This window comes from Oncorhynchus kisutch, linkage group LG20 (assembly GCF_002021735.2).
Source record: "Oncorhynchus kisutch isolate 150728-3 linkage group LG20, Okis_V2, whole genome shotgun sequence".
Lineage (NCBI taxonomy): Eukaryota > Metazoa > Chordata > Actinopteri > Salmoniformes > Salmonidae > Oncorhynchus > Oncorhynchus kisutch.
This window is the reverse complement of record NC_034193.2, coordinates 30,129,942-30,191,585: the sequence shown is the minus strand read 5'-3', so window position 1 is coordinate 30,191,585 and position 61,644 is coordinate 30,129,942. Positions and strand designations below refer to the sequence as shown.

Sequence of the window (61,644 nt, the reverse complement as noted above, 5' to 3'; positions counted from 1 at the left end):
AAAGGCTATCAAAACTGGTCGCCTAGAGCGTTGGGGACAGAGAATAAGAGGAGCAGGTTTCTGGGCATGGTAGAATATATTCAGGGCATAATGCGCAGACAGGGGTATGGTGGGGTGCGGGTACAGCGGAGGTAAGCCCAGGCACTGGGTGATGATGAGAGAGGTTGTATCTCTGGACATGCTGGTAGTAATGGGTGAGGTCACCGCATGTGTGGGAGGTGGGACAAAGGAGTTATCAGGGGTATGAAGAGTGGAACTAGGGGCTCCATTGTGAACTAAAACAATGATAACTAACCTGAACAACAGTATACAAAGCATATTGACATTTGAGAGAGACATACAGCGAGGCATACAGTAATCACAGGTGTTGAATTGGGAAAGCTAGCTAAAACAGTAGGTGAGACAACAGCTAATCAGCTAGCACAACAACAGCAGGTAAAATGGCATAGACTAGGCAACGGGGCCAACAGATAAAACAAACAAGCAGAATGGAGTACCGTGATTTATGGACAGTCCAGCGTGCATCAGCTATGTAGCCAAGAGATCAGTGTCCAGGGGGCAGCGGTGGATGGGGAAGGGAAGCTGGACTGGCGAGTGTTATCCAGGTAAAAAAAACGAACAATGACTAAATAGCTTGTAGCTAGTTAGCTGGTTAGCTTCTGGAGGTTCTTGAGTGTGTTCTAAAAATAAATAAAAAATAATAGCGATTCCGTATCACATTGGGTGAGGCAGGTTTCCGGAAGGTATAAACAAATTAAAAGTCAAAAGAGATAGAAAGTAAATATGGGTCCGGTGGGCGTTTGGGACGCGGCGATTCAGGCGGTTAGCAGGCCTGTGCTAACAAGCTAACAGTTTGTAGGCCCGGGCTAGACAAGGTAGCAGTTAGCGGACCGGAGCTGGACAAGCTAGCAGTTAGCAGGCCGAATTAGCAAGCAGGGAGATAGCGAGGGCTAGAGAGTTAGCCTTTGGGGGACGTCGCGATGGGGTGAGTCTGTTTATTCCTCTTCATGCGGTGACATCGATAGACCGATCGTGGGCCCGGGTATTGTAGCTCAGGAGTATGCTACGGTGGTAGCGCAGGCCGGGCTAGCTTCAAGCTAAGTGGGTGGAAACGCTAGCCAGGGGTAATCATCCGGGGTTGCGGTTTAGCTAGATAGCTAGTTGTGAAGATCCAGCGTATTTGGAAGCTTAGGTTTAGCAAAATGTTTTTAAAGGGATAGCTATGTAAAAAACAAAAAATATGTAAAAAACGAAAAATAAACAAAATATAAACAAAATATACAAAATATACAGGGACACGACACGACAGGACGACTTACTGCTACGCCATCTTGGACGCCATCTAATGGTAGCAGTGGCTCTATAGCGATGGCATATAACATTCCTGGCAAAGAACACCCCTGTCTAATACCTCTAAAAACTTTAAAAGGAGCACTCAAGTCACCGTTAACTTTCAGTACACTTTCAATGTCACCATATATCACTCTGATCATGGCAATAAAACCAGAGCTGAAACCAAACACCTCAAAAGTGTTCAACTCGGTCAAATGTATTTTCCAGGTCAATCGAAATTAGACCAGTATCACAACCTAATAGCCCTAGAGATGTCCAAAAAAACGGAATCAGATAAATGTTTTCCCCTATCTGCCTGCCGAGAACACAGTAGGAATGGTCCGTATGTAGGATTTGCCCCATCAACTCCCTCAGCCTGTTGGACAAAGCCTTGCACAATAAAGTTACCGGCCTGCAGTTCTTCACCTCCCTAGGGTCACCCTTTTTTGGCAGTAAGGTGAGGACAGCCCTCCATCAGCTTATCGGTAGTAGCCCTCCAGTCAAAGTATTGTTAACTACTGATAGCCAATCCTCTCCCCAGAAAGTCAACGGGAAACCCATCAATGCCTGATGCCCTTCCATTTTCCATTCATTTTAATGCAGTGTATAGCTCCTGCAAAGACAATGGTTGCTCAAGCTCAACCTGAACTTCTGCAACCACCTGTGGGAGCCCATCAAGGAACTCCTGTGTCACTGTTTTATCCTCTGTGTACTCACACCCGTAGAGCTCAGCATAGAACTCTACTGCCCTCTTTCTAATTTCACTAGGGCTAGTGAGCTCTTGTCCAACAGCTGATTTGAGGCAATGAATAATTCTTTTTTGTCAATTTTTTTTCTCTAAACCCGAAGAAAATGTTGGATGAGACATCCATTTCAGAGATTCCCTAAAACGTACTTCTCACCAATGCCCCCTGGGCTCTGCTACCCAGCAGGTCTGCCAATGTGGCTTTTTTTGTGTTTTTTTCATACAAAACTGGTCTTTTGAGACCGCTACCTCTCCCAGAAAAAAACTAAAACATTTCCGGAAGTGAGCATCTCTCAATAAAGTTGTATTAATATGCCAGTTTGCGCTTTTGGGTTTTACAGCATTAATGAAACTTATGAAACAATGATCAGAATATCCCACTGGGGTTATCACACTTGATTTACAGACCTGTGGCTTTATTGTTTTGAGCAGCAATCTATGTAACCTAGCCAGAGAGATGGTGTTCTCTCTCACATGGGCCCATGTGTACTGTCTTGTGCCTCCATGTTGGCTCCGCCAAATATCACACAGTTCATGTGTTAAAATAAGGCATTTTTAAAAAGTCCTTGAGGCTATATGAGGTTCTTTGTGGTTTCTGGGGCATATACATTTATTAAACACATAGTGATGTTTTCACACCTCGCTCTAACTTGTAATAACCTCCCCTCAACTACATCTTCAACTTCATATGACAAAAGCACAAAAAAAAACACACACACACACTCCTTTTGCCACATAATTACATTTTCAATATTACTTTGTGTGTCTTGTATAAAACTTATGTCACTTCCCTTTCCTTAATTAACTCATTCACCACGGCTCCTTTTTTAACATCTCTTGCCCCATTTACGTTTAAAGAAGAAATCTTAAAACTGCTCAAGACTGTGGAAAAATACAGAGGAAGAGACAGAAAACACATATTTTTACAGATTTAAGGCTGCAACTGAACTCTTTAATTTCCCTTAGAATTTAAATCACTTGTCACTCTTGTGACAACTTTCTTGAGTCTAGTGATTTCAGGCCTTGTCAAACCTCCCCCATTTTTGTTCATTAAAAAAAATTCTATAAACATTATAATCCTGCATATAGTTCCTCCCTTTTCTAAATTTCAGAAATTGACATACCTTCTCAATCCCATACCTCCCTTCCACCCCATTTCTCTCGCTGTTTTGTTGTGATGCGTCAGATGACTCTCTCTATCCTCCCCAGAGGAAAACTCCACCATCACTATAACCTGATTATCCTCAACTGATTTATCAATTTCTACCTTCCTCTTAGAATTAGAACTTTCATCACCACTTAAATTCATCCTCTTACTCCTCGGTACTTTTAAAACAGCTGCTTCATTTTCCATCATTTCAATCTCCTCTTGAGCTCCAAATTAATTTTCCAGCACTGACTCAGCGACCTCAGTCGCTGTCTCACTGGCTGTTTCCCCTCCCTCTTTGTTCTGCTCCACCACAATTGCCCCCGTAGCCACACTGCTTTCCTTTCCTAGTTTTCCAACCATATCTGCCCACCTTCTCCCTTCCCCTGAACCCTTAGCATGTTCATCCCTTCGCGGTGGTGCATTAGCTGCACCAGCGCTAGAGATAACACAGGGCTCTGCACCCTCATTCTTGGGACAATAATGTACCAAATGCCCCTTTCTTCCGCAGCCAAAGCATTTAATTGATTCAGTAGAAGTGTTGAACACGTAATCAAATCCGTCAATCTTAAAACTGAATGCTAAATTCAGTTTGTCAGTATCCTTCTTTAAAATCATATGCACATGTTTCAGCAAAGAAGATTTGCATCCAAATATAACCTTTTATTGTAGACACAAGTTGACTATGACGAGATAACTCTCGCCCTAACACTTCATCTCTAACAAATGGTGGCATGTTAGACCTTCTAACTTTCTTCGACGGATTAATTAGAGGATATACCGATGTCTGTGTATCCCGCAATACAACACCGCTCTCAACTATCGTATTCACCTTTTCAATGGAATCTAAGAATATCACTACAGTGCTATTCATACTTGAGGCTGATTTTATGATATCATACCCAATGATAGCGCCAACTGCTAAGCTGCATTCTTCCAACTAACACCCCGTCGCAGCAGGAATCTTTACTCCACGCCGCCATCTAAGTTTTTCAAACCCCAAACCTCCGTGAGTGACCATTGCTACCAGAACCACCCGCTGGTTGCACCCTCGAGAAAAACAACCTCAATGATCACAATCCCCTATACGTGCTTACAGTGAGACAAGATAACCTTAAAACAACTAATTGAATCAATATGTATACACACACGCACACACTGAAAACACCAAAACCCAATAGAGTGAAAAAGATTCAGTCGCTCCCATAATCGCTCCTGCTTCCCGACTCACTCCAGCATGCACTCCGACTAGAGAGAGAGAGAGAAGTCATCACAAGCTATTATGGTAAACAGACATTAAAAGAGGGGGAGAGGGGAAGACGAGGTACTGTAGATACACCAGTGCACATATTTTCATCAACTACGTCAACTTGGGAGTAGGGAATTTTGTGTATATAGTGTAGTTTCTTTCTACAATACATGTACATACATTTCACAGCACTACAATGACTGCCTCCCACAAAAGTGAAAGAAAGCCGTTTCTGTGTCTTCGAACAAACCAAGACCAACTGGAACAACTCATAAATGCAAAATTGTGACAATCACATTCTACGCGTAATTCGCATAAACAAACTGCCTGTGAGGGAACAGTATTTTAGATATAGAGCACATGATCAATATCACCCAAAATATGTTTACACGATATCATCTCCAAGTGTGACCAGGCAAATTATTTTCATAATTGACATTAACCAACTGCCTGGGAGTGAATTGTAGCTTAGATACAGCATAGAGCACATAATAATCAATATCACCAACAGTGATATCATCTCAACGCATGACTTGATGTTTGAGAGGCCTCAATGTTACTTTTACATCCCGGTCAAGCCAAAGTCAACACAGACACCTACGTTACTGTGGGAGTTGCACTGTTTTACCGTTAACTGTAGACACATACTGGAAGTGTTGACATTGCAATGATGACTAATCCTCTGCTGTGTGTATGGGCGGGCATGTGCGTGTGTATGGTGCACACCACCCTTGTGAGTGTGTGTGTGTACTGAACCCCCACCCCCCAATTGTCTCAAGGCTTAAAAAAATGCCTTTAACCTGTTTCCTACCCTTCATCAACACTGATTGAAGTGGATATAACAAGTGACATCAATAAGGGATCTTAGCTTTCATCTGGATTCACCTGGTCAGTCTGTCTTGGAAAGAGCAAGTGTCCTTAATGTCTTGTATACTCAGTGAATGATACAAATAAATGAAATGCATAGAACCTATTAAATCCTTCGACTCTGCAGGCATAATGTACACTACATGCCCAAAAGTATGTGGACACCTGCTCGTTGAACATCTCATTCCATAATCATGGGCATTAAAATGGAGTCCACTCTTTGCTGCTATAACAGCCTCCACTCTTCTGGGAAAGCTTTCCACTAGATGTTGGAACATTGCTGAAGGGATTTGCTTCCATTCAGCCACGAGCAATAGTGAGGTCGGCACTAATGTTGGGCAATCGCAGTCGGCGTTCCAATTCATCCCAAAGGTGTTTGATGGGTTTGAGGTCAGGGCTCTGTGCAGGCCAGTCAGGTTCCTCCACACTGATCTCAACAAACAATTTCTGTATGGACCTCGCTATGTGAATGGGGGCATTGTCATGCTGAAACAGAAAAGGGCCTTCCCCAAACTGTTCCCACAAAGTCGGAACCACCGAATCATCTAGAATGTCATTGTATGCTGTAGCATTAAGATTTCCCATCACTGGAACTAAGAGGCCTAGCCCGAACCATGAAAACAGCCCCAGACCATTATTTCTCCTCCACCAAATTTACAGTTGGCACTATGCATTGGGGCAGGTAGCGTTCTCCTGACATCTGCCAAACCCAGATTCATCCATCGGACTGCCAGATGGTGAAGCGTGATTTATCACTCCAGAGATCGCGTTTCCACTGCTCCAGAGTCCAATGGCGGCGAGCTTTACACCACACCAACCTACGTTTGCCATTGCTCAACTTGATCTTAGGCTTGTGTGCGCCTGCTCGGCCATGGAACCCATTTAATGAAGCTCCCGACAAACATTTATTGTGCTGATGTTGCTTCCAGAGGCAGTTTGGAACTCGGCAGTGGAGTGTTGCAATCGAGGACAGACATGTTTTACGTGCTACCCTTTTCAGTACTCGGTCCCGTTGTGTGAGCTTGTGTGGCCTACCACTTCGCTGCTGAGCCATTGTTGCTCGTAGGCATTTCGACTTCAAAATAACAGCCCCTTACAGTTGACCGGGGAAGCTCTAGCAGGGCAGAAATTTGATGAATTGACACCTTGGGAAGGTGGCATCCTATGACGGTGTCACGTTGAAAGTCACTGAACTCTTCAGTAAGGCCATTCTACTGCCGGTGTTTGTCTATGGAGATTGCATGGCTGTGGCTCGATTTTATACACCTGTCAGCAATGGGTGTGGCTGAAATAGCTGAATCCGCTAATTTCAAGGGATGTCCACATACTTTTGTATATATATATATATATATATATATATATATATACACACTTTTGTGTATGTACATATACAGTGCATTGATCTCTATATAGACCATTCATTTTCTGTCATTGTCAGTGTGGTATTTTTGCTGACAGGAAGGATGTGTTTCAAAAAACAATTAGTGCAGGACCTCTCCTTGGCATTGTCTCTTAATTAGTTTTTTTCCCAACCCAAGTGATTTTCAGGTTGGCTGAGCAGCATACGGCTGGCTGTACGTCTGCCTCAGGTTGACACTGATCGACTTCAGGTGATGAAGAGATGATGGAGCATAAATTAGTGGTACAGACATCAATTACAGAAGGGGTTAGAGGTCAGGGATGAGAGGTCATTTCAGAGCTGCTCTGTGGTTTGATTCTGAGGTAAGCCAGACTTCAAGAGCTTTGGGGATATCGATGGCTATGTCTAAAAGGCATTCGTGATGGGGGGAAACCAGCAGTCAAAACAAAAAATTAAGACCAATGACTCGTTAAGAACAGTTGCAAGGGTTCTAGGAAATGTTGTGTTGAATTGATGGCTCACTCATAACAGGGATATTGACTATTCACAACGACATAGGCACTACGATAAGCACAGACACTATGGCATAAGCACTGTGTAAAAGCATAAGCACTGTTTATACTCCCAGTCGGTATTAGATAGAACGTCCACTTTGGGAGAAAACCAATGACTGTATATGCATGGACAAAGCCATCAATCCCGTGACACTTTTCATTCCTATGTGAAGATATAGCGCATTGAAGCCAAATGCAGTCGGTTAAGATGGCATCTCGTGGAGACATAACATGCGCAGTTTGAGCTACTCCAGGAAATGACTTTGCAGACTAGCTCAGTGCTGCTCTCTCTCAAGTTGAGGACCAACTGGGGTACTGCAGGTACCATTTGCATTACTTTTTCTGTGTTTAATTTTAATATAATCAATTCAAGGACATACAGTACATGCAATTATTGGTACCATGTGTGTCTTTTTATTTTTTTAAATGAAGATTGACATTTTTCCATTCACTATGATGTGGGATCCTGTTTTCTTTTAACAATGCCTGCAGGGATTAACAATAGCAGGACCTAACCAAGATGGCGGACTGAACACAGCGGTGCAGATTGTATCAAGATAAAAACATAACATTCAATATCTGTAAGATAGAGTAAATATTAGCACTTCACATCCCCGTGGGTAATAACATTCAATCTGGATAACAACACAAAACAAATCATTAGGCTAGAGAAATTTATCGACAAATATTACGAAAACAGCAACACCCAAACATGACGGAGAGTAAACAAGGAGAACCAATCTACAAATGAAAACGTGACTCCTTGACGGACACAGACGATTTATGCTTTTCACCACCGGGAATGGTAAGGGTGGTAAACGGGATCTGTTAAAATCGATAAATGACAAACTGGGCATACTTGAATTAGTCAGTAAAGATATAAAGGAGTTGAAAGCAAGCCTCAAGATGAGTGACAAAAAAGCTGCGACAATGGAGAAAAAAGAGCTAAAAGGAACAGTCAATAAGACTGAAATGGATGTGAAAGAACTTAAAAAGGAGAACATCTTTCTGAGAGAAGCCTTACTTGACATACAGACTAGATCTATGAGAGAAAATCGGGTACTTACCGGTATCCAAGAAAAAGAAGGACAAGTTCCTGAAAGTGTGGTGAAGGAATTCTTTCTTACAGTGCTTCAGATCCCACACGAAGCTGTCGACAAAATCCAACTCGAATGTGTTCACCGTTTCGGACAGAGAGGACAGAGATATGAGCGCCCAATCATTGCCAAATTTGCTTTCTTTTAAAGATAAAATGTGTAGCTCTCATAGTCTAAAAACTGTACAGTGAGGGAAAAAAGTATTTGATCCCCTGCTGATTTTGTACATTTGCCCAGTAACAAAGAAATGATCAGTCTATAATGTTAATGGTAGGTTTATTTGAACAGTGAGAGACAGAATAACAACAAAAAAATCCAGAAAACTCATGTCAAAAATGTTATAAATTGATTTGCATTTTAATGAGGGAAATAAGTATTTGAACCCTCTCAATCAGAAAGATTTCTGTCTCCCAGGTGTCTTTTATACAGGTAACGAGCTGAGATTAGGAGCACACTCTTAAAGGGAGTGCTCCTAATCCCAGTTTGTAACCTGTATAAAAGACACCTGTCCACAGAAGCAATCAATCAATCAGATTCCAAACTCTCCACCATGGCCAAGACCAAAGAGCTCTCCAAGGATGTCAGGGACAAGATTGTAGACCTACACAAGGCTGGAATGGGCTACAAGACCATCGCCAAGCAGCTTGGTGAGAAGGTGACAACAGTTGGTGCGATTATTCGCAAATGGAAGAAACACAAAAGAACTGTCAATCTCCCTCGGCCTGGGGTTCCATGCAAGATCTCACCTCGTGGAGTTGCAATGATCACCTTACGGTGAGGAATCAGCCCAGAACTAGGAGGATCTTGTCAATGATCTCAAGGCAGCTGGGACCATAGTCACCAAGAAAACATTTGGTAACACACTATGCCGTGAAGGACTGAAATCCTGCAGCGCCTGCAAGGTCCCCCTGCTCAAGAAAGCACATATACATGCCCGTCTGAAGTTTGCCAATGAACATCTGAATGATTCAGAGGACAACTGGGTGAAAGTGTTGTGGTCAGATAAGACCAAAATGGAGCTCTTTGGCATCAACTCAACTCGCCGTGTTTGGAGGAGGAGGAATGCTGCCTATGACGTCAAACATGGGGGTGGAAACATTATGCTTTGGGGGGGGGGGGTTCTGCTAAGGGGACAGGACAACTTCACCGCATCAAAGGGACGATGGACGGGGCCATGTACCATCAAATCTTGGGTGAGAACCTCCTTCCCTCAGCCAAGGCGTTGAAAATGGGTCATGGATGGGTATTCCAGCATGACAATGACCCAAAACACACGGCCAAGGCAACAAAGGAGTGGCTCAAGAACATTAAGCACATTAAGGTCCTGGAGTGGCCTAGCCAGTCTCCAGACCTTAATCCCATAGAAAATCTGTGGAGGGAGCGCAATGTTCGAGTTGCCAAACGTCAGCCTCAAAACTTTAATGTCTTGGAGAAGATCTGCAAAGAGAAGTGGGACAAAATCCCTCCTGAGATGTGTGCAAACCTGGTGGCCAACTACAAGAAATGTCTGGCCTCTGTGATTGCCAACAAGGGTTTTGCCACCAAGTACTAAGTCATGTTTTGCAGAGTGGTCAAATACTTATTTCCCTCATTTAAATGCAAATCCATTTATAACATTTTTGACATGCGTTTTTCTGGATTTTTTTGTTGTTATTCTGATTCTCACTGTTCAAATAAACCTACCATTAAAATGTCTTTGTCAGTGGGCAAACGTACAAAATCAGCAGGGGATCAAATACTTTTCCCCCTCACTGTATATAGATAACCAAATGTTCCGAGACACAAGACTACTCTATATGTAACGGTCTGAGTGTAGTGGGTGAGGAGTCAGGCGCAGGAAGCAGAGAGTTCAGGGGAGTGCTATTTTAATGCACAGAGAAACGGCGAACATAAGCCAACCCTCACGAAAACACAGGGCGTAATGAACAAACAAATGCCCCAAACAGGGAGACTTAAACTGTCCAGAAAAAACCCACAAAATGGGAAAACACAAAACCCATAGACGTGCACACAAGTACACTAAACAGACGGTCACAATAATTAATCCCGCACAAGGAACCATGCGGGCCGGCTGACTAATAAAGCCTTACTACTAACTACCTAACTCAAAACAGGTGCACTCAATAAACACATAAGGAGGGGGAGGAAATAATCAGTGGCAGCTAGTAGGCCGGCGACGACGACGACCACCGAGCGCCACCCGAACGGGAAGGGGAGTGTCCTTCGGTCGGAGTCGTGACACTATAGCTATTCTGAATATTACAAAGTTCCTATAGAGGAGTCAAATCATGGAACACCCAATGCTAGCCGTGGTAGGGATTGTAATAAAAAAATAGAAAAACAATAAAATACAACAATTGCTAAAGAAATAAACTCCAACTACACTTTACCATTCTAAATAGGGAGTGTTTGTAAAATAATTAGTATTAGAATTTCCATGTATAGTATTTATAAATAGATAACCGACAGCATTAGAAGAAAGGATAATTAGTCAAATAATACATCTTCAAATAGAAGGAACTGGAACACAAAAGTACTCCATCAACACGGTAGAGATGAAACACAGCAAAACAGAGGACATAGAAGGCACAGTACATGGGTGTGTGCGGATTCATTGTGATGGAAGGTGGGGTGTGTGCTTTGTGTTTGGAAAAGTGTGGAGTTAAGTGAGTGAAAAAGGAACACGGTTGCAAATCCCAGAGCCCATGTGTATTTGTGAGCAGGGATTGTGGGAGAGAGATTTAAATTTTGTGCAGGTATGGGATATACATTTTTAAGTCAATTATAAATATAGTTGGTTTATTTATTGTGCTATCGTGATGGAACAGTCCCCAACCCTATACCCTTGACACCCACCTGAGCGACCTATACACTAAGGAGAAGTCCTTATCTGTGCAGTGGTTCCTCCTTTAAAGTTGCGAGCTTACGCCATGGGACTTAGAGGTCATTTGTGGTTTAGTACGGTACCCTGCGTCACCACTTCATTGCTCCAGACCACTGCAAGGGGGAGCTAGAGCACTGATTATGCTTTTGGGTCCTATTGTGTCTCTGAATGGGCGACACAAACCTAAATAGAAACGGATGATTGTGCACAAAGTATTACTCAGTGTAACAACAGTTTTAGTAAGGTTTTTATTATTTTTTATTTTGCTAGGATTATTTTGGTCTTACTGTAGTACTGTAGGCCACTCCTGACCGGTCGCATTGTACAGTGCCTGAGTGGCGCAATGGTCTAAGTCACTGCATAGCAGTGCAAGCTGTGTTGCTACAGATGCTGGTTCAATATTTATGCTGGCCTCAACTGGGAGACCTGTGAGATGATTGTAGGTTTTTGGTTTTTCTCCCTCTAAAAACAGAAATAAAAAATTCTACAAAACAAACTGGCTTTATTAACAAATTAGTAACAATGTCTCACCCAAAGTTCAAGAATGGCCTTTTTCTTTCTCATTTTACATTATTTGAAAACAAAATAATCTCCAAAATATTTAAGGGGCATTGCACTAATAATGGCGCTGAGTAGGGAAACGTTCCCACTGTTCTGTTCTTAGTGCCAGTCTGCACGTTCAAACTAAAACAATGTAACTAATAGTGACATCTTTATGCTTTCATTAATAAAATAATGATAAAAATACTCTATTAAAATGATGATGTTTAGTTATGGATCCATAACGAATAACTATGTGAATTACAGAAATATTGGAACAAAGTTGCCTAATGAAGATAAACAAAATGTTTCACAAATGCTGATGCTTCAGATACTCAACTAGTCTAAAGAAGGCCAGTTTTATTGCTTCTTTAATCAGGACAACAGTTTTCAGCTAGGCTAACATAATTCTTTCTAATGATCAATTACCCTTTTAAAATGATAAACTAAGAGGAAGGTAGAAATTGATAAAGCTAACACAACCTGCCATTGGAACACAGAAGTGATGGTTGCTGATAATGGGCCTGTACGCCTATGTCGATATTCCATAAAAAATCTGCCGTTTCCAGCTATAACAGTCATTTACAACATTAACAATGTCTACACTGTATTTCTGGATCAATTTGATGTTATTTTAATGTACAAAAACAAGGACATTTCTAAGTGACCCCAAACTTTTGAATGGTAGTGTATATTTACAAAACAATAAATGGGGATTGAAAATTATGCAAACAATTACATTGATGGAAGCTACAAACCATCTGCAATATTAAAGCTGATCTACCCCCTAAAATAAAATAACAATGCCTGCCGTAATGCGTTCGGCCTTGTACTTCCGTGGCTTCAATGAGAGCAGACAGTTGTTCTCCCATGGGGAAAACAACCTGTGGTTACCTTGGTTACTCCATCAGCTCATAGCAAAAAAACTTGACCTTTTTCAAACAAAACTTTCTTGTTGTCTGCTTGTTTTAGTCAAATTAATTTAAGAAAAGTACAATGTCTAAAGTTGACTTTTCAACATTGCTAGCTCCCCAGCGCTCCCGCTACTTACAAAATCTTAATATTGTAGGGCTACCCTGTCCCTGATTAACCATTTTAATGACTGCGCTAGCCACGTGAATGAGTGCTAGGTAGCTACCGACCACAACATTAGCAATCTAGCCAAGGCCAACAACACAAGCAAACGTTCTATACAGCTTCAAGTAGTGAATGTCTTACTTGTGATTATATGTTTTCCACACACATAGCTATGTGTACTTCCCCACTCTCCCTCAATGAATAGCCTGAAGCCACAGGGCTCTCCTTGCAGGAGAAGAAATTGGTTATTTTATAACGGGGGTCAATAGGGAAGACAGATTTTTTCCGCCAAGGTGTGGGTGGTTTAGGGGAATTCCTTCTTATTACGTGAATATCGGCAGGGGAGTATAAGCACAAACACTATGACATAAGCACTGTGTACAAACACAGGCACCATGATATAAGCATTATGCAGTGCCTTCAGACAGAATTCACACCCCTTGACTTTTTCCACATTTTGTTGTTACAGCCTGGATATAAAATGGATTAAATTGAAATGTTGTGTTACTGATCTACACACAATTTTGTTTTTAGAAATGTTTACAAATTAATAAAAAATGACAAGCTCAAATGTCTTGAGTCAAAAAGTATTCAACTTCTTTTATTATAAGCCTAAATACGTTCAGGAGTCAAAATGTTGCTTAAACAAGTCACATAATAAGTTGCATGGATTCACTCTGTGTGCAATAATAGTGGTTTATTTTTGAATGACTACTCCAGCTCCGTAGCCCACACATACTGATAATTGTAAGGTCCTTCAGTCGAGTAGTGAATTTCAAGCACAAATTCAACCACAAAGACCAGGGAGGTTTACCAATGCCTCGCAAAGAAGGGCACCTATTGATAGATGAAAACAAGCAAATATTGAATATCCCTTTGAGCATGGTGAAGTTATCAATTATGTTTTTGATGGTGTATCAGTACACCCAGTCACTACAAAAAATACAGGCGTACTTCCAAACTCAGTTGCCGGAGAGGAAGGAAACCACTCAGGGATTTCACCATGAGGCCAATGGTGATTTTAAAACAGATAAAGAGTTTAATGGCTCTGATAGGAAACAACTGAGGATGGATCAACAACATTGTACTCCACAATACTAACCTAAATGACAGAGTGAAATAAGGAAGCTTGTATCGGTCGTCAGTTGAACCGTGTTTCCTCCGACACATTGGTGCAGCTGGCTTCCGGGTTAAGCGGGTGGGTGTTAAGAAGTACGGTTTGGCGGGTCATGTTTCGGAGGACGCATTACTCAAACTTTGCTTCTCCCAAGCCCGTTGGGGAGTTGCAGCGATGAGACAAGAGCATAATTGGATCGCAATTGGATATCACGAAATTGGGGAGAAAAAGGAGGTACAAAAAATATGTATTGGAGCTAAGGACAGGAAAAATCCTAGAGGAAAACCTGGTTCAGTTTACTTTCCAACAGACACTTGGGGATAAATGCACCTTTCTGCAAGACAATAACCTCAAACACAAGGCCAAATATACACTGGGGTTTCTTACCAATACGATATTGAATGTTCCTGAGTGGCCTAATTCAAGTTTAGACTTAAATGAGATTGAAAATCTATGGAAAGACGTGAACATAGCTGTCTAGCATTGATCAACAACCAACTTGACAGAGCTTGAAGAATTGTTAAAAGAATAAGGGTCAAATATTGTACAATCCAAGTGTGCAAAGCTCTTAGAGACTTACCCAAAAAGACTCACAGCTGTAATCACTGCCAAAGGTGATTCTAACATGTATTGACTCAGGGGGTTGAATACTTTCTAATCAAGATATATTAGTGTTTTATTTTACATAAATGCTTAAAGAATATTCAATTTTTTTCTTCCACTTTCACATTACAGATTACTGTGTGTTGATCATTGACAAAAAAATGACAATTAAATCAATTTTAATCTCACTTTGTAACCCAACATAATTTGGGAAAATTCTAGGAGTGTGAATAATTTCTGATGGCACTGTATAAGAACCGACACTATATAAGGTCAACACTGTGTATAAGCACTGGCATCATGATTTTCTACTTGTTTATGTATCATGATTGTGACTTTAAAGCAATGATTGGCAATGGACTAGCCTTGTGGCCAAATGCTAACATACTGTATCAAATTTAGCTAACTAAGATACTGGAAATCCAGCCATTTCATTGTTATTCAAGATCCTTATAGTTCTGTTCCAACCCCCCATTTACACAGTTAGCCATGTAAATCATGTTGGATAAAGAAATATTAGCAGTGTAAAGAGTAGAAACTCAAAGGTGAACACTGCACTTCAGGGATTTTTGGTCTGATTATGAAAAGTTATTTGCCATACGCACACCTTTCCTTTACAGTCATCTGTGTGAAAATACACACTTCACTACAAATCTGTGTTTAGGCTTAGCACAAAAAAGAGCTGCAGCACTCTCTTTGTTTGCATGGATAACTAACTAGTAAGTCAAACTATTTATTCATGTTTGCATGGATAACTACTCAATTGACTAGTTATTTTAATATCAATCCACATCAATTATGTGAGTTATTGATTTTTGTCTTATTGATGACTGGCTTCCCAGAACATATGACATACTCAAGAGATTAAATGCCCCAGCAACGGTATTACACATTCAATTTAATGCACTTATTATTTTTTATGTCATTTAAATTTGGTCATTTAGCAGACGCTTTTATCCGGAGCGTACATTTTTCATACTGGTCTGCCGTGGGAATCAAACCCACAACCCTGGCATTGCAATCACCCTGCTCTACCAACTGAGCCACACAGGTCATCAAATGCAAACGTAGCTACTTAACATTTTATGGCATTCAAACATGGTGTGAAATATGCATGATATTTTCTGTCATAGTTGTGAATGGAAGAGGTTGGGTGAAAACTTGAAAAGTCCTTTCATAAGAGGTTTGTCAAAAGTGGAACAGCAGCAACGTGCAGCCTGTGGCATAATACAGTATGATCACTGACTACACTGTTTCAACAATGAGGCACTTCTCAATTATACAGTGGCAGCTATCTGAATATTTGTAAAAGCATATCCAACATAGGTCTATCTCCATCTCATGTGCGTTGTAGATAATCAGTTAATATCACACATGATCAGTGTCTTACAGGAGAAAAACAAATTAGGCCTAATAAGCTTACTATTAATAAATATGTATTTCATTACTTGGAAACATTAATAAGCATTTGATAATGTGAGCATGTGGTAATTTATAAAGCATTTATAACGTCTTACTCATATTATAAAGTGTTGCCGAAATACATTGAATGCTTTCTTAAAAATTGCTAATACATGAACGAATGAATCGATCAATCAATTAAATTAATCAATACAAATTATTTAGCAGTTACATGGATAGGATACTTACCACTGCACTGACATTCATCAATACGCAGCAGAGAACAATTCTGATTCTCCCCACGGACACCATGACTTCCTTTTGACCTTCAACCTGAACCAAAACTTTGAATCACCAAGACACCCCCTGCTCACAACTCCTTATCCTCTCTAGGGTGCAGCGAAGGGAAACGTCCCCCGAAACATGTAGAGTGGTGGTCCTCGAGGCTGTGTCCCATTGCCGCTCCTATTACCTTGGTGCCTGCACACGTCTCACTGACAGTGATGATGATGTCGTAACTTTGTTTCACAAGAGGCTAAACGCTTAGGCAGGAGGTGATCCTTCTATACTTCTCATGAATGGCACCACATGAACCATGGCATTGTTGGATGGGAAGTTATTCAATCAAAACGTCCAGCTTCTCCCGCACAGCTGAGAATGAAAATAGAATCAGTTGTGGAAGTTAAGTAAAGGATTCTCTTTAACCACTGGTAGTCTTCCAATGCGAACTCTCTTCTCTTTTTGCAATTTTCTGCATGTAGTGCTTCTCTTGTGAACAATGACCATTGGTAAGGTCAGGTCCCAGTGACTAGGTGTGGAATTCCTCATGTATCTCAGGGATGAGTACCTTTGCCATGTTCCTTTGTGTGAGCATGATATTAGTTAGTAAGGGGAGGAGGGAAGAGTAGGAGAGCTGCTCATCTACTGCAGCTCCTTCCATTGTTGACTGTGGGAATGGGCTGTCCTCTTGGCGTTCCACCTCAGTTAACTCTTTGCTGTCTGGTGCAGCCAACAATCCCCATCATGTATCTCTCTCTGTGTTTCTCTCTCCCTCCACACCTCCTTTTCTGCTGTGTAGACTACTCTCCCTATCTGCCTCTCCGGGTGACTCAGTATCTCAGGTTTGTTCTCTATTCCCTCAGTATCTATTTTTCTCCTTCTCTAAATACGCTCTGTTCAATAGGCCATAGTTATCTCTTAGAATGTATATCATCAGAACAGCCATAGTCCATCAAAGACGGGGGCCACACACCAAAAACATACACCATGGAGCAAATGCATCCCATTACATTTTCACATGCTTAAAACAACAATTATCATTCAATGAGAACAATGTATTACTCTAAAAAAAGATTTTAAGTCATACAAATGATTCGCTTTTAAAGGTCTCTACAACAAAAACATGAACAATGAAAATGGTCCTTGTTTTTTATATCACTCAAAATCTATGTATTTAATGGAAATGAAATCTTAGAAATGGGCTTTAACATGATTTTAACAAAACAATGTGCATTACTTTACCTCCAAATGTATCACAAAGACATTTTGAGAGGCTGAAGTGTTGGCTTGTTTTTTTTACAACCAAAAGACACACTTTAAATAATGTCTATACACATGCTGACGATAACATTTACTGTTGGAAATATTGTCTGTCGCCCTCTTGTGGCAACAGTAAAGCTTTAAATGGTGGACTTTTATTTTGAAAGGTACGCTTCTTTCGTCACTACACAACCCGGAAGCGTCAGTTTGACCTCAAAGGACACCAACACTTACTCTTTATAAAGTGTACGTTTACGGAAAATGTGATACATTCAATAATTCATACGTTTTCCTTTAGGAACAGGCATTATAGTTAGTAAGATAGCAGACATAATGTTATGTGGTCTTCTTAGCAGCAAGTAGTAACGTCAGCTAGCTAAGCTTATCAAATGTAGGTACTTTTTATGTGGTCTTAGCAGCAAGTAGTAACGTTAGCTAGCTAGGCAACTGTCATAAGCTATTTTTTCATTTGAACATACGTCCACGTGTTTCTTCTGGTTCTCGCATGTATACCAAACATATACTGCTGTTTGTCAATGCAATGCCCTTACATTTTCATTTTCTGACTCAGGGCAATGGGATGGGCAGTGGTGTTGAGGGGTTTCTTGCCTCTGTGTTTACGTCGACTTGCCCGCTTGACCGCCAACAATTACATGGGCGCAAGGATTCGTCCAGTCCGCACAGACCTGACGGTGGCATGTCGCTACCCTCTTTGGACAACCCATCCTGTGAGAACACTACATCTGTGCTCTAACTTGTGTGCTGGTCATAATAAGTGGTCTAAGGTGAAAAATATAAAAGGACCCAAAGATGCAGCCCGGAGTCGGATGTTCATGAAGTTTGGGATGATGATAAGAATTGCAGTCAAAGGTAAGCTTGACTGACAACTTGTTTGCTCCAATTCAATGCACTATATGTGAGCATTATGAGGAATGCTTTGATTGGTGCTGCATCAACCATCAACCAGATTTGCTTGTTAATTCTGTTTTCTACAGAAGGAGGATCTAGTAATCCAGAATTCAATCTAGCATTGGCAAATGTAGTGGAGCAATGCCGAGGCAAGAACATGCCCAAAGTGTCCATAGAAGCTGCCATCAAGGGAGCGGTAAGTTGACGGAATGATTAAAGTTAAATGTTTTTGTAACACTCGGATATAATGCATTATGATACAATTGCACTGAACAAAAATATAAATGCAACAATTTCAAAGATTTTACTGCGGTAATGTAAGGAAATCAGTCAATTTAAATATTCATTAGGGCCTAATCTATGGATTTCACATGAATGGGAATAAAGATATGCATCTTTTGGTCACAGATACCTTAAAAAAGTAGGGGCATGGACAGAAAACCAGTCCGTATCTGGTGTGACCACCATTTGCCTCAAGCAACGCGATATCTCCTTCGCATCGAGTTGATCAGGCTGTTGATTGTGGCCAGTGGAATGTTGTCCCACTCCTCTTCAATGGCTGTGCGAAGTTGCTGGATATTGGCGGGAACTACCCCACCTCCACCATGGGGGACTCTATTCACATCAGCAAACCGCTCAACCACACGACAACACACACGCTGACGTCGTTGAAACCGGGATTCATCCATGAAGAGCACACTTCTCCAACGTGCCAGTGGCCATCAAAGGTGAGCATTTGCCCACTGAAGATGGTTAAAACGCTGAACTGCAGTCAGGTCAAGACCCTGGTGTGTCTAAAGATTTCTTACAGTTTGTGCAGAAATTCTTCAGTTGTGCAAATCCACAGTTTCATTAGCTGTCCGGGTGGCTGGTCTCAGACGATCCCACAGGTGATGAAGCTGGATGTGGAGGTCCTGGGTTGGCATGGTTACACGTGGTCTGCGGTTGAGGCCTGTTGGACGTACTGCCAAATTCTCTAAATTGACGTTGGAGGCAGCTTATGGTAGAGAAATAAACATTCAATTTTCTTGCAACAGCTCTTGTAAACATTCCTGCAGTCAGTATGCCAATTGCATGCTCCCTCAACTTGAGACATCTGTGGCATTGTGTTGTGTGACAAAACTGCACATTTTAGAGTAGCCTTTTATTGTCTCCAGCACAATGTCCACCTGTGTAACGATCACTTCTTGATATGCCACACCAGTCAGGTGGATGAATTATCTTTGCAAAGGAGAAATGCTCACTAACAGGGATGTAAACAAATTTGAGACAAATAATCTTTTGTGCATATGGAACATTTCTGTGATCTTTTATTTCAGCTCATGAAACATTTGTGATTAGAGTCATATTCAAGTCCAAGTCGTGTGACTCGAGTCTACACCTCTGCTTTTGTCCTCTTCTCAGGAAAAGTCCAAGGCAGGAACCCAGCACACGTATGAAGCCAGGGGGCCTGGTGGCTGCATGCTGCTCATCGATATGCTAACTGACAACAACACCCGAAGTCACCAGGACCTCAAACATCTGCTCAGCAAACATGGGTCAGACCAGGGACGGGGGACGGGGGGGGTAAATGTTTTAAGTGTTTATGTTCAGTTTAGATAATGCAATTACTCACAACATAATGAAAACTATGTCAGAGAGCCAGAGTGTTTACTGATCCATAGTTTTATTTTTCTGTGTTTGTCCACAGGGCAGCGCTGTGTGACGGGGTGCGTCATAACTTCAGCAGGAAGGGGGTGGTGGTGGCACAGGGGCAGGGTGTGTCGTCCGAGCGAGCTCTGGAACTGGCCATCGAGGCGGGAGCCGAGGACGTCCAAGAAACAGAGGATGAGGATGATAAGTCCCTCCTACAGGTGAGACGTGGTTAGTGTCAATACATGCAGGAGAGCACTGATTTGTCCCTCGAGGGCTGCAGACCTGCTGGACTATGGAAAATCCAGGGCTGTGTTCATTAGGCACCAAACATGGGGGGGAAATTGACTGAAATAGGGGCTACCTGGATGATTATTCCATTGCAAACCATTTTAGAACACCCTAATGAACACAACCCAGGGGTTTTCACGTCAATGTATAACATAAGTTGAACAAGGAAACATTGTGCCAGTGACAAATTAAAACCTGACCTCGAGGGTCTGAGTTGTACACCCTTGAACTAGTGTCCTATCCAGCATCAATACATTACTTTCTCTCTCTCTCTCTGTCAGTTTGTGTGTGACATGACAGAGCTGAAGAAGGTGCGGACCTCGCTGGAAGAACTGGGTGTGCGCACTGTGTCCGCTGGCCTGGAGTTTGTGTCCCACACACCCATGCAGCTTCCACAAGCCCAGCTGGAGGCAGCCTTATCTCTGATAGAAGCCCTGAGCGACTGCCTAGACGTGGTGCGGGTCTGGGACAACCTCCAGGCCCATGACTGACAGTCATATTATGTACTATTGTCATATTACATTATGGACATTTCACGTTAGGACATATTGAAATTTGAATTGAGCAGACAAATCTTAACACCAGATCTGCTCATCTTATGCACTGTACAAAAGTCATGGTTGCAGTTATTTTAAGAAGACATTGCGTTTGTCAGTGCTAAGAAAAATGCATTTATCTGGAAGCTCGGGAGCAAGAGAAGTTGGACAGGATTCAGACTTGAGATCTGTGTGCTTAACTCAAATTCTCACCCAAGTCTCCCAAGTCCGAGTTGCAGGTGCTTATTTCAACTCTGAATTGTCCCGATTGTGACAAGCCAGACTGAATCTGTGAGGAAAAAGGAGTTTGTGTCAGGAAACCACGTAACACTCTGTGTACCTGCTTAAAGGATATCTTGGCTATGAATGTAAAAACAACTATCAAAATAAAACTATTTAATTCCTATGTTAACTGCTCAGAACTCTGGAAGGACTTGGCTACAATGTCACTGCATGAATGTGAAGTTATCAAACACGCTTTCTAATACTGTTTGTTTCAGCACTGTTGATATGGTAAATCATCAACACTTAATAATTTCAGCCTTTCTTGGAACAAATATGACGGGGAAAACTATTTCTGAACTAAATGCATTTGATAGGTGTTAAAGATCAACAAATGTCCGTTTGGTTTTGTTTTCCATGATAAACATTACATCAGGAAGGAAAAGGCGCAACTCTCGCTCGCAATTAAAAATGTGGTACTTTATTTTTCTAAATATTACAGATTGTGACATCTTGGCAGTCAATGGCCTTCATCAGACTCATGATAAATGTTGCAAGTCTTTGTGCTCATACAATATAGAACATAAAACCCATGTTCTCAATCATAAAGTGTGCAGAATTTATTTTTCATTTCTATTATTAACATTTAATATAGTCAACATATCTGATCTGGCAAAAAAGGCTTATTTTAATGTTTACTTTATTTTGTGACAGGAAACACTGTGACCATTACAAAGACTGCTCCCAGATATGTGTGTGCTTTTTCCCCACTCCATTGATGTCAAGCCAGACATTACAAGGAATTGTCATGATAGCACAAACAGGCTGGAACTGTGGATAAGTCCTCCATCCATCTCAGTGGCTTATCTTGTACACCACATCTCCAACCTGCAGGAACCCAGTCTTGCTGACGGTGTACATCTGTCCAAACAGTGGCGATGTCTTATAGATGTGCTTCTCGGCTTCATCACACAGTCTGTAGTTTTTTAGCGTCTCCAGTGGCTGTTTCCTACTGATGACCCCTGTTTCAGGGTCGACCGTGGTGAAGATGCACCTTCCGCACGCCATCACGCGGTGCATCCGCACATCACCAATCTGGATGTCTTCCCAAGAATCCTCATCAAAGGCTTCGCAACTGCTCACAATGATATTTGGTCGAAAGCGTGCAACTGTGACGTCATTCTCCAGCCTGCTGTTTAGATCCTTCACAGAGGCTTCAGACAGCAACATTATCGGGCCACAATCGGGGTACGCAATTTTTTCCCTCTGAGGATAGAGAGACTCTGTCTCTGCTGGCCTCCTGGGCTTCATGTGGGGCTCAAAGTGCACCAAGCGAAAGGTTTTTCCAGCAGCCAGGTAGCTGGTGAGCCAGTTAGACACTTCGTCGCCACAGTCCCTGCCTTGGATGTCACTGCTAAACACCCTGCAGTTGATGATGGGATTGTCAGGCTGCAGAACAGGGAACCTCAGCTGCTCCATGTCGGGTCCATTCAGACACATCTGTCCCCCCTTACTGGTCAACGACACCAGCACCAGGCGAGGCTCTTGCCTTCCCGTCACCATGTGGCCATCCTCAGTGATCACCAGCCAGTGCCTGCATTAAAACAAAGCCATTATCACCTCACTTCAGTCAATAGGGGACTTTCTTTTCTATGCACACTCAGATTCACACACATACAGTCCAGCACACTACATACTCTCACACATCAAATACACTGCTACTCTGTTTATTATATATCCTGATTGCCTAGTCACTTTTCCCCCTACCCACATGTAAATACTGTATTACCTCGTACCCCTGCACATTGACTCAGTACTAATACTCCTTGTATATAGTCTTATTGTGTTACTATTTCCTTTTTTATTTAGCAAATATTTGTATTTTTAATTCTGCATTGTTGGTAATGGGCTCGTAAGTATTTCACTGTAATGTCTACACCTGTTGTATTTGGCGCATGTGACAATTAACATTTTATTTGACTTAACATTAAACAAAACACATGTTATACAAGAATTAGCTGCTATGCACGAGCTCAGTATGGTATTAAAACTAGTTTCATGTCAAGACAACAGCAGTTACCCAACTCCCCCACCACTGTAAAAAAGTATTTTGGAAGCTAAAGAAATGCATTTATTAATGTCTACATTTGTTTTTACCTCATGTATTATATTACAGACACCTTAATGCATACTCTTAAATTATATTATGGGAGCTAAACATAAAAATATTTTTTTTAAATCTAAAAACGATTTATTTAAAGTATAATTTTTTTTCAAGTATTAATGTTACTGTCCCCACTACAACAACAACAAATACTTAAATACATACAATTTCTCCTTGAAACATTTAAATGAAATACTATGGAACTACATGTTGTGGGTTCAATTACTCTCACACGGGGCCCATGTAGGCAGGTTTTGCAATGGGCGTGAGCCAGGTGCCCCGTTCAAAACCCATGGCAAAGTCAGCTAAAAACAATGTGAAGTAGGAGCACGTAGAGTAATGAGTAGATTTATGTTTTCACATGGAAAAGTGATTGCTTTTAAGCTTTATCAGCCTTCTCAATGAAAACAAGTAAGAAAATTCTAACATTTATTTTATGGAAAAGAGATATGATTCTGGATGATGCACTATGCAGCCTTGTTGACAAAATGGCACAGATTACTGTTTGATTTGAAAAGGGCGCTCCTCCCTCCCCTCTTTTGTCCGATGACGTAACAGGCCTTTTATAAATGTAATTTAACTAGGCAAGTCAGTTAAGAAAAAAATCGTATTTACAATGACGGCCTAGCCCGGACGACACTGGGCCAATTGCGCGCTGCCCAATGGGACTCCCAATCACAGCCGGATATGATACAGCCTGGATTTGAACCAGGGACTGTAGTGATAATTATTGCACTGCCTTACACCACTGTGCCACCTGGTGCTCTGCGGCACAGCATAATCGAATCCGCCCATTCATTCCTATGGAGGACTGCTTTTCTGAGGAATGCCAATATGGCCGACCGTGGCTCACATCTGCCATCGAGGGTTTATATTCATTTATATTCATCATTGGCTCTCCATAAAGCCAGCCAGCCAGCCAAACAAAGAGCGTTTCCTCCCTCCCCTCTGCTCCCAGAGGTCCGCATGGCCCTAAAATCAGCGTCTAGACTGCATTTGCCTTTTAAAATCAGGATTGGAACGATTTTAGTAGCCTATTTTACAGAACAGAACATTCTGCCCCATTGACCTCCATTTTAAAAGTGCAAGGTGCCAATATATTTGACTGGATCTGTACATTGTTGAGTGGTACCTCATCAGAATCACCACCACAACATTTCCATGGCATGTTCTGATCTTTTACTTAAGTGATTCACTTGAATAATTGATAAATATACTATTTGTTATTGTTAGGGTTAGGCAACATGCAATTACTTCGAGCATTAAATGGGAGAAAGGATGATGACAACATAAAATACAGTTGCTGTTGACATGGCTTATGTAACGTTTGGGACCAGTACAAGGAGTGCATTAGCGACTTGTAAAAAAACATATTGCAATAATATAAGGAAAAAGTCTGAATAAAATGTTACAAACCTATCTCGAAGTTCACCGTACTTCAACCCGATCGGTTGACATTCTGCAAGGGCCACGGACACAGCTCTACCCGACTTCAGTGGGTGAATAAGTAGCTGTGACACAACTCCCACACGGTTAAGTTTATTAGGCCTTAGTAAAAACTTATATCCAAGACCAAGTGCGACAACAGTAATACCACCACCTACAGCCCAGAGCTGGGCTTTCTTATATATAAATGTAAACGCATTTCTCAACACATCTACTAAGTTCATCTTTACTCTTAGAAGGCGCAACAGATATACATTGAACTTGACAAAAATAATACCTCAGTAAAGGGGGCTGGTCTGTGATGACGTCGGAGAACGGCAAGTTAGGGCATATTGCCGGGCACAAAACAACTCGGGAACTGGGAAATCGGAAACCTCAGTCTTTTGACTTCCGTGCTTTCAAAACAACTGGGACCTCGGGGGAAAAAAACGAGCTCCAACTGGGAAAAATCGATGTGAAAAGTCATCCAACAAGGAATTCCAACTCGAGAACCTAGTTGTTTTGAACTCAGCATTAATGCTGTGTTCATGCGCTAGTTGGAACTAGGAAACCCTGAAGTGTCCGACTTGATAACTGGCTGGAGATAGTTGAAGTCGGGAAGTTAAAAAAAAAGTTAGGTTGGAGTCATTAAAAACGCGTTTTTCAACCACTCCACAAATTTCTTGTTAACAAAATATAGTTTTGGCAAGTCGGTTAGGACATCTACTTTGTGCATTACACAACAATTGTTTACAGACAGATTATTTCACTTATCATTCACTGTATCACAATTCCAGTGAGCCAGAAGTTTACATACACTAAGTTGACTGTGCCTTTAAACAGCTTGGAAAATGTCTGAAAATTATGTGATGGCGTTAGAAGCTTCTGATAGGCTAATTGACATAATTTGAGTCAATTGGAGGTGTACCTGTGGATGTATTTCAAGGCCTACCTTCAAACTCAGTGCCTCTTTGCTTGACATCATGGGAAAATATTAAAGAAATCAGCCAAGACCCCAGAAAAAAAATTGTAGACCTCCACAAGTCTGGTTCGTCCTTAGGAGCAATATCCAAACGCCTGAAGGTGCCACGTTCATCTGTACAAACAATAGTACGCAAGTATAAACACCATGAGACCACACAGCTGTCATACCGCTCAGGGAGGAGAAGCGTTCTGTCTCCTAGAGAAGAACGTACTTGGTGCGAAAAGTGCAAATCAATCCCAGAACAACAGCAAAGGGCCTTGTGAAGATGCTGGAGGAAACGGGTACAAAAATATCTATATCCACAGTAAAAACGAGTCCTATATCAACATAACCTGAAAGGCTGCTAAGCAAGGAAGAAGCCACTGCTCCAAAACAGCCATAAAAAAAAGCCAGACTACGGTTTGCAACTGCACATGAGGACAAAGATCGTTCTTTTTGGAGAAATGTCCTCTGGTCTGATGAAACAAAAATAGAACTGTTTGGCCATAATGACCATCATTATGTTTGGAGGAAAAATGGGGAGGCTTGCAAGCCGATGAACACCATCCCAACCGTGAAGCACAGGGTGCAGCATCATGTTGTGGGGGTGCTTTGCTGCAGGAGGGACAGGTGCACTTCACAAAATGGATGGCATCATGAGGCAGGAAAATTATGTGGATATATTGAAGCAACATCTGAAGACAGACCTAAGACAGGGGATTTTTACTAGGATTAAATGTCAGGAATTGTGAAAAACTGAGTTTAAATGTATTTGGCTAAGGTCTATGTAAACTTCCGACTTCAACTGTATATAGGTGCCGCGTTTAACCATTTATAAAGTCAGACATGTCAGAGTTCCCTAGTTCCCAACTAGTTTATTACATTAAAATGATGGAAGCCCTCAATGGCACTGCCCATGCTAAGATGGCCTTTTGGCCTAATGTGGCTCATTTCACAGTGGTTTCAGAGTCCTGCAATAAGAACTAGGATGCTAATATTTATGTAAACTCTACATAGTTGTGTTCTGTGGGTGTCATTGAATAGGCTGATACAAATGAAAAGCTGACAAACTGTAGAATAAGTCAAGGAGTGCCATACAGGACCTCTATACCAGGCCGTGTCAGTGGAAAGCCCCAAGACTCCAGCCACACAATCCATAGACTGTTCTCTCTGCAACCGCATAACAAGCAGTACCAGTGCACCAAGTCTAGAACCAATTGGACCCTGAACTGATTCTACCCTCAAGCCATGACTGCTAAACAAGGCTGCTAAATAGCTAATCAAAAAGTTACCTGAACTGTCTGCATTGACCCTTTTTTGAACGAACTCTATACACACACGCACACTGAACTCTACCCCCACACATACACACATTCTTACACTGACACCCAAACACACAGACACCCACACCAGTGGAGGCTGCTGAGGGGAGGATGGCTCATGATAATGGCTGAAACGGAACCATGTGTATGGTGTGTATATTTGTGTATATTTGATACCATTCCATTCATTCCGCTCCAGCCATTACCACGAGCTTGTCCTCCCCAATTAAGGTGCCACCAACCTCTTGTGGCCCAGACACACATAACATGGGCACACATTCATACTGACGCCACACACACATACTGTACACACACTTTTACACTCACCACATACGCTGCTGCTACAGCTCAGTCTATTATCTATCCCGTTGCCTAATCACTTTGCCCCAACCTTATATATACATAGCTACCTCAATTACCTCGTATCCCTGCACATCTACAGCAATAAAATATTGCCCTCTTGCTAAATTGACCAAAACCATATCGAAGCAGTGCAAAATGTCAACTGTTTAAACCAGCTCAACTGGTTAAATCAGAATGGTTAAAACGCTAAATCATAGAGGCAGAGGTGGGACCAAGTCACAAGATTCAAGTGTCAAGTCAAGTCCCAAGTAGAACATGTCGAGTCAAGGCCTAGTCATGCATTCTAAGAGCATGTCGAGTCACAAGTTTTTTTCAAGTCAAGTAAATAAAATTCTATACAGGCAATGACTTGTTTAACTACAGATATACATCAACAATCTTTGTCAATTTATTGAGGCTACCCGACAGCCCTTTTCATTATGTAGTGTAGAGCATACATGATTATTCAATAATACATTTGAACAAATTTCAAATGCAAGCTTCATAATTAAATGATTAATTTCATGCAATTTTGACATACCAAAAGACCAGTAGGCCTATGCTAGTAATTGTTGCTTGATGGCCCATTGCTGGTGAGCTTTCAAGGTAAACAATTAATATTCTTGATCACCACTTTTTTATTTATTTATTTATTTTGGAGCTGCATATTTATGGCAATCCTCTCTCGCTACAATTTGACGTTTTCACACTTTTTGAACCGTGACATCCAAACAAAAGAGTGGTTCAAAGCTTGCAGCCCACACACATGCACGAGCGTGCAAATGTAGCCTGTCATCACAGCCATAAACAGTTACGCATTTTCAAAACTCAAGATACAGAAATAAACTGTGTTTTACACCTGTACATGACATCCAAAAGTACTTTTTACATTTTGAATGCTTATGTAACCGATGTGAAATGGCTAGTTAGCGGGGTGCGCGCTAATAGCGTTTCAATCGGTGACGTCACTCGCTCTGAGACCTTGAAGTAGTTGTTCCCCTTGCTCTGCAAGGGCCACGGCTTTTGTGGAGCGATTGTCGATGTGTGCAGAGGGTCCCTGGTTCGGGGCGAGGAGAGGGACGGAAGGTATACTGTTACACTTAGCAGGACAGGAAAATGGTTCACACACACACAAAGAGAACATCTCTGGTCATGTCTTTTGCCTCTGATCTGACAGACTCACTAAACACACATGCTTCGTTTGTAAATTATGTCTGTGTTTGAGTGTGCCCCTGGCTAGCCATAAATGGGGGAAAAAACATTGTGCCGTCTGATTTGCTTAATATAAGGAATTTTAAATCATTTATACTTTTACTTTTGATACTTAAGTGTATTTTATCAATTACATTTACTTTAGATACATAAGTATAGTTTAAAACAAATACTTTTAGACTTTTACTCAAGTAGTATTTTACTGGGTGACTTTCATTCTTACTTGAGTCATTTTCTAATGTAGAAATGTTTATGCAACTTGATTGGAGTCCACCTGTAGTACATTCAATTATTCTATTGTTCGAACTGCAGATTGTCCTGCAGATTCCAATAGCAGTCTGTTTTCATTAAAGACCCAGTGCAGTAAAAAACATGCTTTTCCTGTGTTTGAACTTATATAGTATTTCCACGCTATGCGGTTCGAATAATACTGTGAAAATGATAATAATGCCCTCTTAGTGTAAGAGCTGTTTGAAATGACTGACATTTCTGCCTGTTTTGGTGGGATGGAGTTTTGGCCTGCCTGGTGACATCACCTGGCAGTAAATTAGTAAATTTTGATTATTTATTTCACATTTATTTAACCAGGTAGGCTAATTGAGAACATGTTCTCATTTACAACTGCAACCTGGCCAAGATAAAGCAAAGCAGTTCGACACATACAACACAGAGTTACACATGGAATAAACAAACACACAGTCAATAATACAGTAGAAAAAGTATATATACAGTGTGTGCAAATGAGGTAAGTTAAGGGAGGAAACGTCTGATCTCTGTAATTGCAAACAAAGGTTTCTATACCAAATATTAAGTTATGCTTTTCTGATGTATCAAATACTTATGTCATGCAATACAATGCTAATTAATTACTTAAAAATCATACAATGTGATTTTCTGGATTTTTGTTTTAGATTCCGTCTCTCACAGTTGACGTGCACCTATGATTAAAAAAATTACAGACCTCTACATGCTTTGTAAGTATGAAAACCTGCAAAATTGGCAGTGTATCAAATACCCACTGTATATATATATATATATATATATATATATATATATATATATATATATATATGGGAATGCGGTAGTTGGTTGGATGGGCTATTTACAGATGGGCTGTGTACAGCTACAGCGATCGGTAAGCTGCTCTGACAGCCGATGCTTGATGTTAGTGAGGGAGATAAATAATTGATGTCGGAAGTTTACATACACCTTAGCCAAATACATTTAAACTCAGTTTTTCACAATTCCTGACATATAATCCTAGTAAATAATTCCCTGTCTTAGGTCAGTTAGGATCACCACTTTATTTTAAGAATATGAAATGTCAGAATAATAGTAGAGAATTATTTATTTCACCTTTTATTTCTTTCATCACATTCCCAGTGGGTCAGAAGTTTACATACACTCAATTGGTATTTGGCAGTATTGACTTAAACAATTTAAACTTGGGTAAAACATTTCAGGTTGACTTCCACATGCTTCCCACAATAAGTTGGATGAATTCTGGCCAATTCCTCCTGACAGAGCTGGTGTAACTGAGTCAGGTTTGTCGGCCTCCTTGCTCGCACGCTTTTATTCAGTTCTGTCCACAAATTTTCTATAGGATTAAGGTCAGGGCTTGTGATGGCCACTCCAATACCTTGACTTTGTTGTCCATTAAGCCATTTTGCCACAACTTTGGAAGTATGCTTGTCGTCATTGTACATTTGTAAGACCCATTTGCGACCAAGCTTTTTCCTGACTGATGTCTTGAGATGTTGCTTCAATATATCCACATAATATTCCTCTATTTTGTGAAGTGCACCAGTCCCTCCTGCAGCAAAGCACCCTCACAACATGATGCTGCCACCCCCATGCTTCACAGTTGGGATGGTGATCTTCGGCTTGCAAGCCTTACCCTTTTCCCTCCAAACATGATGATGGTCAATATGGCCAAACAGTTATATTTTGTTTCATCAGACCAGAGGACATTTCTCCAAAAAGTATGATCTTTGTCCCCATGTGCAGATGCAAACTGCAGTCTGGCTTTTTTATGGCTGTTTTGGAGCAGTGGCGTTTTCCAGCATCTTCACAAGGTCCTTTGCTGTTATTCTGGGATTGATTTGAACTTCTTGCACCAAAGTACGTTCAGCTCCAGGAGACAGAACGCGTCTCCTTCCTGAGCGGTATGACAGCTGCGTGGTCCCATGGTGTTTATACTTGCGTACTATTGTTTGTACAGATGAATGTGGCACCTTCAGGCATTTGGAGGTCTTGGATGATTTCTTTAGATTTTCCCATGATGTCAAGCAAAGAGGCACCGAGTTTGAAGGTAGGACTTGAAATATATCCACAGGTACACCTCCAATTGACTCAAATGATGTCAATTAGCCTATCAGAAGCTTCTAAAGCCATGACATCATTTTCTGGAATTTTCCAAGCTGTTTAAAGGCACAGTCAACTTAGTGTATGTAAACTTCTGTATTGTGATACAGTGAATGATAAGTGAAAAAATCTGTCTGTAAACAATTGTTGGAAAAATTACTTGTGTCCTAACCGACTGGCCAAAACTATAGTTTGTTAACAAGACATTTGTGGAGTGGTTGAAAAACAAGTTTTTAATGACTCCAACCTACATGTATGTAAACTTTTGACTTCAACTGTAAGTCTCCAAATTCAGTGACTTTTGCAATCCGTTCAATTCATTGGCAGCAAAAAACTGGAAGGAAAGGCGGCCAAATGAGGTGTTGGCTTTGGGGATGACCAATGAAATATACCTTCTGGAGCACTTGCTATGGGTAGGTGTTGCTATGGTGATCAGTGAGCTGAGATAAGGCGGGGCTTTACCTAGCAAAGACTTATAGATGACCTGGAGCCAGTAGGTTTTGCGAGGAATATGTAGCGAGGACCAGCCAACGAGAGCAGACAGTTCGCAATGGTGGGTAGTATATGGGGCTTTGGTGACAAAACGGATGGCACTGTAATAGACTGCATTCAATTTGCTGAATAGAGTGTTGGAGGCTATTTTGTAAATGACATCGACGAAGTCAAGGATCAGCAGGATAGTCAGTTTTATGAGGGTATGTTTGGCAGCATGAGTGAAGGAGGCTCTGTTGCGAAATTGGAAGCCGATTCTAGATTTAATTTTGGATTTGAGATGCTTAATATGAGTCTGGATGGAGAGTTTACAGTCTAGCCAGACACCTAGGTATTTGTAGTTTTCCACATATTCTAAGTCAGAACCGTCCAGAGTAGTGATGCTAGGTGGGCGGGCGGGTGCGGGCAGCGATCAGTTGAAGAGCATGCATTTTGTTTTACTAGCATTTAAGGGCAGTTGGAGGCCACGTAACGAGTGTTGCATGGCATTGTAGCTTGTTTGGAGGTTTGTTAGCACAGTGTCCAAAGAAGGGCCAGATGTATACAGAATGGTGTTGTCTGCGTAGAGGTGGATCAAATAATCACCCGCAGCAAGAGCGGGTAGTCGGAGAAAATAGTCGGCCCGAGAATTGAACCCTGTGGTACCCCCATAGAGACTGCCAGAGGTCCGGACAAAAGGCACTCCGATTTGACACACTGAACTCTGAGAAGCAGTTAGTGAACCAGGCGAGGCAGTCATTAGAGAAACCAAGGCTGTTGAGTCTGCCGATAAGAATAAGGTGATTGACAGAGTCGAAAGCCTTGGGGCCAGTTACTGTGGGTGGTGCAGAGCTGTGGAAAATGTTAAGTTCCTCGGCATACACATCACGGACAAACTTAAATAGTCCACCCACACAGACAGCGTGGTGAAGAAGGCGCAACAGCGCCTCATGGAGGATGAGATTCTGCACATGCACAAGAAAGTTTTAGTTTTGTCTGAGTTCAATAAGTAGCATACATAATCTCAATTTCTCTTTGTGTGTGTGTGCCTTTGTGGTTTTTGTGGTGTGTAAATGATTTTATAACTGCAGGGTCAAAAATAACCCTAAGACAATCTTTGTACCCTGGTGGTGTACAGCTTTCTTGGAAATATGAACAAAGGCGATGTTTCACTTTTTCTAATGTTGGGGTCACTCTAGGAAAAGTCAAATGTGTTTTACGTGCTGTTTTTGAGGTTGAGTTCCCCACACATCACAATTTTTTTTCGGTGACTGTGTGATACTTATAGCAAAACTGAAAGGGTCCTTTGAATGTAGTGACAGGAATGTCCAATGTAATAACATTGAGCCCATTTCCTGTTGTTATCCATGATTTGCGATTGATTTCATTTGTCGGCGGCTCTCTGCTGTAGTCATTGATCAGTTCACTGTGTTAGTGAATGAGGCATAGAGGCATAGCCACGTGTTAACGCTAACCCAGTTCACTGGCCTGTGGGAGTCAGACTCCGGAGGGGATGACCCTAAGAGAGGTTGTCATCTGCGCAGATTAAAGGAGAGCATTCTAATGTATATTATGAGCAAAAAAGGAACCAGAAAACAACTGGCAAACACTTTGACGAAATCTCTTCAAAGTATTTACTCAAATCGCAATTTTGGCAGACATTTTCTGAGGTAACTGGTTTTATACCGGTAAAGTTTTTTGAGGAGGAGAGGAAGACCAACAGAGGACATTTTCTCAGATAAGATACATTTTTAAAACTGTCTCTGACTTATATTTGTGGTGGAACAAGTTGCTGAACCAGTTGCTTGTTGGAACATTCTGTGGAGGACCATTTTAGTGGAACTAGTATCCTGAGGGGATATCCTTTCTCTCTCCCAGGGACATGAGGGCGGATTGGGGAGCCCAGGGTGGGGAAGTGCGCGTCACCACTAGTAAGTCCGTCTGCATTTGAAATTGCAACTTATTCCCTATGTAGTACACTTGTTTTATTTGTATAATGTTTTTTATGGGCAAAAGTAGCATACGTAGGGAGTAGGGTGCCATTTCAGACATTCCCTTTGTCAGTGTTAAAATACATTCAAAATCAATTTTGTGCTTGCTCAACAGACCTGTGTTCAAATACAGGTGCTTCTACACCTGCATTGCTTGCTGTTTGGGGTTTTAGGCTGGGTTTCTGTACAGCACTTTGAGATATCAGCTGATGTACGAAGGGCTATATAAATACATTCGATTTGATTTGATTTTGATTTGATTTTGAAATACTATTTCAAAAATCTCAATTACTTTCACATACATTTTGCAGTATGTATTCAGATATATTTTATTTGACAAGACAAGTAGTTTAATATTTTTCATTATTTGGAAATACACTTGGAAAGTATTTGAAAAACTGTAATACACTAACTCAAATACACTCCCATGCATTTATCCCAGGTATTTCAAAATAGTATTTGAAATAAGTATTTGAACATACAAGTTGGTTTTGACAAATAACCATTCAAATAATCAAATAAAAGTATTTGTTTTGGGCTGTGTACACAGAAATGATTTGAAATACCAGATATTCAAATACACACATATTTGAACCCAGGTCTTTTGCTCACAACATAATAATAAAGTTTCATTTTTAAAAGCCATTTTTCTAATGTTTGTTATAGTAATGTACATGAATTCTAGTCCTGAAATCAAGTCAAATATAGTCAAACATTTCCTCCCCCTACTAAAATGGAGGTCGGAATTAATTCAAAGGAGTGTTGTAGCGATGCGAATGGCGCTACAGAAATTGTGCCTTTTAAAAGGCTATTTCCCTGACATTCTACAATGTGCCTTGAATAGGGATGTTTATGTGTATTCTGGTATGCATCTACATCAACAAGAAAATGGTGTGATGGGGAAACACCCCCCATTACCTCATTTAGCTGCCACAAATTAGGGGAGAGGAGATATGCACCTTAATTTAGGTAATTATATGGATTTTTATAGGCATCACAACACTCCAAACTTGTGGGGATTTTTGAAAAGAGAAGGGGAGCTGAAAGGTTGAATTCTGCCACAATAGTCACTCTTTTATAGCATATTTGCAAATTCTAGTCTCTTGTGACAAACTTGGTTCTGGGTCAAGATAAGAAATCACATTTTGGTTCTTCATCAAAATATTAATAAGCAAATGCATACATAACCACATTGGGACTCATGTCATTGTCTCTTTAACTAAACATGGGTGCCTGTTTTTCATTGTCTCCTGTCATTGGCCCCAAATTACCTGTCTGGTGGGAACATTGGAGCTCCATCAGACCTCCAGCTTTGCCAGCTGAACTCCACGTCCGACTCGGACCTAATGAAGACTTGGGGAACAGCCAACCGGGCCCCCCCTCCCTTCAAACCTGACATGCTGTCCCCCCCGGCCTCCAGGGTGGAGCTCCTTGCCCCAGCTAAGGTGAAGGAGCGCACACAGAACGTCACAGACAAGGTCACACAGGTAGGGTGGTGTGTGTGTATATATAAGAATAGTATAAAAATGTATACAGTGTATTCACACCCCTTTTCCACATTTTGTGTTACAGTCTGAATTCAAATTGATTAAATGTAGATTTTGTGTCACTGGCCTACACACAATACCCAATAATGTCAAAGTGGAATTATGTTCATTAAAAAAATGTCATGCTGAAATGTCTTGATTCAGTAAGTAGTCATCCCCTTTGTTATACGGCAAGCCTAAATAAGTTCAGGAGTAAACATTTGCTTAACAAGTCGCATAATAAGTTGCCTGGACTCTCTGTGTGCAAGTAATGTTTAACATGATTTTTGAATGACTTCCTCCTCTCTGTACCCCACACATACAATTATCTATAAAGTCCCTCAGTTGAGCAGTCAATTTCAAACACAGATTCAACCATAACGACAAGGGAGGTTTTCCAATGCCTCGTAAAGAAGGGCACCTATTGGTAGATGGGTAAAAAAAAATACATTGAATAGCCCTTTGAGCATTTTGAAGTTAATAATTACACTTTGGATGGTGTATCAATGCACCCAGCCACTGCAAAGATTTAGATGTCCTTCCTAACTCAGCTGCCATAGAGGAAGGAAACTGCTCAGGGATTTCACCAGGAGGGCAATGGTGACTTTAAAACAGTTAGTTTATTAATGGCTGTGATAAGAGAGAACTGAGGATGGATCAACAACATGACCTAAATACTACCCTAAATGACAGAATGAAAAGAAGGAAGCCTGTAGCGAATACTCCAAAACATGCATCCTGTTTGGCCCTAAAGTAAAACTGCAAAAAAAAATAACTTCATTGTCCTGAATATGAAATGCTATGTTTGTGGCAAATCCAACGGAACACATCACTGAGTACCACTCTTCAAATTTTCAAGCATGGTGGGGGCTGCATCATGTTATGGGTATGCTTGTAATCGGCAAGGACTAGGGAGTGTTTTGGGATAAAAAATAAATGGTATAGAGCTAAGCACAGACAAAATCCAATAGAAGAAAACCTGGTATGCCTGGTATGGCATGACAACTGTTCGCTCGGCCTCCGACCGCAAGGCACTACAGAGGGTAGTGCGTACGGCCCAGTACATCACCGGGGCCAAGCTTCCTGCCATCCAGGACCTCTATTCCAGGTGGTGTCAGAGGAAGGAAAATTGTCAGACTCCAGCCACCCTAGTCATAGACTGCTACAGCATGGCAAGCGGTACCGGAGTGCAAAGTCTCGGTCCAAGAGGCTTCTACTAAACAGCCATTTTAAACCATTTTCTTAAAACTGCATTGTTGGTTAAGGGCTTGTACATTACCATTCAAAAGTTTCAAAAGACTTAGAAATGTCCTTGTTTTTGCAAGAAAAGCACATTTTTTGTCTATTAAAATAACATCAAATTGATCAGAAATACAGTGTAGACATTGTTACTGTTGTAAACGACTATTGTAGCTGGAAACGGCTGATTTTTAATGGAATATCTACAGAGGCCCATTATCAGCAACCATCACTCCTGTGTTCCAATGGCACATTGTGTTAGCTAATCCAAGTTTATCATTTTAAAAAGGCTAATTGTAATCAAACCCTCCAGTTCTCAAAGTTACACAACTTGCATAGAGCTGTCTCCGATCGCTCACTGAATTTATATGCTCAATGCGGTGCTTTGTTGGTATATTGAGATTTGTCCTCTAACCCGTGACTCATACTGACTTGGCACCCTACAGGGAAATCATTGATGCCTGGTATCAGTATTAGGGCACGTGGGAGGCAATGTGGTTGACCCGCTAGTGGAAAAATCACTACGGGGGTTGAATAGATGTTATGTCTCCTGGGTGTGGAGAATGGCTGGCTGCCACTGTCCAATCTATGCCTGCTGGAGCCCCAGGGACAGTATCCTGGTCCAGTGCCATGGTATAATGTGTGTTTGATATCAGTGAAGGACAACAGGGTGTAGTTTTGTACTGTGCAGTCTATAATGCATGTATGGGACCCATGGCCTTGACTGTTGACCTTTCTGTCAAAAGGTGCTTAGCACATTTAATTGAATCCAATTGAAATGGACATCAACTTAAAGGCTTCATAGAGCATTCATTGTCTTCATGAGCCCTATATACAGTACCAGTCAAACGTTTGGAGACACCTACTCATTCCAGGGTTTTTATTTATTTTTTACTATTGTCTACATTGTAGAATAATAGTGAAGACTTAACTATGAAATAACACATATTGGATCATGTAGTAACCCAAAAACTGTTAAAACAATATGTTTTATATTCTTTAAAGTAACCTTGATGACAGCTTTGCACACTCTTGGCATTCTCTCAACCAGCTTCATGAGGAATGCTTTTCCAACAGTCTTGAAGGAGTTCCCACATATGCTGAGCACTTGTTGGCTGCTTTTCCTTCACTCTGTGGTCCAAATCATATCAGTTGGGTTGGGTGATTGTGGAGGCCAGGCCATCTGATGCAGCACTCCATCAATCTCCTTCTTGGTCAAATAACCCTTACACAGCCTGGAGGTGTGTTTTGGGTCATTGTCCTGTTAAAAAACAAATGATAGTCCCATTAAGCGCAAACCAGATGGGATGGCATATTGCTGCAGAATTCTTTGGTAGCCATGCTGGTTAAGTGTGCCATGAAATCTAAATAAATCACAGACAATGTCACCAGCAAAGCACCATCACAACTCCTCCTCCATGCTTCACGGTGGGAACCACATGAAGAGATCCTCCGTTCACCAACTCTGCATCTCACAAAGACACAGCGGTTGGAATCAAAAATCTCAAATTTGGACTCATAAGACCAAAGGACAGATTTCCACTGGTCTAATGTCCATTGCTTGTGTTTCTTGGCCCAAGCAAGTCTCTTCTTATTATTGGTGTACTTTAGTGGTGGTTCAGTGAAGTAGTCTCCTCTGAACAGTTGATGTTGAGATGTCTGTTACTTGAACTCTGTGAAGCATTTATTTGGGTTGCAATTTATGAGGCTGGTAACTCTAATGAACTTATCCTCTGTAGTTGAGGTAACTATGGGTCTTCCTTTCCTGTGGCATCCTCATGAGAGCCAGTTTCATCATAGCGCTTGATGGTTTTTGCGACTGCACTCAAAGAAACTTTCAAAGTTCTTAATATGTTCCGTATTGACTGACCTTCATGTCTTAAAGTAAGAATGGACTGTCGTTTCCCTTTGTTTATTTGAGCTGTACTTGCCATAATATGGACTTGGTCTTTTACCAAATAAGGCTATGTTCTATATACCAACCCTACCTTGTCACAACACAACTGATTGGCTCAAATGCATTAAGGAAAGAAATTCCACAAGTTAACTTTTAACAAGGCACACCTGTTCATTTTGATTTGTTTAACACTTTTTTGGTTACTACATGATTCCATGTGTTATTTCATAGATTTGATGTCTTCACTGTTATTCTACAATGTAGGAAATAGTCAAAATAAATAAAAACCCTGGAATGAGTAGGTGTGTCAACTTTTGACTGGTACTGTATATTGAACAACATTTTTAAACAATATACAATCATTTCAAAGTTTTACTGAGTTACAGTTCATATAACGGAATCAGTCAATTGAAATAAATGAAATAGGCCCTAATCTATCGATTTTCACATGACTATGAATCAAGACATGCATCTGTTGGTCACAGATACCTTAAAAAACAAGGTAGGGGCGTGGATCAGAAAACCAGTCAGTTTCTTGAATGACCACCATTTGCCTCATGGATTCTCATAGAGTTGATCAGGCTGTTGATTGTGTCCTGTGGAATGTTGTCCTACTCCTCTTCAATGACTGTGCAAAGTTGCTGGATATTGGTGGGAAATGGAAACATGCTGTCGTACACGTCAATCCAGAGCATCCCAAACATGCTCAATGGGTGACCTGTCTGGAGAGGAAGAAGGCCATAGAAGTACTGGGACATTTTCAGCTTCCAGGAATTGTGTACAGATCCTAGCGACATGGTGCCATGCATTTTTCATGCTGAAACATGAGGTGATGGGGCGGATGAATGGCACGACAATTGGCCTCAGTGTTTTGTCAGGGTATCTCTCTGCATTCAAATGTCCATCCATAAAATGCAATTGTGTTCGCCTGTTGGATATTCTGCCAAATTCTCTAATACGACATTGGAGGTGGCTTATGGTAGAGAAATTAACATTAAATTCTCTGGCAACAGCTCTGGTGAACATTCCTACAGTCAGCATGTCGATTGCACGCTCCCTCAACTTGAGACATCTGTGGCATTGGGTTGTGTGACAACTGCACATTTTAGTGTCCTTTATTGTCCCCAGCACAAGGTGCACATGTGTATTGATCATGCTGTTTAATCAGCTTCTTGATATGCCACACTTGTCAGATGGATGGATTATCTTGGCAAAGTATAAATGCTGACTAACACGGATGTAAAGATTTGAGAGAAACAAGGTTTTTGTGTGTTGAACATTTCTGGGATCTTTTATTCCAGCTCTGATCAGTCTTCTCCTTGTATGAGCTGAAAGTTTAGAGGGACGGCCAGGTCTTGGTAGATTTGCAGTGGTCTGATACTCCTTCCATTTCAATATTATCGCTTGCACAGTGCTCCTTGGGATGTTTAAAGCTTGGGAAATCTTTTTGTATCCAAATCCGGCTTTAAACTTCTTCACAACAGTATCTCGGACCTGCCTGGTGTGTTCCTTGTTCTTCATGATGCTCTCTGCGCTTTTAACGGACCTCTGAGACTATCACAGTGCAGGTGCATTTATACGGACACTTGATTACACACAGGTGGATTGTATTTATCATCATTAGTCATTTAGGTCAACATTGGATCATTCAGAGATCCTCACTGAACTTCTGGAGAGAGTTTGCTGCACTGAAAGTAAAGGGGCTGAATAATTTTGCACGCCCAATTTTTCAGTTTTTGATGTGTTAAAAAAGTTTTAAATATCCAATAAATGTCGTTCCACTTCATGATTGTGTCCCACTTGTTGTTGATTCTTCACAAAAAAATACAGTTTTATATCTTTATGTTTGAAGCCTGAAATGTGGCAAAAGGTCGCAAAGTTCAAGGGGGCCGAATACTTTCGCAAGGCACTGTATTTACTCTGAGCTTCAGTAGGTTGGTGGTAGATGGAACGCCGGGTTGCCAAACCGAGTCCTTTGTCCTTTGAAGAATGTCTCTGCTGGTCAATTGGATACGTTGTAGTAACGTCTTCTGTGGTAGACGGGATACTCTGTCTGTTCCTTCCTAACCTGCGTTTGCAGCTGCGGTTGCTAACACAACGGCTAGGAGATATTACGTCTGTAGTGAATACATTTCAAAGTTCATACCATTCGCAACCAACGCTCACGCTGATGTTGGCTTCGTTCTATAGTTATTATCTGAACCATTCTGACATAGGACCGTCGTCCTACATTCCCGGAACAGAAAGTTATGTTGTCGTCAAGGCTTTATATAGGAAGGGAGAAAGGGGTGTGTTTCATAGTTTACAACCTCTGTCTCTTCACGTGGGCGGGCCACTGAGTGAGCAGCCCTAACTTATGAAAACCCACATCTCACATTTTAGAAGCTAAAATCACATTTCATCCCGTCACAAATAATTTCATATAATTTCAACGTCATGACAGCTGCATATCAAACTTTGTCTCAGGCCATTCGCACAATATATGAATTTATGGTTGGATCAGAATCGCCATCATAATCATTGTTATGTACAGAGAATTATGTCAAAACCACAAGTCCAAATCCCCATCTCCATCCAAGGCTTAGGAAAGGGACCATTTCAGCAAGCTAGCCTAGCGACGCAGAACATCAACACAAGCAGATCAGAAATGGACACGTTTTTCTGACAATGATGACATTTGCTCAAAGATGTGATTTGATTGGTGTGAAGCCAAATCAAGGTACAGAATTTTTTGGGGCCTAATTTAGATATGTTTCTGCTTATATAATGAACATAAATACAGTTGAAGTCTGAAGTTTACATACACCTTAGCCAAATACATTGAAACTCAGTTTTTCACAATTCCTGACATTTAAACCTAATAAAAATGAGAAAAAATTTATTTTATGAATGTGAAATGTCAGAATAATAATAGAGAATTATTTATTTTTCATATTTGATTTATTTCATCACATTCCCAGTGGGTCAGAAGTTTACATACACTCAATTAGTATTTGGTAGCATTGCCTTTAAATTGTTTAACTTGGGTCAAAAGTTGCAGGTAGACTTCCACAAGCTTCCCACAGTAAGTTGGGGGGAATTTTGGCCCATTCCTCCTGACAGAGCTGGTGTAACTGAGTCAGTTTTGTAGGCCTCCTTGCTAGCACACGCTTTTTCAGTTCTGGCCACAAATCTTCTATAGGACTGAGGTCAGGGCTTTGTGATGCCACTCCAATACTTTGACTTTGCTGTCCTTAAGCCATTTTGCCACAACTTTGGAAGTATGCTTGGGGTCATTGTCCATTTGGAAGACCCATTTGCGACCAAGCTTTACATTCCTGACTAATGTCTTGAGATGTTGCTTCAATATATCCACATCATTTTCCTGCCTCATGATGCCATCCATTTTGTGAAGTGCACCAGTCCCTCCTGCAGCAAAGCACCCTCACAACATGATGCTGCCACCCTCGTGCTTCACGGTTGGGATGGTGTTCTTCGACTTGCAAGCCTCCCCCTTTTCCCCCCAAACATAATAATGGTCATTATGGCCAAACAGTTATATTTTTGTTTCATCAGACCAGAGAACATTTCTCTAAAAAGTACGATCCTTGCCCCCATGTGCAGATACAAACCGTAGTCTGGCTTTTTTATGGCGGTTTTAGAGCAGTGGCTTCTTCCTTGCTGAGTGGCCTTTCGGATTATGTCGTTAATAGGACTCGTTTTACTGTGGATATAGATACTTTGGTACCTGTTTCCTCCAGCATCTTCACAAGGTCCTTTGCTGTTGTTCTGGGATTGATTTGCACTTTTCGCACCAAAGTACGTAAATCTTTACTCCTTCCTGAGTAGTATGATGGCTACATGGTCACATGGTGTTTATCCTTCCGTGCTATTGTTTGTACAGAGGAATGTGGTACCTTCAGGCGTTTGGAAATTGCTCCGAAGGATGAACCAGACTTGTGGAGGTCCACAATTTTTTGTTGAGGTCTTGGCTGATTTATTTGGATTTTCCCATGATGTCAATCAAAGAGGCACTGAGTTTGAAGGTAGGCCTTGAAATACATCCACATGACTGTGCAGGGACGCAGCCATGGGTGGGCCTGGGAGGACATAGACTGGGCCTTGCTCCACAGTGGGTGGGCCTATCAGAATGAGTTTTCCCCCACAAACAGGCTTTATTACAGACAGAAATACTCCTCAGTTTCATCAGCTATCCAGGTGGCTGGTCTCAGATGATCTTGCAGGTGAAGATTTCGGATGTGGAGATCATGGGCTGGCGTGTTTGAACATGGTCTGCAGATGTGAGGCCGGTTGGACGTACTGCCAAATTCTCTAAAACGACATTCAATTCTCTGGCAACAGCTCTGGTGGACATTCCTGCAGTCAGCATGCCAAATACATCTGTTGAATTGTGTTGCGCCTTAGTTGGTGGGGGTTCTTACAGGACTGCCCAACTGAAACTTTTTGGATTTGAATTTGAAAGGACAGCCGGTGCATTCACTTAAATTGAGATATTAAAATGTTTCAGTTAAGTGCCTGCACCTGCTGTCCTTTCAATTTCAATTCCAAAAGTTCAGTTGTGCAGTTAGGGTCCTGCAAGAACCCCCACCAACTAAGGCAGTTCCTCAATGAATCCCACCTCCTATGGTGTTCTTGGAAGAACCTTTTTGGGGCTATTTTCAGTGACAAGAACGTTGAGGACCTTAGATCTTAGAATAACATTTGTTGAACCCCTAATTTGTAGAGTGTAGGAGACTAATAAACCCTTGCCTACCAGAATAATATGAATGAATGCTTCAATTTAGTTAATATCAGAAAAAACTTTACGTCATCTCTGCTTCTTTCATGGAGCAAAGACATTTAGGGACCAGGGAGAAAATGCAACAAATAACAACAACAAAATATGAAACAGTAAGCCGTGAAAATGACATGTTTCTAATAAAATATGCATCTAGGCCCAACTGAAATCTTATGTGGTTAAAATACTATTAGCTTTTATGATGCTGATAAAGATATATACATCTTTATAGGTGCTAACTGCGCATTCTTATTCTCTGAAGATGCTGAATGAAATATATATTTCTCCACTCTTGTTCCCGAGTCAAAATTTTTACATTTGGTGTATCATTTTACTGCAAGAAATAGTTAATTCTGCAGGAGTTAATATTAAGGATAGGTTATAGACATGCAGTCAGTGTCCAGATTTCAGTTTCCATTTAACCCATTTGACCAGTAGGCTAAAGTTACCGTGGCGTGCCTTAGGCCTATTTGAAGTCCCCATCTTGTGACAGTCGAATGTGTATAGTGCCTCACAATCATCACACATACTGTAACATAGGCATTGCTATCATCCTCTATTTCCATTACGCCAAATCTTTCCCAAACCTTACTTTTCTGGCCCTCCCTTTTCTTTATTTTCAACTCTCCATTTCACAGCTTTTCCCTTACTGAATTAAACTCAACCATTGTCCTTTTTGCTTCATTGGATCAAGGTTAACTTTTTCTGACGGTTCCTAAAAGCGTTTAGCGATTGGCATGTAAGGCTATTTGGCACATGTAAAGTTAGGCCCTAAAGCTTATGCAGTAATGCTAGATAGCCTAAAAATAATGAAAGAAAAAACAAAATGATGGATATAAATTGCACAACAATTATACATTTTCTGAATTGTTTTCATGTATTGTTTTCTCTTTATTCATCCTGCCCAGCACTCTCTTCATCCACACAAAATATTTCATGACCCTAAACCCACCGACCCGCCAAACTGGTCTGAGTATTTTGTATTATTCTGTATGTAAATCCGGGACACTCCATTTAGTAGGGTATGTATTCATTTGTGGATGTCCATCACCGATTTCTTATGACATGTTACAAATTACAATTCATATTATATGTTATGAGTTTGCAAAACGTACAATGATTTGTAATTTGCTAAATGTTATGATAAATTGCTAAATGTTATGAAAGTTATGAATTCTAGCTAGGTGGCTAACGTTAGCTAGCTGGCTAACATTAGCTGGGTTGGAGTTAGGGTTAAGGTTAAGTTTATCAATTAGATTAAAGAGTTAAGGCTTGGGTTAGCTAAAAGAGTTAGGGTTAGCTAACATGCTAAGTAGTGGCAAAGTAACTAAAAAAGTAGTAAGTAGTTCAAGTTGCTAATTGACTAAAATGCTAAAGTTCTCCGTGATGCGATTCAAAGTCAACCTTTGGGTTTCTAGACGTCGAATTTAATTTATTTTGGGTAACAGACATATACAACAAAATGTACAAGGTGGACCCAGAGGATATCACTTGACTGCATTAATTAAAAAGCTGGTTTCCAAAGTGGTGCTCAATGGTAAAAACAATAACATAATGATTAAAAGGCAAGACCATTTTACAAACAACCATAAATACATTATTCACTGCACGTTTCCCTAACCTTAAATCAACCATATTTTTATTTATTTCACCTTTATTTAACTAGGTAGGCTAGTTGAGAACAAGTTCTCATTTACAACTGCGATCTGGCCAAGATAAAGCATAGCAGTGTGAACAGACAACAACACAGAGTTACACATGGAGTAAACAATAAACAACTCAATAACACAGTAGAAAAAGAAAGAAAGAGTCTATATACATTGTGTGCAAAAGGCATGAGGAGGTAGGCATATTCATTTCACATTAAAACAATCTATTTATTTCATATACCTATCTTTCAAATAAATACACCTGACCAGCAGTAGGGGGCACAAGGGGCAGTGGAGTTGTTTCTCTTACTTAGACAACCTTGTCCCAATTAAAACCTTTGCCTGCTTTTTTAAAGCTATTTCTACTTGCTTGATCTCCCGGGGGATGCTATTCCATAGACAAATGCCTGTACAGAAAAACGTGCTCCATGCAGTACTGTTTACTCTTGGGATTTTACAAGACATAACACTAGCTCTGGTATTGTAACTGTGTTGGTTATAGACCATATCAATATGTTCTTTCATATAACCTGGGACACTATCATTTAAGATGTCAAACATATGATTAAGTTTAAAGGTCCACTCTAGACACTAAAGGCAACAAGCCCACCTCCTGTAACTCCTGTACCCCTATGTGGGTCCTAGGGGGGGACATTCAGTATATACCTGAACATTATTTTTGCATTAATTCTCTTTTCCAGCTTTTTTGATAGCCCACTATACCAAGCAGAGTAGACATAATCAAAATGACACTGGTTGAAACTAACAGTTTCTTAAAACGTATGGCTTGGGGGCAGTATTTCGACATCTGGATGAGAAGCGTGCCCAAAGTAAACTGCCTGTTACTCAGGCCCAGAAGCTAGGATATGCATAGATTTGGATAGAAAACACTCTAAAGTTTGCAAATCTGTTGAAATAATGTCTGTGAGTATAACAGAACTGATATGGCAGGCAAAAACCTGAGGAAAATCCATCCAGGAAGTGGAATTTTTTTAATGTGGGTATTTTCAATTGAATGCCTATACAGTATCTAATGGGTTAGGACCCAGATTTCAGTTCCTATGGCTTCCACTAGATGTCAACAGTCTTTAGACATTATTTCAGCTTGTTTTCTGAAAAATGAAGAAGAATGAGACTCTTTTTGTCAGTGGACTGAGGAAGAATGCAGAGCTGGTTTGCGCACGTGACCGATTGCGCGCCCTTCGTTGTTTTTCCTTTCTATTGAATACGTTATTGTCCGGGTGAAATATTATCGATTATTTAGACAATTGACAACCTGAGGATTAATTATAAACATCGTTTGACATGTTTCGATGAACTTTACCGGTACTATTAGGATGTATTCGTCTGCATGTTTTGACCGCCTTAGAGCCAGTGGATAACTGAACAAAATGTGCCAACAAAACGCGCCAACAAAACTGAGTGTTTGGCATATAAAGAGGGACTTTATTGAACAAAACAAACATTTATTGTGTAGCTGAGACTCTTGTGTCTGCAACCATATGAAGATCTTCAAAGGTAAGTGATTAATTTTATCGCTTTTGTAATTCCTTTACTTGGTTGTAAAATGTGTGTATGCCTTTGTAAGCGGGGCGCTGTCCACAGATAATCGCATGGTTTGCTTTCGCCGTAAAGCCTTTTTGAAATCTGACAAACAGTCTGGATTAACAAGAAGTTATTTATTAAACCAATGTATAACACTTGTATTTTTTATGAATGTTTATTATGACTATTTTTGTATTTTGAATTTGGCGCTCTGCAATTTCACCGGATGTTTTTGAGGTGGGTCGCTTGCGGAACGCCTGTGCCAGAAAGGTTAACTTTGATGTCAACATATCTAGTGTTATGATATAGAAATGTACATTTGTAAGTAAGTAACCATCTGTCTTATGTAACCATACCAAACGTATCAAGTCATACTAATTTGAGAGCCGGATTTATGTTTACTATGTTACTATGTCTAGTCTGAGTCCAGGCTGGGCCCGCAGTTAAACCGTTGGGACAGTGGGTTATGAGTCAACCCGAACATCACTAATCAGTATTGTGTGTTTGTCGGGGTGCGGCACTCATGAGAGGCAGGACCACATGCTGCTTTGAACAACAGTTTATGCAAATTTGTCAGTTCACAGACATCCACCGGATGGGCGAGTATTTGAGGACTAGAGTCAGTTTGTAAACACAGGTGTTCCCCCCGATCTCACACCTGATTGATTATGAACATAATCACAGACAAGGTTATCAGACAGCAAGATCCCTTATTCCTCTCCAACTATAAATGTGAAAGGGAGAAAATACCTTACATCTGTTGTCTTTTCTATGTGATCTGGAGTTCCTCAGCGACACTATTGCTATGCTGGGGTTGTGATAGACAATAGTTGACTACTTTGTCCATAAGAGCTGGTCTGGGTGGCTTTGTTAAGGCGGTAAATTAGTTAATTGACCAAAAAGAAAGAGTTCCAAAACTCTGCAAATAAAAACTAGTTTTCCCCTCCCCACTCAGACCACTGACAGTCCTGGCAAAATTCTTGCTTGAGAAATTGCTCTTTGCTAAGAAGCTATTGTTTCTTTTTGACCATTTTATTTGAAAAACAATCACAGTAAGGTACTTAATTGTTACCCAGAAATAATTTGATATTGAGATAAAAACAGCTGCATTAGACCTTTAAAGGACAATATTTATTTTTTTATATATATTTACATTTATTTTGACCCTGAAAGTGGGCTAGGAGAAACTGTAATCCAGTGTTGGTTTAAACCACCAACTTCAACTAACTTTAGCCATGGCTAACCAAAAACACAATAGGATAAAATGGGGAAACAATTACAGAAGATATTTACAAATCCGAACCACAGATTTGTTTTTCTTACGCAGATTACTACGTTCAAGGATTAAAAGATTAAACATTTTAAGTAACAAGTAAAAAAATCTAATAAAAACTTGTCCTTAAAGAACTGTTGTTTTTGTGTGTGTTTGTTATGTAGTACATGGTGGAGGAAGTGCCTGAATATATATTTTAATGTTTTTGAATAGTGAATACAATAGACAGAAATGTACATCAATGTGAGTATAAATGAGCCTATTTCAATCTCACCCTCTATGTAACATGTTATGTACAGTCCCTTTAGAAAGTATTTATACCACTTGACTTACAGCTGTGTCTTTCTGGGTAAGTCTCTAAGAGCTTTCCACACTTGGATTGGGCAACATTTGGCTATTTATAATTTTTTTAAATATTCATGCTCTGTCAAATTGGTTGTTGATCATTGCTAGAGAACCATTTTCAGGTCTTGCCGTAGATTTAAGTCCAAACTGTAACCTGGCCACTCAGGAACATTCACGGTCTTCTTGGTAAGCAACTCGTGTAGATTTGGCCTTGTGTTTTAGGTTATTGTCCTACTGATGGAAAGCAGACTGAACCAGGTTGTCTAGGTTTTTTCTGTGCCGAGCACCATTCTGTTTATTTTTATCCTCAAAACTCAAATCCTTAACGATACAAGCATACCCATAACATGATGCAGCCACCATTATGCTTGAAAATATGGAGAGTGATACTCAGTAATGTGTTGTATTGGTTTGCCTCAAACATCAGACGTCTCGTGTGCTGCAAAATACATTTACACATACATGTTATTCAATCATTGCACCCCCACTGCTCACGCGCGTCTGTATAGCCAGGCGCTAAAATAGAACTTGGTTCTATTTGTGACGCGCTGCAAGTCCTGCCTCTCCCATCTCATTAGTAATTAGGATCATATACCCAGGTGGGTGATTGGAAGCTGAACTGAGGTCCACACTCCAGTCTGTTGTGGCAATGCACCTTAGTTGGTTGCCAACCACCATATAAAGTCCAAAGAACAAGCCTGTAGAAGATTACTAGAAACTAACTCAGTTTAACGTTACCCTTTCATCTGTGGATTAATTGTCGGAGTAGAGGACAAATTAACTAGCAACAGAAAGCTAGCTAGCTATTGTCATAAATGTTTAATACTTTTCAACCTGTTCCCAAATGAATATAGTTGGTTCAGAGTTTGTTTTGATATTTCAACCTGTGTGTCCCGATCGCGTCTGGTATGGGTGGGAAAAAATCTACATACACGGGATGGCGATCTGGTCAGCATGTTACTTTAGTGCCTTGTTGCAAACAGGATGCATGTGTTTGAATATTTCTATTCTGTACAGGCTTCCTTCTTTTCATTCTTCTAATGAGGTTAATTTTGTGGAGTAACTGCAATGTTGTTGATCCATCCTCAGTTTTCTCATATCACAGCCATTAACCATTAATTTTAAATTCACCATTGGCCTCGGTGAAATCCCTGAACTTTTTCCTCTTCAGCAACTGAGTTAGTGACTGGGTACATTGGCAACTGCATCTTTGTAGTGACTGGATACACCATCCAAAGTGTAAATAATCTTCATCATGCTCAAAGGGGATATTCAATGTCTGCTTTTTTAAAACCTATTTACCAATAGGTACCCCTCTTTGCAAGATATTGGAAAACTGCCCTGGTCTTTGTGGTTGAAATTCACTGCTCGACCGAGAGACCTAGTTTATGGGGGTACAGAGATGGGGTAGTCATTAAACAAATCATGTTAAACACTTATTGCACACAAACTGAGTCCATGCAAGTTATGTGACTTCAGCAAAGTTTTACTCCTGAACTTATTTAGGCTTGCCATGACAAAGGGGTTGAATACTTATTGACTAAAAACATTTCAGTTTTTAATGTAAAAATTCCACTTTGACATTGTATGTAGGCCAGTGACCCCCCAATTATTTATTTTTTTAAATCCATTTTAAATTCAGGATGTAACACAAAGCGTGGCAAAGGTAACGGGGTGTGAATACTTTCTCAAGGCACCGTATCTGTTTACTGAGAAAAGCAATACATGGACATATACACAATCAATCAATAGGCTACAGCAGGTTGCACTAATTCAAATCGAATTAACAAAGTAATAAGTATTGATTAGTAATTGGTGTGCGAGCACTTGCTGAATGCCTCTGGCCTCACTCTATGCTAATGAAACTCTCAAATATAATTTGGGTCTCTGTTAGGTTCTGTCTCTGGGTGCTGACGTCCTGCCGGAGTACAAAATCGAGGCCCCGGTCACCCACGCATGGACCATGCTGCACTACAGCCCCGTCAAAGCGGCGTGGGACTGGGTCATTCTCCTCCTGGTCCTCTACACAGCCCTCTTCACCCCCTACTCGGCCGCCTTCCTATTGGATGAGCGTGGGGACTCACTGCGGCGGCGTTGTGGCTATACCTGCAATCCACTAAACATGGTGGACCTCATGGTGGATGTGCTGTTCATCGTGGATATCGGGATCAACTTTCGCACAACGTTCGTCAACCCCAACGACGAGGTGGTGACCCAGCCGTGGAAGATCGCTGTGCATTACTTCAAGGGGTGGTTTGCCATCGACCTGGTTGCCGCCCTACCCTTCGACCTGCTTATCTTCCGCTCAGGGTCTGACGAGGTGAGAATAATGCAAGTTGAGATGAATATTAACCCCATTACTTGAAGCATTTTAGGCCTTTAATAAGAGATCAAAAGTGGGTTAATCTCTCAATGAGCCTGAATAAATACAAACCAGATAGGCATAAAATATTATAACCCTTATAAGACAATATAAAGGTTCAAGCTTATTTAGCAGACATGAGTTGGTCACATGGTCTCGTGATGAGGTAACCATGTCTGCAATTTTTAAAAATTCAGTTGCCATCAGTCCAAGAAAGAATTCCCTTTTGATCTAATGGTCAAGATGCTGGTTTCTCCCGTGGGAGAGCAGGTATCAGATCCCACTAGGGACAACAAGCATGAACATTTCCTGTGTTACTTATTTAAAGCCAAATTTGCTAGTAACCTGTAGCCATTTCCCATCAATTCATTCTGCATCTATTTTCCCATCCCTCCGCTACTATTCTCAATAAATGGCCACCTACTAAAGATGGCCACCTTGATTGGCCTGCTGAAAACAGCGCGGCTGCTTCGGCTGGTTCGTGTGGCGCGGAAGCTCGACCGCTACTCGGAATACGGGGCCGCTGTCCTCTTCCTGCTCATGTGCACCTTTGTGCTCATCGCCCATTGGCTGGCCTGTATCTGGTACGCTGTTGGCTACGTGGAGAGGCCCTACACTGAGACGGGTTGGCTGGACAACCTGGCTGAGCAGCTGGGCAAGGCGTACAACGCAAGTGAACCTGGCTCGGGTCCGTCCGCTAAGGACTATTACATCACTGCACTCTACTTTACCTTCAGCAGCTTGACCAGTGTGGGCTTTGGGAACGTCTCCCCCAACACCAACTCAGAGAAGCTCTTCTCCATCTGTGTTATGGTTATTGGCTGTAAGTTCCTAAATGTTCAATTTACTCAGAAGAACATTCACAATCCATACACACTGCATTCAAAAGTAGTACATTTCATAAATACTTGTGTCAACAACTGCAAGATATTTTTATTATGTCACTTATACTGCATTATCAACGTGCAATTGTTGACATAAGCCTTTTTAAGCCCCATTGGCTCCTCCTCATCCTCCAGCTCTCATGTACGCCAGCATCTTTGGAAATGTGTCGGCCATCATCCAGCGCCTATACTCAGGGACGACGCGCTACCACACCCAGATGCTGCGGGTCAAGGAGTTTATCCGCTTCCACCAGATCCCCAGCGGGCTTCGCAACCGCCTGGAGGAGTACTTCCAGCACGCCTGGTCCTACACCAATGGCATTGACATGAATGCAGTGAGTAGAAAACCGGCCACCAAACTCGTAAGAAACACTTTCTTCGGTAACACTTTACGTAAAACCTGCAGGTATAATGCATTATGATGCAGTTATAATGCATTGTAAGACTTATCATGAGCATGTACCTCCTTATGTCTTATAATCCTGCCATCATGATCCTGACTAAATACCAGCCATTTTCAGTCAGTAAAGGTGTAGTACATTGAGAAATAACATATTATAAGCCTTAAGAAATTATAAAGGCTATGTGCTTATAACATGTTATAAAGCATTATACCTGTAGACTATCTTCTGGTGAACAAATCTATTCAAATCACCAAGGCATCCAGCGTAATAAACTGCAGTGCTGAAAACTCAGTTTACAGTGAGAATGCCCTATTGCAAAATGACTGATTTTGACATTTATGTTGACTTTCCATCTTCCTCCCAAGGTGCTGAAGGGTTTTCCAGAGTGCTTGCAGGCTGATATATGTCTGCACCTGAACCGCAGTCTGCTGCAAAACTGCAAGGCTTTCCGGGGGGGCAGCAAGGCCTGTCTGCGGGCTCTGGCAATGTGCTTCAAGACTGTGCATGCCCCACCAGGGGATACACTCATCCACTCTGGAGACATCCTCAACTCTCTCTTCTTCATCACTCGCGGTACCATCCAGGTCACTCATGATGATGTCGTGGTGGCCATACTGGGTAAGGAAGGCTATGAAATCTATTGTTCAGTTTGCTGCAGCTGGCGACTTGAACGAGCTGCAACAAACACTCAAACTGGACAGTTTTATCGCAATCTCTTCATTCACAGACTCAATCGTGGACACTCTTACTGACACTTGTGGCTGCTTGGCGTGATATTGTTGTCTCTACCTTCTTGCCCTTTGTGCTGTTGTCTGTGCCCAATAATGTTTGTGCCATGTTGTGTGCTGCTACCATGCTGTGTTTTCGTGTTTCTGCCATGCTATGTTGTTGTCTTAGGTCTCTCTTTATGTAGTGTTGTGTTCTCGTAGTGATGTGTGTTTTGTCCTATACTATTTTTTTTTTTAATTCCAGAGGCAAGAAGCCTTTTGCCTTTTGGTAGTCCGTCATTGTAGATAATAATTTGTTCTTAACCTACTTGCCTAGTTAAATAAATACGTGTCAGATCTGCTGCATGGACTTTAGCTATATGTTAGTCATTGATGTCTTTCAAACTATTTTAGAAATGTAAATGTAGTTTCTGAAGATCATGCTCCTTCTCATGTCTATGGTTAACAGCAGAAAGAGGCTAAATGTTCTACTTAGGGTATTTTCAGATTTTATTGAACAGATATAGAATGACAGTTGGGGAAGGATAGTGAAGTTGTCAAAGGGCCGTAGGCCAGACTCAAACCTATGCCGACACCATAGACGTGTGCTGGAGGCTGCGGCATTGCCACTAGACCAGCCAGGCCACAGCTAAATAGTTTCCTCTTAAACAGATGTGAATTATATACAGTAACTACATCCTATAGTTCGGAATTCTTTAAAATAACATCCATCTGTGATGAGATAAGTGATGCCATCCCCCTTCATTTACTCTCACTCTCTCCCTTCCTCTATCCTGTAGGGAAGAATGACATCTTTGGGGAGCCAATCCACATGTATGCAGAGCCAGGCAAGTCCAACTCTGACGTGCGCGCCATCACTTACTGTGACCTGCACCGGATTCAGAGGGATGACCTGCTCGAAGTTCTAGACATTTATCCAGGCTTTGCCGACAACTTTTGGGCAAACTTGGAGTTCACCTTTGACCTAAGAGATGTAAGAAGAAAAACACACACACGTGGCTAAACCGAGAAAATTGACACATTTTTATTTGGGATATTTATGGTATTGGTGAACAAGATCCTTTTGGTTCACTGTGTCCAATGAAATGGGATTGTTGGCACTGTATCAGTGTATTGGGATGTGTTCAGTTTGTGTCTTGGTATTTCTGTATGTCAGGCTGACCAGGTCCCACCAATACTGTTGGCTGATGATTCTGGTGATGATTGTGGATACAGTCGTAGTAAGCCACGACACAGGGGACACTCCCTAGACTGTCGCAACGGTCCTGGTAAGTTAAGTTGATTAGTTGAATCAGGGTCTGTATGTATCAACCGAGCTAGCTGTATGGACTTATTTTTTACATTCTACTTTGGACAGACGGCATGGACCAGGACGACCCGTACCCCTACCGCCAACGCCATTCGGTTCCACAGCCACACTGGGAGGAGGGCTGCAGCTGTGAGTCGCCTTGCTCCCAGTCCAGCGAAGACCTAAACAAGCCCCTAACCCAAGGGGGCAAGGTGGAGCTGTATCCTCTGGACGACGATTGGCTGGAATACTCCCCCTCAGTGGTGCAGCTGAAGCCCCCTAGCGGCGCCACAGTGGGCAGAGAGGCCCCCATGGACAGGGCTCAACCAGGTACAGTATGAGCAGTATGGTACCTCCATTTCAATTGTATGTTATGTAGCATTACTGGACCGGAGGGTTGCGGATTCAAAATCCCAAAAGAATCAAAAAGACATCAGTTGATCAACAACACTCTGTAAATGTTTCCAGCCACCTCTAACCTCTCACCGAACATGTCTGGGTATGTTCAATACTGGCCAGAGAGGCAGTCGGTCCAGTACTCCAACAGGCAGTGGCGCTCTTCTTCGGTTCGGACCTCATACCACCCGCCCCCGTTCACAGAGGAGAGGCCCAGTGAGCTGGAGTCCCGACTGGAACTACTACAGTCACAGCTAAACAGGTGCGAGGAACAACACGCTTACTATTACAAAACTATTTTCAACAGTTGAGCCAGACAAACAATTGAGCCTGCACGTTTTAGCTTATTTTCAATTTACCTAGGGTGCACCGCTGGCTGATACCATCTGAAATAAAATGTTTCCTGAGCTGAAATAAAAGATTCCAGAAATGTTCCATATGCACAAAAAAATTATATTTAGCTCACATTTTGTGCACTAATTTGTTTACATCCCTGTTAGTGAGAATTTCTCCTTTGCCAAGATAATCCAGCCAGCTGAAAGGTGTGGCATATCAAGAAACTGGTTAAACAGCATGATCATTACACAGTTGCTCCTTGTGCTGGGGACAATAAAAGCCATAACACAATGCCACACATGTCTCAAGTTGAGGGAGCATGCAATTGGCATTCTGACTGCAGGAATGTCCACCAGAGCTGTTGCCAGAGAATTGAATGTTAATTTCTCTACCGTAAGCCACCTCCAATGTCTTTTAGAGAATTTGGCAGTATGTCCAACCGGTCTCACAACCGCAGACCATGTGTAACCACGCCAGCCCAGGTCCTCCACATCCTGCTTCTTCACCTAGCTGATGAAACTGTGGGTTTTGCACAACTGAAGAATCTGTCTCAGGGAAGCTAATTTGCGTGGTCGTCCTCACCAGGGTCTTGACCAGACTGCAGTTCGGCATCGTAACCGACTTCAGTGGGCAAATGCTCACCTTGGATGGCCACTGTCACGCTGGAGAAGTATACTCTTCATTAATGAATTCCAGTTTCACCTGTACCGGGCAGATGTCACAGATGAATGGCCTTGTGTGGGTGAGCGATTTGCTGTGAACAGTGACGCATGGTGGCAGTGGGGTTATGGTATGGGCAGGCATAAGCTACAGTCAATGAACAAAATAGCATTTTATCGATGGCAATTTGAATGCACAGAGATACCGTGACGATATCCTGAGGCCCAATGTTGTGCCATTTATCCGCGACCATCACCTCATGTTTCAGCATGATAATGCACAGCCGACGTTGCAGGCAGCTGTATACAATTCCTGGAGCCTGAAAATGTCCCAGTTCTTCCATGGCCTGTATACGCACCAGACATGTCACCTATTGAGCACGTTTGGGATGTTCTGGTACAACAGCGTGTTCCAGTTCCTGCCAATATCTTGCAACTTTGCAGAGCCATTGAAGAGGTGTGGGACAACATTCCACAGGCCACAGTCAACTTTATGCAAAGGAGATGTAAGTGCTATAGGAGACAAATGGTGGTCATACCAGATTCTGACTTGTTCGCTGATCCACACCCTTACTTTTTTTTTTTAAGGTATGTGACCAACAGATGCATATCTGTATTCTCAGTCATACGAAATCTGACTGATTTATGAACTGTAACTCAGTCAAATGTTTTCATTTATACTTTACCTTCAAAGGGACAATCTCCAATTCAAACAAAAGCAGTTCCTGTACCCCCACTCCCCACATTAAGGTAGTTATCTGGAAGGTTATCTGGAAGGTCTTTAATGGCAACAGTGAATACATGGCTACATCCTCCTTTTCCTTCCCTCTTTCTGACCCCTTTATCCCTCCATTACCAGACTGGAGATTCAAATGACTGCCGATATCAACGTCATCCTGCAGCTGCTCCAAAGGCAGATAACGCCGGTACCGCCCGCTTACAGCACTGTGTCAGCCATAGACTCACCTGGCCTATATGGGACGGGAGCGCCAGTGTTGCACACCATGTACCAGATCCCACCCATACAGATAGACAACCAAGCATCCACGCAGGTAGGAATTCTGATGGTGAACACAAAAACAATCTGTCAAAGCACCTGAAACATTCACAGAAGCCGTGTTACTGCAGTTAAACCTCCAAACTGTGACTGAATACACACCCTTGATTGTTTTGTTGTAGAGCTCTGCCCAGCCTGACCTCAAGTTACCCCTGAAATCCCAGGAGTCGCAGTCCAGCGGTATCCATCTGACTGTAGAGTCAGACGACACCATGTCCGTCACCCCGGAGATGGAGCCGACCGTGCCACTCTCCTCCCAGCCGATGGTCAAGTGGTCACTGTCTCTCATGGAAACGTCCAGACTAAGTGGCAGCCTCCGCTTCCCCTCGCTGCCCGAGAACCTGGACGCCTCAGGGCAGGCGGAGATCCAGAAACATCGCTCAGATCCTGTACTTTCTGTGACCTGAGACCCCTGTCCCTAGTTCCCCAAACCTGGGATCCTACAGACTGCTTCCACTCATATACAGATTGCAAGATAGTAGCAAAACATGTCTTTCCAGGCCCTGCCCTTTAACAGCCCCTAACCCCCTATGTACTGAGATCGGAGTAGGTGGATGAGCTTAAACAGCCGTTAAAGTCCTGCTAACTTTAGCCACCAGTAGCCAAAAAAATCTGAAATTGATGGGGACATGACATGCGGAACTGTACGAAAAAGGTTAAATCAGATAACATCAAACAAAATAATGAGTTGTTAACAGTTGTTTTGGCCATGTTTATACAAGTACTGAATGCCCCCATCACTTTCATAGATCTTTTGCTAGCATCGGCTAGGGTTAGCTGAAGACTTTAATGGCTGTTCAGAGAAAACCGAACCATGAATACGATTCTCATGGCTCATACAATACTTTCAGGGTGAAAAACCATCTAACATTAAGTTGGAAAACACTGAACTTCCCCTTTAAGATTAAGTGCCTAGGGGAGGGGGTTGAGGTTGTTTATGGAAAGGCTGAATTCCATGTCACCCCCTTCCCCTTGTCCTTCCATTTGCGCATTCACGCGCTCCTCCGACATATGCAAATGTCCCAAAGCAGAGGGAGTGAAAATTTGTGGGTGTAGGGGCTAATTAGACCCTCCAATAGCCACTTCAAATCAAATCAAATGTATGTATGTTTAGCAGATGTTATTGTGGGTGTAGCGAAATGCTTGTTTCTAGCTCCAACAGTGCAGTAATATCTAACAATATACACAATCTAAAGTAAAGGAATGGAATTAAGACTAAATAAATATTTGGACGAGCAACATCGACTAAGATACAGTAGAATAGGATAGAATACAGTATATACAAATATGAGATGAGTAATGCAAAATATATAAACATTAAAGTGACTAGTGTTCCATTATTTAACTGGCCAGTGATTTCAAGTCTATGTATATAGGGCAGCAGCCTCTAATGTGCTAGTGATGGCTATTTAACAGTCTGATGGCCTTTAGATAGCTGTTTTTTCAGTCTCTCGGTCCCAGCTTTGATGCACCTGTACTGACCTCACCTTCTGGATGATAACGAGGTGAACAGGCAGTGGCTCAGGTGGTTGTAGTCCTTGATCTTTTTGCCCTTCCTGTGACATCGAGTGCTGTAGCTGTCCTGGAGGGCAGGTAGCTTGCCCCCGGTGATGCGTTGAACAGACCGCACTACCCTCTGGAGAGCCCTGTGGTTGCGGGCGGTGCAGTTGCTGTACCAGGCAGTGATACAGCAAAACAGAATGTTTTCAATTGTGCATCTGTAAAAGTTTGAGGGTTTTAGGTGCCTTCTCCACCACACGAGCCCTAGCCCTCGCCCTCCGATCCAACAGGTCCCCGACGTGTTCAATGGGATTGAGATACGATCTTTTCGCTGGCCATGTCAGAACACTGACATTCCTGTCTTGCAGGAAATCACGCACAGAACAGGAGTATGGCTGGTGGCATTGTCATGCTGGAGGGTCATGTCAGGAAGAACCTGCAGGAAGGGTACCACAATGAGGGAGGATGTCTTACCTGTAACGCACAGCGTTGAGATTACCTGCAATGAGAACAAGCTCAGTCCGATGATGCTGTGATACACCGCCCAAGACCATGACGGACCCTGCAGCATGCCTAAGGCACATTCGCGCAGATGAGCAGGGACCCTGGGCATCTTTCTTTTGAAAGGCCTCTTTAGTGTCCTATGTTTTCATAAATGTGACATTAATTGCCTACAGTCTGTAAGCTGTTAGTGTCTTAACCACGTTCCACAGGTGCATGTTCATTAATTGTTTATGGTTCATTGAACAAGCATGGGAAACAGTGTTTTACAATGAAGATATGTGAAGTTAATTTGGATTTTTATGAATTATCTTTGAAAGACGGGGTCCTGAAAAGGGGCTTTTTTTGCCGAGTTTACCATCTTCCAGTTCTGGAGTACTAGCTAAAAGAGTTGTATAAGCAACAGTGTCGACTGAATTCTTGACAGGGGGGGTACCTATGTGCAGTACTCCAAAAACATCTGTAAGGGGAGACAGATCTATAATAGTGCAATTTACACACACACACACACATATATATTGTGAACATTTAAATATGAATTCCCAGAAACCAGACAGTTTATGACAGCCACAAAACATATGAAACAGTGTGGCTGGTTTCCGTTTTACATCAAACCCTAGTAGGATCAAAATCAAAGAATATTTTTCAGAGTTTGGCCCCAGACCAGAGGATACGGTGAATGACCTTGAATTGAATGAGGCTATGTCTAGCGCTAAAAGAGGAAGAATGCACCCTGTGCAGCACAGCTTCGCAGGTGTCATCCCCAAGTTCCTCCCCCAAATCCTTTTCCCATCCAGTCTTTAAAAGGCAACACAGAAGGGTTCTGTAAGTCATTAATGATTTCATAGACATCTGAAATTGCACCCTTGGGAAGTTTGTTTTGCTCAAAGATGCTCTCTATAGCTGTACTCGCAGGGCTATTGGGACATCTTTGCCTAGGGGAGCACAACACAGAGGAAAGTGCAGCAGGTTTACATGATTCAGATTCTATCTGGACCCAGAGTGGTCCAGTAGGATCAGTCCGCAGCCAGTACAAAAGGGCTCTGAGATTTGCAGCCCAATAGTATGTCTGAAAATTTGGTAGCGCTAAACCCTCCAATGCCCTAGACTTCTATACATGTTTTCTACCAATCTGTACCTTGCCATTCCAAATAAATGCATGAATGTTTGATCCAGTGAATTTAAAAAAAGATTGGAATAAAAATGGGTTAACATTGAAATAAATATAAAAATGTAGGCAACACATTCATTTTAATGACATTAACCCTTCCAATAAGAGAAAGACTTCCAAAAAGTAAGATTGTTTCAAACTGTCTGCTAGAGCAACAATACTATCCTTAATTCTTTTTGAATATTTCCTTGTCACTAAATCCCAAGTAGGTGAATTGATCCCGGACATTCCTAAATTGAAAGCTTGTAAAAGAGCACTTTAAAGCAGCCTGATTTACAGGAAAAAGCTCACTCTTGCCTAGGTTCAGCTTGTACCCTGAGCTTGCTCCAAACTGTTTATGAATAGATAAGGCATGTGGTAATGAGGTATCTGGGTTGGAGACGAACAAAAGGAGATCGTCAGCATATAGCGAGACCTTCTGCTCTAAACACACCCTGAGTTTACCTTGAACAGCCTCAGAGCACAGTGCGACGACGAGGGGCTCGATTGACAAAGCAAACAAGGGGCAGAGTAGACAACCCTGTCTGGATCCGCGGGGAAAGGGAAAATAGTCAGAGGACAAGTTAGTCCATACCGAAGCCATTGGAGAAATAAAGAATGTTTATCCACACAATGAATTTAGGACCAAAACCAAATCTATAAAGGGTGGCTGTTAGGTAGTCCCACTCAAAGCTGGTCAAAAGCTTTTTCTGCATCGTGCAAGACAACCACCGCTGTGTCCCCAATGCTGGGGAGGACAGTATATTCATAAGGTGTCTAAATATTGAAAAACGAATGCCTAATTCTCATAAAGCCAGTTTGGTCAGAATGTATTACTTGGTGCAGTGAGCCGTCCATACAGATGGCTTAGAGCTTGTCTAGGATTTTGTAGTCACAGATTAAAAACAAGATCCACATTCCAGGGGATCCTTGTTTTTCTTTAATAGTAATGAAATTGAAGCCTGATAAAGACTAAGCAGTAGCTTTGATGTATTAAGGCACTCTGCAAATAATCGAGACAGGAATGGGCAAAGCAGACAGGAAAACATCCTGTAAAATTAGTTTGGAAAACCGTCCGGACCCGGTGATTTACCAATTTTCATTGCAATCTCCTCAGGTGTAAATTCTTCTTCTAAATCGTTGAAGGCATATTCAGACCATCGAAGAACAAAATCAGAAAAGGGTCGTGAAGGTGTATAGCGCAGAGTAAAATTGTTTGAATTGGTCATTGATCTCTATGTACAACTGTGGTAGCACCAGACAGGGTCCTTGTTTGTGGGATTAAAACGTGAAGCCTCAGATTTACGGATCCGATGTGCAAGGAGTTTACTGGCCTTGTCGCCTTGCTCATACACTGTATTGAGCTTGTAAGAGTAATTGTTAAACTTGTCTGGTAGAGAGCTCATCAAATTAAGATTTGAGTAACTGCCGTTCTTTATATAGATCAGAGGAAGGATCTGTAGCATACTTCTCATCCAATGTAGCTATGGCTTCGCTCAGGTCTCGAAGCCAATGAGAGCAAGCTTTGTTTTTGTTGGCTGTATAAGAAATTATTTGGCTACGTAAGTATGCTTTGAGGGACTCCCATATTGAAGAGCAGGTCATACCTGGGATTGAATTAATTTCTAGGAATAAACTCCTTATCTGAGAATAAAATGGAGTTAAGACGCCATTGATAACACATAGTTTGCTAGGGAAACTCTAGCTCAAGCACTAATGATCAGAAATAACAAAACTCTCATAAGTACACCTCTGAAGGTTAGGCAGAAGTTTTTTGTCCAAAAATAAGTAATCAATGCGGGAGTGTTTGATGAACATGAGAAAAAAATGAATACTGTCTGTCTGTAGGAAACGCCAGGCCTCACACATAGCATATTTCTGCAGAAAATATTGAATAAGTAGGGCACATTTAGATGGGCCTGTAGTTCTTCGTCAGGACCAGGGATATTGTACAGTTGAAATCCCCCCTAACATCAACGAATGGAAATTTACATTGGGTATAGCAAATAAAAAAGGTAGAAATTAAACTTGTATCATCACAATTGGGAGCATAAACAGTTACTATGTCGTATCGTCCCTTAGGATCAGGATAACCTCAGAAGTTACAAAGGGAGTAGATTTATCAACCAAAATGGAAGCACCTCTTGATTTACTATGAAAGTTAGAGTAGAACAGTTGACCAACCCAGTCCCTGCGAATCCTAAAGTGCTCGCTCACCTGTCCTCAAGTGAGTCTTTTGTAGAAATGCAACATTTGCATTCAAACCCTGTGTCAGCATCCTCTTATGTTTCACAGGGTTGATAGCCTTTGATGTTCCATGAAATGTACCTGATGGTATAATTTTGGCCACCCTGAGCACTCCCGTTATACAACCCTGTCATTAGAGCACAGAGTGGGAAATGAATACCCAAAAGCCCCAGGATAACTGGTCTCAGAGTAATAATGTATGGGGTAAGATACTTGGGGAAAAAGTACCGAAAAATAAACTAATAAGAAGAGTGACGACATTAGAACTGAACAATTCAATCTCCTTCCTCCCCCCACCCCAGACAATACCTCCCCAAAAGGAGGTACAAGCCTATATAGAACATGGTTTCTTAGCACAGTATGTCTGTGAGAGTGTGGTGTTAAACCCAAACCCACAATCCCTCCCTTTAAAAGTAGCGTTCTGTGTTACTGAATCAAGCAGCAAAAAAATTGAAAAAATCCCATGTTGTGTTCATTGGCCTTAGCTTACCCTGCCCATACCATAACCATGTCACCGTGGGGCA

At 41.5% G+C, this 61,644-nt stretch overlaps 3 protein-coding genes across 4 annotated transcripts; 2 read left to right on the top strand and 1 right to left on the bottom strand.

Moving 5' to 3' along the window:
• The first annotated feature begins 17,665 nt into the window (after positions 1 to 17,665).
• taco1 (translational activator of mitochondrially encoded cytochrome c oxidase I) lies at positions 17,666 to 21,704 on the top strand. 2 transcript variants are annotated; one of them, XM_020453876.2, is made up of 6 exons: positions 17,666 to 17,758; positions 18,084 to 18,382; positions 18,508 to 18,617; positions 19,826 to 19,959; positions 20,112 to 20,274; positions 20,626 to 21,704. In XM_020453876.2, the coding sequence occupies exons 2-6, from the start codon at positions 18,088 to 18,090 to the stop codon at positions 20,833 to 20,835; spliced, it is 912 nt and encodes a 303-aa protein (XP_020309465.1). In that variant the 5' UTR covers positions 17,666 to 17,758; positions 18,084 to 18,087; the 3' UTR covers positions 20,836 to 21,704. The 2 variants fall into 2 exon arrangements, with proteins under 2 accessions (XP_020309465.1, XP_020309464.1); XM_020453875.2 differs by having other exon boundaries at positions 17,745 to 17,903.
• On the bottom strand, positions 21,562 to 25,285 carry LOC109865583 (mitochondrial amidoxime-reducing component 1). The gene is made up of 2 exons (XM_020453874.2): positions 24,683 to 25,285; positions 21,562 to 22,696 (listed from the first exon to the last, which is right to left on the bottom strand). The coding sequence occupies exons 1-2, from the start codon at positions 24,934 to 24,936 to the stop codon at positions 21,958 to 21,960; spliced, it is 993 nt and encodes a 330-aa protein (XP_020309463.1). The 5' UTR covers positions 24,937 to 25,285; the 3' UTR covers positions 21,562 to 21,957.
• A 9,418-nt stretch (positions 25,286 to 34,703) lies between these two features.
• Positions 34,704 to 56,871, top strand: kcnh6b (potassium voltage-gated channel, subfamily H (eag-related), member 6b). Its single transcript, XM_031799093.1, has 11 exons — positions 34,704 to 34,844; positions 49,503 to 49,928; positions 50,400 to 50,793; positions 50,990 to 51,189; positions 51,624 to 51,876; positions 52,766 to 52,959; positions 53,143 to 53,254; positions 53,344 to 53,604; positions 53,743 to 53,932; positions 55,525 to 55,717; positions 55,845 to 56,871. Exons 1-11 carry the CDS (start codon positions 34,704 to 34,706, stop codon positions 56,127 to 56,129), a joined length of 2,649 nt encoding a protein of 882 aa, XP_031654953.1. The 3' UTR covers positions 56,130 to 56,871.
• Positions 56,872 to 61,644: the final 4,773 nt, after the last annotated feature.

Bases quoted from the DNA above. Each gene is read 5' to 3' on its own strand.
- taco1 (XM_020453875.2), top strand. The intron at 18,618-19,825 runs GTAAGTTGACGG...TCCTCTTCTCAG, and splicing joins AAGCTGCCATCAAGGGAGCG to GAAAAGTCCAAGGCAGGAAC. The intron at 20,275-20,625 runs GTGAGACGTGGT...TCTCTCTGTCAG, and splicing joins ATGATAAGTCCCTCCTACAG to TTTGTGTGTGACATGACAGA.
- LOC109865583 (XM_020453874.2), bottom strand. From the start codon at position 24,936: ATGAACTTAGTAGATGTGTTGAGAAATGCGTTTACATTTATATATAAG. The intron at 22,697-24,682 runs GTTTGTAACATT...GTTTTAATGCAG, and splicing joins TACGGTGAACTTCGAGATAG to GCACTGGCTGGTGATCACTG.
- kcnh6b (XM_031799093.1), top strand. From the start codon at position 34,704: ATGAAGACTTGGGGAACAGCCAACCGGGCCCCCCCTCCCTTCAAACCT. The intron at 49,929-50,399 runs GTGAGAATAATG...CACCTACTAAAG, and splicing joins TCCGCTCAGGGTCTGACGAG to ATGGCCACCTTGATTGGCCT. The intron at 51,190-51,623 runs GTGAGTAGAAAA...CTTCCTCCCAAG, and splicing joins ATGGCATTGACATGAATGCA to GTGCTGAAGGGTTTTCCAGA.